The sequence below is a fragment of the Vigna angularis genome, chromosome 6, assembly GCF_016808095.1.
Source record: "Vigna angularis cultivar LongXiaoDou No.4 chromosome 6, ASM1680809v1, whole genome shotgun sequence".
Taxonomy (NCBI): Eukaryota; Viridiplantae; Streptophyta; class Magnoliopsida; order Fabales; family Fabaceae; genus Vigna; species Vigna angularis.
In genome coordinates, this window is record NC_068975.1 from 22,330,296 (window position 1) to 22,402,384 (window position 72,089).

Below are 72,089 nucleotides of genomic sequence, written 5' to 3' on the forward strand. Positions count from 1 at the left end.
CACGTTCTTTCTTGAATTTACCAAGCTAAACCAAGTTTTTTTGCTAACCTAGTCAAGCTAAATAGACCTTGTCGAACTTGAGAACCTTTTCCTCTGTTATCGATCTTAACGACTTTATCCTCTATTGCCGACCTTGACTAGTAAAACGTAGTTTGTAGAGCTCAAATAGAGTTCATATATGGTCGGATTGGACATGGATAGTGTCTACCCTCTACCTTTATGGACACTCGGTTAAAAAATATTTGCGAGTAATTTAAAACTTATGGGTACTCGTGAATACTTGAAAATATTTTAAAAAATATATTTTATAAATTTTTAAAATAAAATTACAAAACATATATAAAATATAATATAAATTAAATTAAATATAAATTAAATATAAATTAAATTTTTAATTAAATTTAATTTGATAAAATATGAATTACTTTTAGTTTTAATTAAATTTAATTAATAAAGTATAAATTAATTTTTATTTTATTTTTTGTTGCTATCAGATGCTTGCGAGTATGCTAAACTCGACCCGTTTATAAACTGCTATTAAGATACTCATCTATCGTTATTTGTGAGTAATACATACCTTCACATACCAACTATCCATAACATACTTTATTTGTGAATATTTGTATATACATGTATTTTTGCCATTTTTAAATGTACTTAAACATGTCGCCTAGTTGAGAGTAATGAGAATTTTCATTCCCATTAAAATACCAATGTTTCAATTTTAAATTCGTCAAATGACATCATTAGCTTTGAAACCTAAAACATTATCACAATTTTATTCTTAAAAAATAATTCAGATAATTATAAATATTTAAATTATCCCTCCAAACCTCAATTTGTAAACTATATGAATATATTGAAATAGTTAAATTATTAAATTGTAATTTCATAAGATATAAAATTATAAATTATTATAAATGTCAATTATACAAAATAATGAGATAAAATAATGATTACCTCATCTAACTAATAAAAAAAATGATAATGCTTTAACAATATTTTTTTGACAAGATTTTAACACTATCTACGTATCATTCTGTGAGTGGTCCATGTTAGTGTTTATGATTATTATTATTGATTATGGAGTAATTTTGAACCAATCACATAATGACACGTAGGTAAAGCTAAAATATTTTAAAAAAATATATAAAAAAAGTTTACAAGAATGTAAATAAACATATAATTTTTTTAAATGCTCAGTGGATTGTAATATTTTATTTGGAAGTCAACTAAAATATACCTCACTTTGTTATAAATTTAAAACATAATTAAAATTAAAAAAATTATAAAAAGTGATGCCACTGAATTCGGCAAAACAAAGTCGCAATCCGCGTACCGCTTTAGAAGACAATCTCTTACCATTGAAATAACTTATCCACGGTCCTTACTTGTCGATTTACCGTCCCGCGGATCACGAACTATAACCGTCGATTAATTTCAAATCCAACGTCGGAGATCAGATTTCAAAAACACACCAGATTCCTCTTCCCGCTCTAATAAATACGCCCAATCTCCCTCTAATCCCCAATCGCAATTGAATTCGAAACATAAAATTTCAAAGTCTAGCAAATTTGCATTGAGAAGATGTCAGGTCGTGGAAAAGGTGGAAAAGGTTTGGGAAAGGGAGGCGCTAAGAGGCACAGGAAAGTGCTTCGGGATAACATTCAGGGCATAACCAAGCCTGCAATTCGTAGATTGGCAAGAAGAGGTGGCGTTAAGAGGATCAGCGGTTTGATTTATGAGGAAACTAGAGGTGTTCTCAAAATTTTCTTGGAGAATGTGATTCGTGATGCTGTTACCTACACCGAGCATGCTAGGAGGAAAACGGTTACTGCTATGGATGTTGTTTACGCCCTCAAACGACAGGGAAGGACTCTCTACGGTTTCGGAGGCTGAATATTGCTAACTTCTATTGAATTGTACTTTAGAGTTCATCTTACTGTTTTGTTGATTTGATGGCATGCTTATGTTCACTGATAGCTGTAAAGTATGCTTGCATATTCTGTGCAACTTCAATTGAAATCAATCGATGAAATATTGTATTCTGGTTCGTGTTATTTTGGGAACTTTTCTTTTTTCAATCTTTAGATTTCGAAAATGAATGCATTGTATTCAGCTAATTTTTCTGCTGCCTATTAAACATGCCTTTATTATTTGAGATGGTGACGGTACATTGTAGGAAAATAATTTGTTCAACAGTATTGAATTGATTTTAGAATTTTAGACTTGGGTTTAAAGGATTGTTGGGCCGGTCCATGTTTTCTGTGGTCCTATTATTTTATGGTCCATTTTCTCCTTCTTGAGGGCTGGGCCATAGGGGTAAGTCTAGGAAATTATGTCTATATTGGCGATTAGTATATGTAGGTATATTTATTTATTTGTAAGCATTGGGTTTGGAGATTTCAGCATATATAGACAAATGATATGTAAGAATTATTTATAGCAATAGAAAATTTTCTAATCTAACTTTTTATAATAACCCGTGCTTATAATATGAATTTAAATTTAATTTAACCCATCAAAAATGGATTTACAATATGAACTTTTATATTCTATTTCTGAAGTATTTGAATCTTGAATAAAAAAAATACTAATTTAAGTTTTTGGTTAAGAAGTTGAAAATACTTTGTCTGTTATTTAAAATAATGATAATTACTATAAGACCAGTCAAAGTGGCAAAGAAAAGTCAAACGAAAGGGGCATTCCATTTTCCCCAAGCGTTACGTTGAAGTTAGTGAAAATAATAAATAGGTCTAAATCGATATATTCTCTTCATGTTTTCTTCACACATGCTTTGATATATTCATTCATTATATTATACTTTCTGATTAATTAATTTTTCTAAAAGTTAACAGAACTTAAGCAGGGTAGGAACTTATTAAATAATGGAAGAGGCTGCACATATTCTGTTTCTGTGATTTTAATAATTTTGAATAATTAGAAACGTACTTATAAAATTGTTAGAAAGTGTAGTATGAATATAATTTTTCTTGAAATTGAGTGAGTAGGTTCACACATGGGTCAATCATTCTAATAACATAGTTTCAGATTTTATTTTCTAGTGAAGTGACGCTTGTTCTATTGAAAAATCTGTAACTTCAATTCAACCCATCGTATGTGCTTTTCATATTGTTGTGTTTTATAGACACAACACGTGTTTAAGAATTTTTGTTTTTTCCATAGATATGATGATACCTTATAAAACTGGTAAAAAAAATATTAAATATATCATTTGGTCATAATTTAGGGCGTTGTGTTTAAAGTTATCTTACTTTTAAAAATAGTTTATTATTGTCTCATATTTTGTTAAAAATAGTTTAAGTTAGTCTTATTGACTTACGATGTTGAAAACCTAACGGTGCAATGATGTGACAACTGTGATCTGTTCAATTTTTTATTACATGGCAACTGTGACCCTGTGCAATGTTTATGCGAGAGAACCTTCATAATTCTGTACCCTGACTAGGGATGACACAAAAACCTGTACCTGCGGGTACCCGCGGATATCGTTACAGATATTTAGTACCCGCGGGTAATAGGTAGCGGATATTTTAATATTCGCTTGTTAATGGATCGGGTTCAAATATCATATTATCCGTACCCACGGATACTCGTTACCCGTATGAAAATAAAATTACACTTTTTATCCTTCGTAATTTAAATCTCAATTTCGAAGTTATTGTATTTTGTCTCACCCTTCAAATCCTTAATCTCAATTTCGAAGGGTCACACACTCAACCATCCACCAGATATCTGAACCTGTCTCTCTTCTTCTTCTAAGGCTAATCGTTGATGAGTCACGTTGGTGAACGACGCTGCAATCACAGTCACCGGTCCTGTCGTGGTCAACTCTCCCACCCATCACCTGGCACAGGGTAACATTCATCACGGTGTCGTTGTCGCTCAAAATACAGATCACGCGTTGCTGCCGTCACGCGTAACTGGCGACGTTGTCGAACACGTCGCAGCCGCTGCCTACGTCGAGGATGTGCACGCAGAGCGTGTTGACGCTCTCCCTGGTGATGATCATCGGTGACTTTGGCTTGTTCTTGGATCCTGGCGTCGCAGATTCATGAAGCTTCCTTCCTCTTTCCGTTTCCGTTTCGTCTTTCGGAGGGAAAAAGACTTGGCGGCCTACGGTGTGAGGTATATTGATTGAGCTCGTTTCATAGGAAAGAAGTAGTTGGCTGCAAGGGACTTCCCTTGTACCGCCACACTAGATGGGAGAGGAAAAGAGGAAAAACAAGGAAGAAACCCTAAAGAAGGGTTTGGGCTTGGCCCATCTTAAAGGTTATGGAAGAAAACTATAAAAAAAAAGTTTAGACCTTGCCCATTTTGAAGAAAAAATATATTAACCCAATTTTATTTGAGAAAATCATATGTTTTTTTTTTCAATTTAATTTAAATATTTTTTAAAAGTCATAATGTATTATTTTTTTAAAAAAATTTACAGGTTGAAACGGGTATCCGCGGGTTGGAAAAAATCCGCGGGTTTTTTATGTGGGTATCCGGCAAGTAGCATGACGGGTACAAGTACAATTTTTTATATGCGGGTCGGGGTCGGGTATCACACTATCCGTGCCCAACCCGACCCGTTGCCATCCCTAATCCTGACTCGCGGCAACCCATGGTGGGGCAACGCGTTTGATCAACGATAAACAAAGAAGAAGCTCTCGTTCTGGGCTTTTACTCTTTGCAAAGAAGACGAAGATGAAGGACACATGAAGAGGCTTCTTGCACGATGCATGGAGGCACATTGTTTCTGTGTTTCTGGCTTGCGAACTGGGGTTTCTGCGATTTGGGTAGCGATTATGTATGTTTATGGTTTGCTGCAGGTGTGAATTGAGTTTCTAGGTGTCGCGATTGCGATTTTCTTGTTCATGTTTTGGGTTGGAATTTCTGGTTTGTATGTTATGGATTTCGATTCGGTTCTTGCTTGATGGTGGTGAGTTGCGATGCATGGTGGAGATTTTGCCCTGATTACTGGCAGCACGATTTAGGGTTTCATGGTGGCTAGGATTTGGTTGGAATTAGGCGATTTGGGTTTGATTTCTGGGTTTTCTATTGCTTTTCTCTGCTTCGAATTGTATGTTTGTGTTTATGGTGGTGACGACGAGATGGTGGCCTGAGAGTTTGGTGGTGGCGCGTTTCGTTCTGCGCTAGCGGCGACAACTAGGGTTTCACAGTGGTGGCACAAAGGTTTCTGGCTTTAGGGAAATTAGGGTTTCACGATTCCTTCTGACCTTTACATTAACATTGCCACATCAATTGGATCAGAGTTGTCGTGTCATAACAAAATGGACAGGTCACAGTTGACACATTATTACACTGTTATGGAACCGTTTTTAACGAAATACAGGACAATAATAAATTGTTTTAAAAGTAGAAAACTAGGAACCAAATAATATACTAAAAAAAAAAAAAAAAAAACATGAACAAAATCTTGTATCTCCGCTATCTCCAAATCTTCCATTCTTGTAAGTAATAACGTGAATACAAGTTGTTAGTAAGTGACTTTTTCTGTTTTATTAATCACACGCACTTAGAACAATTTTGTTTGAATCAGAAGCATATTCAACACTATAATTCAAAAACAGTGATGATCTAGTTACTGTTTAGATGACCCTCTTCCGTATATTGACATTGTAAATCAATCACATGTCACTCTTATGGTCTTCTGGCTCACTTTCGTGAATGTTTTTTTCCTTCTTCTTACCTAGAAATTCTGTCAGTTTCCAGGAATCCTCAAACAATGTCTTTTCTTCCATTACAAGAAAAACAACAAATCGAGACATGTTCTTATTTTCTGACTGACAGCTACATACCAAACTCATCTTGTTCATCAGTACTTTCTTGGTCGTAGTTGTTGCTGTTTTGAAAAAAAAAAAATCATAGTCTGGTCAACATCATTATTTTCAAATGACAAATTATCATTACCTTCTCCCACATTACATTCACAGTTTAAATTGCTTAAATTCTAACTTTTTCTGACTTGACCCATCTGTTAAAACAGTGACCCATTTCAAAACATTTGCACTTTAGAAATAAACAAAGGTTGATTACTCATTTCTCAATTATTAAAATCTCATCCTAATACTTAAATAGAACCACTTTTCAGAATAAAAGAAAACAGATCCACTGTTAAACATTTTTTATATCAAAAATTCGTTTGATCATAACCAATAACTTGTGTCTTTCATGTTACCTCCAAAAAAACACATTATGAGAAACAGTAGAATAGTTTATAACAATTTGTTATTAGGAAGGATCAAAGGAAAACCGCGTGCTGACTATGAATGCCACATTCCGGTCAAACTCCAGCTGGCCATGGACCTGGAATGGTTTTAATGCTTTTTTTTTTTTCTTGGCTGGTGATCCTTTGACCTGTGGGATGTAAAATGTAGGACTTTTAGTTATAAAATAATAACTTCAACTTGCAGGAAGCAAATTCACATTGGAAGAACAAAACGCATGAAATGGAAGCCTTTGAGATCATCTTCCTTTTGATATTTGGTTACAAGAGATGATATGGAATAGCATTAGCTTCTGCAAATGAAGAAAACCCCAGTTCACAGTTTGCATCAATCTAATCAAAGAAAAAGGAATGTTGGTGTCCAAGATAGAGGTGCAGGGAATGGCACAGGGAAGCGCAGTGTTGAGAACCATTCTGTTCTGACATATTTCAATTCCGTCAAGAATTTTTTTTCATTTTTTCTATCTGGGAAAAAAAAAATTCCCTCAGAAGCCCCTCAGAGTGATGACGGAAAGACCACACACAAGGTTGGAGGGGTATCGTGTAAGTTTCTTGAATAAAGATCTGTGCTTTCTTCTCTGCAATTTGGTTATGTGAGTTGATTTCATAGTGTATCCGTTCATGGTCAAGTCAACCCTTTGTTTATCTAAAGATTGTCAATGCTTATAGGGTTTTCTATTTAGCTTAGGGCATGGTCATGTGTTTGTGAGATTGCGTTTTGATGGGTTTTCCCAAAACTAAATTTCATTGTAATTTGCAGCTTCCGCAGATGTATCGTCTGATAGTTCTAGGAGTTCATCAAAGTATGTATTCTCTCAATCCTCTGCATCATCTGGCCCTTCAAGTAGCCAGCTTGGAGTTGGGAACTTCACCTTTGAGGAAATTTACAAGGCAACAGCAAAATTCTCTCCGGACAATAAGATTGGGGAAGGTGCGTTTGGAACAGTGTATAGGGGAAGGCTTTATGATGGATCCCTCGTGGCTGTGAAGCGTGCCAGGAAGGTATCACATAACATAATGATGTTCATCTTTCTGGACTCTTTTCAATTGAAGTTGAAGTTAGAGAAGCATGTTCGTAATATGTGAGACTGATCATGTTTTATCTTTAGCTTTTATCAATGAGCCTGATATAGGAAATGTTTGTTGACAGGATTTGCAGAACAAGAACTTGGCTGAGTTCAAGAATGAAATAAACACCTTGTCAAATATTGAGCACAGGAGCCTTGTGAGGTGGCGTGGGTATTTGGAGCATGGAGATGAAAAGATTCTTGTTGTTGAATATGTTAGTAATGGAACTCTTCGAGAACATTTAGATGGTGAGCCCAGTTTATAAAGAAACTCTAATGATTTCAGCAATCCCTCATAGTTTATACACTGCCCTGTTGTACAGTTATCAAATAGTGGACGCTCCAAACCAGTTTGAAGAGTAAACTCAATTTTGTGACATGTTTGGTTGTCTTCAAAAGTCAATTTTTGTCTAAAAGTAGTTTTTGTATAAGCAAGATATTGGTTGTTTTTGCAAAAGTTGAACTAAGTTTGCAACCTTTAATCCAAACATATGTGCCTATGTTGACATAAAAAAAATTGTCACTTGTTAATGCAGGATTTCGGGGAAATGGACTTGAAATTGGTGAGCGTCTGGACATAGCCATTGATGTAGCTCATGGAATTACTTACCTTCACATGTACACAGGTATGTGTCATTAGAATTAGATTACAGAATGATAAGTGTGTTACAACAAATTTTGGATGGCTTAATTATTGCAATGTATCTACAAGTGTTCCTGATAAAGTAATAATTTATAATCTTGTTTGTGTTCTTAATGTAGAATGTATGTGTTTGGTTGACAGATCATCCAATTATTCATAGGGACATCAAAGCATCAAATATCTTAATCACTGATAAACTAAGGGCCAAAGTAGCAGACTTTGGTTTTGCTCGGTTGGGTTCAGAAGACCCTGCTGCAACCCATATTTCAACTCAAATAAAAGGAACAGCTGGGTACATAGATCCTGATTACATGAGAACGCATCATCTATCTGAAAAGAGTGATGTCTATTCCTTTGGTGTGTTGCTTGTTGAAATGATGACAGGACGACATGCAGTTGAACCAAAGAGACCTCTTAGTGAGAGAGTTACAATTAAATGGGTAAGTTGGTCCAATCTATCCAATGCATACAAAAATAACTAGGTTATAAGAACATGAGTGGTTTTAGAATAATTTTTTATTGGTTAAACTATATCTCATAAATAAATAAGGGTTAAGTATGTTTTTAGTCCTTGAACTTTGATACGAAATTGAAATTTTTCTTTGTTCAAAACTTTGATATTTGATCCAAACTTTAAAAAGAATAGATAGTCCTTTTAACCAAATTACATTAAACTTTGTTGACATGTCAAAGCGTTTCCATATTAACACCAAAGCCAGAACGTATCAAATGAGGTAAACAATGCTAGTATGAAATGTGGTTGATAAAGATTATATCTATTCATTTTTAAAGTCTGAGAACTAAAATGTATCAAATTTTCATACAAGGATGAATTCCAATTTTGTGTTAAACTTCAAAGATTAAATAAACTATGTTTCTGAGAAGCTATTAGTTTGTTTAGCAAGTTAGACTTAGATTTGTGAACAACATAAAATGCAGCATGCCACTTTTTGTGTTTTATAATGATCATTGCAATGAAATTGTGAGAACAAAGTGCACTACAATGAACTCTGAGCTGATATAGGTTGCATGCCATGCAGGCAATGCAGTTGTTGAAACAAGGAGAAGTTGTGATTGCCATGGATCCAAGACTAAAGAGAAGTCCAGCATCAAACAAAGCAGTACAAAAGGTTCTGAAGCTAGCTTTCCAATGCCTTGCACCAATGAGGCGATCACGACCATCTATGAAGAGTTGTGCAGAGGTTCTGTGGGAAATCCGCAAAGATTTTACAGATAGAACATCTTCTCACACTCATAATGGTTCTCACCATTCTGCAAATTTCCCTCAAAGAGATGGAAGGAAGAATAGGCATAAGACATATGGTATTGAAGATGGTAAAGGCTATAAGTTTGTATCGGCATAATCAATTTCACATTGGAACTTTGTTCATTGATTGTTCAGACAGTGAAACTACAGCTCTCGTTTGTATAATGTTCCTTTTTTGAAGCTGTTAGTTTGACAAGGTTTTCCCTCTTCCATTTTGAAATGCTCAAGGTTTTAGGTTGTTGAGATTGGAAGGTATGATTTGTTTGTAACCCAAATGGGTAAGATTGCCAAGTTAAGGAACACTCATCAGCTTGAATTTCAGGGTATGCAAGTTTTTGTCTTCTGTTCTGCATTTTATGTCATAGCTTGGGTGTTCTGTAAAGTCTGTTGTAAACAATAAACAGTGAAAATATTTTTCTTTTTTTTTTATAAAAATGAGAATCTATTATTTGACTTCAATAATATGATTGTAATATTTAGAAACTTATGATTAACATGGAGCAATCCATATTATATTTAATTAATGAAAACTAGCATGTGTATGTTTTTTTATGATAATAAAAAATAATAAAACTGTTATTATTTTTATTACGTAAATTAAATATATTTTTTTATAATTTTATAATAAATAGTTTTTATTTATTTATAAAAATTAAAAAATAATTAAGTTAAAAAAGAATAATCAAATTTAAAAAGATTAAATTTTAAAAAAATCACATAAAAGATAAATTTGATAAAATAATCATTTTCATTTAAAGGTGGAAAATAGATAGGAATAGTAAGTTATTGAGAAAAAAAGTTTAATTTTATTTAGTTTTGGTTTTCAATTATAATTTTTAAAATAAAATGTCTTAAAAAATGTGCTTGAAATGACTTTTTCAATATAGTTTTAAAAAAAACAATATTTAAATTATTTTGCATTTATTAAAAAAAAAACAAATCATGAACTAGATTTCAGTTTCAAATTCCACGTCAATATCTTGAGTCACCATCATATATACATTTAAGGTGGTCTTAATATATATGTTTAATCCTTTTCGACATCTCTATTTGTGTAGGATTGTCTCATATAGGTCCTCGTTTTCTAAAGTGTATCAAAATGATTCTTAATTTTGAAAATTGAGATCAATTCAGACCTTTCCGATAAGTTAGCTGTACGGCGTTAAAGAAATTGATGCGTGGTTATTGAGATGACTGATGTGGCACAATGTTGTTGTTGACCTGGCTTAATGGTGAGTTTTTATATTTAAAAAAATTAAATTTTTATGACCTGGCGTCTCCTTACTATCTTCTCCCTAGCGTCGTCGGCAACATCACCGTCGCACAACCCCAGACCACCGCAAACAACATCGTGCCACCGCACTGCCAGCCACAAGTCATCATCACCGTGCCACCATTCATTTTCCCAATCATCATCTCAGACCTGCATATCCAAAAACCCAATCCGATCTGAAAAATCATTATTTGATCATTGTGGTTACAGGTGGAGATGAACGAAGGAGAAGATGATTCGCGCCATGGCTTTCCAACAGCTGCGCGATTTTGATTTTCTCTGTGATTGGGTTTCTGCGTGTTTTCTCTGACAGGTGCGAGGGTGCTGAAGGTTAGTGGTTGCGATCATGGCAGTGTCTTCACGGCGGTTTTGTGGCGCTAAGGTTTGGCGAAGCAGCTGCGAGATGCGAAAAAAAAGGCGCGATTTGGAGAGGCTTGCATCTCTGGTTTGGGGGAGGTTGCGGCGAAGCTTGCGAGGAAGGAGATCGAATCACGCTTGGTGGCGGAGGACGAAGGAATTGCGATTCTGGTGGCTGATACGATTCACGTTTCTGCGATGGTGGATAGCGACGATTTGAAGGTTGACAGTGGTGGCTTCAAGGTGGCTGACGGCTAGGGTTTCTGGGTTTCCTCCTTTCCCCTATCTGAAACCCTAATTTTGGGTGGGAAAGGGGTTGACATGTGGCAGGTCTTCACTGGTCACGTTATGAATCAGTCAAAGCTGGTCAACAAGACTCTTTTGATTCCATGCCACCTCGTAATTAAAGGACACCTCAGCATAGGACCATTTTGATACACTTTACGAAACGAGGACCTATCTGAGACATTCCTACACAAATAGGGATATCGAAAAGGATTAAACCTAATATATAAGATAGAAGATGTTTAAACTTGAAAAGTAGTTGTTGGAACTACATTGAAAGAATCTTTATTTTCGTGAGTCTTATAATTAATTTCACAAGTCAGTTGCTAACATATTATCTTCATCAAATTATAACTTTTTTTCTGTGACTTTTTCAAATAATGTCATAGGAGATAACAAAAGTAATTTGAACAAGATATTTTTTTTAAACAATTTTTTTGTTAATTTTGTTTATATTTCAAACATAATGCTAACCATCAAAATCTGCGGTTACAACCATTAAAACATATTTTTAAAGTGATTACAGTAATTATTGTTTTTAACTAATCTATTTCAAAACTATACATTAGAAGAAGAAAAAACTAATCTTTAAAACCAAAATCACCCTAAACTAAACAATAACATGTAAAAATAGAGATGATACTTAATTTGATCACATCAAAATATAATTTTAAAATCAATCATGTAGTTTAGTCTTCTAGAAAGTATGGAGTATTGAATATGACAATTTGAAACTCAGATAATTTATTTTATTATTTTGTTCAATATAAAAAATTATAATATATTATTACGTATCTGTAATTTGTCATACATACGTTAGACAGTATTAAAATATGAATATAGTGTTTTAGTATTTTATTCTTAATCTTTTACATACAAGTAAAAAGAATATGGGGTTCACATAAAGTCAATTTTCAAACTAAAAGCTTTGTTGTTTTTTTCTAAATAACAGAAAAATATGAGATATTGAATAAGTCACAATTTTAAAATTAATAATATATTTAAACTTCACGAGTTATTTTGTGAGTGAGATAAGTCAAATCAAATTTAAATCAACAACATATTTTAATCTTTAGATAATATTTGAAATAATATTCATGCTGATTTCAAAATTGATGTATTTAGATATATTTAGATATAATAAATATGAGTTTTGAGCTACACTTCATATTTAGTTCTGTTTTTTTTATCAGCAAAATCTTTTGGTGCTGTTACAGCTATACAAATTTTAATACTTAATAATTAGAAAAAAATCTGTTCACTGTAACGTAATATTGCAAGTAAGTACTGATATTTTGAATTTTTGAAGTGAAATTGTTGAATAGTGTCTCTATAAATAGATGTTGTGGGATGAACACTATGATCTAATGGAAACACAAGATTCCTCAACACTTTCTCCTATCTCAAAGGAATTTCTGAAAGTAGCATGCTCTCTTTTTTCATCTTCTGCCAATATCAACAATTCCATTAAACAAGCATCTTTCAACAAAGTAAATGGAATGAAAGATGAAGGTAAATCATCATTATTGTGAAATAAGTATTTTTGAGCATGACTGGCAATTTGTAATATCACATCTCATAAACGATTTGCTAGTCATGTTCAAAATTATTTATTTTTCAAACTAATGTATTAAATGTGAAGATGAATGAAGGATTTTTTTTCTTCGTTAAATTATTTATACTAAAGTATGATCATGTATTTTTGAGTCTAGTATTGAAAAAAGTAATTCTAAATTTCATATTAGATAAACATCCATAAATTTTTTTTTGTGATGTCAACTATTTATGTAAATTGAGTTTAAGATTTATTAGTGTTGACTCTTTTTAATAGATTTTGATTTTCTCTCTTTTAATGTCAATCTTCATAATAATATTTATTATGTGAATATTTTATTAAAGAAAGTTTAATTCAAAATTGTATTTTAATATTTTTTTTTCAGAATCAAATTATTATATATATAAAAAAAACATTTTTGTCCACTACTGGGCTTTTTTTTCTTGGAAAGGATTGTACGGAATTGTAAACCAACGCTACTTATCGTCGTATAGTTTTAGATTGTGATAATAATGCCAAATAATTATTTTAGTAATTTAGATCCCTTTGAAGCAAAGGTGAGCAATCCACCTCACACGAGTTGGTTAATTTTTGTAATATGATTCTATCCATTATGGATTGTTATTGGATTGCTGAAAGTGCTATGCTTCAATCTAAATAAGAAGAGTTAATATTGATTTGTATTGAATGAATTGGTTATTTATAAATGTGTTTAGTATAATGGTAAATTTATTTATAAGTTAAAACAAATTATTTTTATTATTAGTTTAATTAAAAATATATTAAATCATCACTCTTCTTTATAACTTCTATGACTTATAACTAAGTTAATCAAAATAATTAAATGTAAGGATTCGATTAAAATTTTTAAAAATGTTTGAATAAAAACTAAATAAAAAAGATTTAAAGCTTAACTTAAATTAAATAAAGTTACAAAAGTTCATTTTATCAAGTTTAATTATGTGAAAATTTTTAATTAAAGTGTAAAAAACATAAATTATCTTATTTTATAAGTTAAAATGAATTTATGTACTCCCTCTCCCCTATGTAACATCCAAATTTTCAATAATATAACCATAATTATAGGATCAATAACTAACCATTTTTATAAACATCCAATTATTTTACTCTAGACTCTAAATACATGCATTGATATCAAACTATAGGGCATACTGGAGGTGGTGCAACAACAACCACCACACTCTGAGGTTAATTCGTCAAACATCTATGACCAAAAAATAACCATTAAACTAAGGACATCTTACTACTTTTCACGAGATTGAAGATTATTTAGAGAGTTAGAATATCCTATATCAATACATACACTAATACACAACCTTCTTAAGGATTTCTCCTTGAAATCCTTATAGCATCATGTGCTATTTCACAAGTTATTTCATATCAACTTTGAATCAAAACTCATATATGCAACATCCATTTAACCTTCACTACATTTTCAATGCAAACAAGGTAAACATCCACATAGCACATCTTAATGAACATACCTTAAACAATGTACCTAAAATAATCACAAGAAGCTTATATGCCAAAATCAAAGATTTGAAAGACCCAAGAAGTAAGAGGAATGTCAAAAGAAGAAGTTTATCAAAGGCACTTGTTGTTGAGTGTCATTCTTCTCGCAAATTTGGCGCCTGAGGCCACCTATGTGCAACTAAGCTCCAAACCTTGCGACTTTCTGCCGCTTGAATGCCGCTAGGCTACCGTTGAGCGCCATATTAGAGTTTACAAAACTAAGCTACCTGATCTAATTGCACTCAATATCTTTTCAAATGATCAATCTAGTATTTTTGGCACAAAATTGATTTGAAAGTGGGTTTTTAATTGAGAGGTCATATCAATTTGCTCACTTGTTCAAGTATTTAGTTCATCTAATCAAACTAACTACTCCAAATTACCACCAAATAGATTTTATATATTACAAACCATATTTTTGTGCACTAAGTGGCTAAATAAGTCTTAATTGACTACAAACAGACTCTAAATCCCAAGTTCCCTCCTAAAACACATTCTTTTAGAATTTCACTTGTCAAAACCCTAAATTAGACCAAAAACCAACCAAAAACTTCCCTTTTTACTGCTTCAAAAATCCACAATATCTTATAACTGAGTATGATCTCAAACATAACCACTCAAGTGATGAAAACAAATAACATTCAATAGGAATTCACAATAATACTTTTCTAATTTTAGGTAACACACATTTACATCAATTTCAAGCAATCACACTACCACATCATGGGATTTTTCAGCAAATTATATAGATCCTAACTTCACAACTCAATCAATTTTCTTAATTAAAGCACGCCAGTTCAAATTTAACAAATCTTCTTAAGCCTTATAAACAAACATATAGTTTCCCTTACCGGTTGGAAACTCAAACAGTGGTAAGAGATCAAAACTACTCACTCAGCTCAAAGAACTCTATATGTATATACATATCACAAAAACATGATCAAGGTACACAATTAGAACCACTAATCAACAAAGAACATACTAGAAGACTAGGAAGGCATAACGTCAGGAATGCTCATATGCATGGAAGGAAACATATAACTCAAGAAAAGAGTAAAAACTAACTTATTCTTTTAAGAAAATTGATCAGATGTAAAGAAATACCTTGCTACTGTGATTACATAGGCACTTTCTGATATTAAAAAAGATAACTCAAGGGGTTAGAACTTGAAAAGAGAAAGGAGAGGATAAAATACTTGATGAACAAGTTTTTTTAAAAACTCATAAAAATACACATTGCTAAGTTATTTTTTTACTAATCCTATCATTATTTGATCATTGTTGACCATCTAAATGGATTACATATTAAGATTAAAATTAAATATCACCTGTTAAAAGAGACAAAAAGTACACAAAAATATATCTAGTGTTACAAAAAGACTAAAATAATATTGGATCAAATAGAAACCAAAAATTTAAATATTAATTAACTAATTTAAAAAAAACATAAACAAAACCAATATAATATTTATTTATTTAGAATGAAATAAAAATAATCAATACAATATTTATTTATTTATTTAGAACTTGATTTGTTGAACATATTTATAATTTCATTTGTAACATGTAATTAAAAACTTAAATTAAAATTTATAATGGATGAGCAAGATTTTAAAATTCCTCTTTACGAAAATGAGATTTGAAAAAGATGATATTGAAAAACAATTTGAAATCGTTGAAATTGATAAATAAGAGAAAGATAAGACTATCACATCTGATTGAGCATTAATAATTTCTCACGAAAAGAACATTTTATCCTATATTATAGAAGTTAACAATATAATCACAAGAACTTACTTCATTAATAACATTTGAGCACCCAAATTTTCATATATAAAGTAATTTTTTTTTCTTAAAGGTGGGGTTAGATCCATTGGGAGTAGATTTTCGAAAATTATTTTTCCTATTGTGATCAAGTTTGTGTTCGTACCTTTTGGAGCATTTTTTTTAGCAAAAAGTGACTTCGTACTCGTCTAAAAGGGTAGACACACGTTCTTGCCAACGCCGCAAGTTTTATCCAAAGAAGACCTCGATTTTGACATGTCCGGAAGTGGATTATTGATGTGAGTCATAAATCCTTAATATTGATGTAGAAAAGATGACAAAATCACAAACAAAATTTCCCGAGGTGTGTAGATCACTTTCCTTAGGTATTTATCCGCGGTGTATTGTGCAAGTCTCCCCTAGGAACTTGTCAAAAATTTCTGATAGAACTAGAAGGAACTCTAAAGAGAGTAAAACAATCACTCACAGTTGACACTTATGAACCTTAGTGAGAAAATAAAAACTATTCACCTATGAACATTAATTTCGCCAACATTTAAAACTAACGTTTCTTTTTGCAATTATTATTTTATAACATATTGTCTCTTGATGTCCCCACACAATGGAACTCAACATACTTCACATACTTCATGCTCAAAAGTGCCTTATAGTATCAATGTGTTTTATGGAGCTTGCCATTAGTTGATCAATGTTACAAATATTTCCCTTTAGAGAAAGTGTGAGAGGGATGAAAAAAATTCAAAAGTTCTTATTGTCTTTTTATGATATTACAACCTTAATTTCTGCCACAAGCTATCTTACATTCAATTTCTATTTTTTACAAGTTTGGAGGATTCAAAGTTTGTTGATTGAAAATGTGAAGGATGGGGTGAAGTCATAAAGAATATGGCTAAATTGATGATGGTCAAATTTGAAAAATGTTGGGATGAATATAGCGTTGTGTTTGCTTTTGGAGTAATTTTAGACCCAAAAATGAAATTAGAAACATTGATCTCTTGCTTTGAAAAGATTGATAAATTGGCAAAAATCAAGAAAAAATATGTAAGCAATATAATAGTAAAGATGTGCCAACATCATCAAATGTTCTAAAGTGCAAACATGCACAATCTTCATCCTTATCCGCTTCTCATTGAAGCCTTTTTAATGTAAGTTGATTGCTTATTTATTTTTTACTTCAAGTTTTAGTTGTTGCAATTGTTCATTATGCATTTTACAAACTTATTATATTATAATACGAATTAAAAGAGCACAAGTATCAATTTAGTAATAAATCTGGAAGGGCTCAACTTAACACATATTTAGATGAATCAACTCTATATTTTGATTTTTTTGGAGCATATGAGTGTCTTAGAATTGTGGAAAATAAATAGTCAAAGACTTTTTTTATCTATTTTTAATGACTAAAGACTTGTTAAGCATTCTAATAACCAATGTGACATCTGAATCTTCATTTAACATTGAGTCTGAGAATGTGAAAACAACTATGTGTACTTCTAATTGAAAGCATGAATTTGTTGTTATGGATAATTACTTAACTTGATACTATTTGTTATTGTATTATTTTTATTGTAAATTTATATATAGTTATTATTTGTGTTTATTGTAAATTTATATATAGTTATTATTTGTGTTTCCGTCGTAGATGATGGAGAAAATATTGATTATAAAAATGTGTTGCTAAATGAAAGATCACGTCCAACGTTATGGACATGGAAGATGAAGAATGATAAACTATCACAGTGTTAAAGTTTTCTTGAGGAACTTTTATTTAAAAAAATTAATTTATTTGAGGTTTTTTTTTAAGTTTTTATTATTATTTTTAAATCTAAGTTTTCTTTTTTGCTTTTTATGCAAAGGAAGAAGGAGAGCCATAGAGTGGAGGAGCTGGAAATATTGTTGGACATATATTTGCATTTTACTGAACTCTTTAAAATTAGAAAAAATATTTTTTTAATAATTTTTTGACAACTTATGTGATAATTTATATTGGTCTGTTTTAAATATATAAATCAATTAAATAAATAATGATATATATTCTATTTGAAAATAAAAAACGAACTAAACTGATCCACATTGCTACCTTCAACCTTTTACATTTATATTAAAATGTTGAGGTTAATGTATGATTTGAAAGAAAATTTTGTATTTTATTCAACAAGTCACCTCATGTCTAAATCCACCTCTTATAAATACACATCAATGGCCAATTGGTTGAAAGGGTTATTCATGTGCAAACAAACTTTCACAGTACTATAATACTAATACCAGTACCATATGACCAAACTATTCAAATTTGACTAATTCAAAATCAATAAATAAATAAAAGATATCACCATCTAACAAACTCTTTTTCATGTATATTTTAATGTTAATTGAAATTTATTCAAAATCATAAGATCCTAACACCTGAAATTTGTATTTGTATTTTATTTTTAATTGATAATAAAACGTGTGTTCAAAGGAGCGTTTTAGAATATTAGGAACATTTATTTTATAAAATAGGTTAGGAATGTTCTTCAAACACAAAAACTACTTCTACTAATACAATACAGTTTAATTTGAATATTCTATTCTGCTACTAATATGTAGCTTGTAACGAACTGTAAAAGTTAAGAAAACTATGAATGATACTGTATTTCAGTTTGTCTTATTTTATTTAAGAACTTAAAAATATTGAGATACTTATATATATATATATATATATATATATATATATATTTAGATTCATTACTTTCTTGTTGACTTATTTTAAAAAGATTTACTTAAAGGTCTAGGTTTAGGCTTCTAAAAAGGTCACGTATTAATTAGAATTAAGAAGTAGGGCGATATGACTTTATAAAACGTAATATAGTCTAAATTAAATTACCATTTTCAGTGCTTTGGAAATAATATTTATTTTAAATAATTAATTTGGTAATGAGATTTTTTAAAGAGATAATGATGTAAATTTGCAAGATTAAACTAAGATTTATTTTTCCGAAATTATGGAAATGTTAAATTTTGGTTGGTTGAACTATTCCTCTTATTTTACACATAGAAAAGGCGATTTTAACGTTACACAACAATATCACACATGATCAAATTATTTTTTACCAGAATTTTCAATTTATACATTTTGTTTACTTATTTCAAAGATTGGCTTACCTTATCAACTTAAAATCTGGAGTTGAATTAGGACCCTTTTTACCAAACCCTAACAGCACCAACGGTGACTCATTTTTCTTCTTCTTTTCCTTGGTGAAATTTGAGTATTTTTTTTTTCTACACCGTAATTCATTTCATTTTACAGATTATTCTACATCCAAACCATTATAAATTCAACAAAATTTTTTGAATTGAGAAAAAATATGAATTTTATTTCAAAATTATTAAAATGCATCATCCTCATTTTTTTTCTTTTGAATTTGAAGTAAGACTTCAGTAAAATATATATATTTTTGCACAAAACAACAAAACTACGTTTTCCAATAATGTATCGTTACGCAAGTTTTACAAACTGCCAGAGAATATCTCCTTTCACATTAGTCATATTTTTTTCTTATAAAAAAAATATAAAAATCAGCAAACAGATAGCATGTCATTCCGTTTTAAAAAAAGCTCCACAGTTTTGGGTGTTTCGTAGAAAAGCAAAAGACAAAGACAGGAACAAAAGATCCTTATTTTGAAGGCATATCCAAGGCAGTGTCGTCTTTTACTTTATTACCCCTCACTCACCTCTTAATTAAGTAACTTAACTGCATCTCCTTTATGACCTCGACTAAGCAACTTTAACTCATAACTACTATCACTTTTTCTTTCACTGTTTTCTAATTCCGCTCACCGGAGATGGCTCTCCGGCGAGTATCCCTGTCACTTTTCCTTCTCTTCCTCCTCATCTCCGTCAGCTTCGGAAAGAAGCACAAATTCTCCGGTCCGATAAAAACCGTGGTGGTGATAGTGATGGAGAACCGCTCCTTTGACCACGTCCTTGGGTGGCTCAAACCCTCGCGCCCCGACATCGACGGCCTCACCGGCACCGAATCGAACCCTCTCTCCGTTGAGGACGCCGCCTCCCCCTCCGTCACCGTCTCCGACGACGCCCTCTTCATCGACGTCGACCCCGGCCACTCGTTCCAAGCAATCCGCGAGCAAATCTTCGGATCGAACGACACAACCGCAAATCCGGCCCCTATGAACGGCTTCGCGCAGCAAGCGGAGTTCATCCTTCCCGGCATGGCCAAAACAGTCATGAGCGGCTTCAAACCCGAAACCCTCCCCGTCTACACCAAACTGGCCACCGATTTTGCCGTTTTTGACAAGTGGTTCGCTTCGGTTCCGGCCTCGACCCAACCGAACCGGTTCTACATCCACTCTGCCACCTCCCACGGCGCCATGAGCAACGTCAAGAAGAACCTCGTCCTCGGCTTCCCCCAGAAAACCATCTTCGACTCCCTCAACGAGAACGGCCTCACCTTCGGCATCTACTACCAGAACATTCCCGCCACACTCTTCTTCAAGAGCCTCCGCAAGATCAAGAACGCGGTGAAGTTCCACGACTACGCCCTCAAGTTCAAGAAGCATGCCCAGAAGGGGAATCTCCCGAACTATGTGGTGGTGGAACAGAGGTACTTCGACGTGGAGGTTTTGCCGGCCAACGACGACCATCCCTCGCATGACGTGGCGGAGGGGCAGATGTTTGTTAAGGAGGTGTATGAGATTTTGAGGAAGAGTCCTCAGTGGAAGGAGATGGCAGTGTTGATTACATATGATGAGCATGGAGGGTTTTACGATCATGTGGCTACGCCGGTGGAGGGCGTGCCTAACCCTGATGGGATCATTGGACCTCCACCCTATTACTTTGGGTTTGATAGGTTGGGGGTGAGGGTGCCCACTTTTCTTATCTCACCTTGGATCGAGAAGGGTACTGGTATGTGATCGAAAATTTTGAGCTTTTTCAAGTTTTGTTGCTTCATTCAGATTTGAAATGATTTGGGTTTTGCTTGAAAAACTGATTTTTTTTATAGTGATTTTCATGCAAACTTGAAAATTGCTTCTAAATCAGGTGTTTTAATGAACTTTCATGTCTGTAGTGTTCTTATCCAGAGGTTGTGGTGGTGAACAGACGGCAGATGTTTTTTCATCTGTTCTAGTGTGTTCAGGGAACAACTTATATTGAAGTTTTTGAGCTTTTGTGGTTGTATTGGATAATTTAGATGATTTGGGTTTTGTCTGATTTTAAAAAGCTGTTTTTTAAATTATATTTTGAATACTATTTCTAGAAGGAGTGTTTTAAAAATCCGAAAAACGGGACTAGGTAGATTGTTTTCGTCTTGTTTTCAGGGAACAAGTGTTAAGAAAATAGAGATATGATTGTGGGACAAAACTTTCAGATGTGGATCTGATTTATTCAAAACTAGATGAGATCTCAGACATTTTTTTAATATATAAAAGTTTGGAGAAGTATGGATGTGTTGAGACAAACAAATTTTAGAAAACAGTAATCATACAAGGTCTTGCACTTTTAATCAGTTCTGTTTTGGTTTTATGGATTCAGTTTGTTGAATGTGCTTTGGCTTTGTTGGGTTGCTAGGGTATTTTGACTTGGTGCTGAGTGTGTTTTTGTTGTTGGACTTGGAATTTCAGTGCAGTTTTTTATTGAGTACATGCCCGTGTTGATGTCATTTTGGGTCTTGACATGGAGTTAATTGGCCAGTTGGTGGGTACTGATATTGGAGTTTTGAGACAGTTTTATAAATATACTCACTTTTGCACTTGATGGAGTTATGTGTGTGTACCGTTATCAGTATTAGTTGGAAAAAAGTTTTGTAATACTTCAAACTGATGTACTGAATTATGCTCCTGTGTACTTGTGTAGTTTTGGTGTAATCTTTGTGTATACTGTAGTTCTCACTTCTCAGAAAATCTATGCTCGTAGGCTTGTGAGTTGTAAGATAGTAGCTTATTGCTTGAGGCCAAATTTTGCAGTGATTCATGAAGCAGAGGGTCCAACTCCATATTCTCAGTATGAGCATTCATCTATTCCCGCCACAGTGAAGAAGCTTTTCAATTTAAAATCCAATTTCTTGACAAAGAGAGATGCATGGGCTGGTACCTTTGAAAAGTACTTTCACATTCGTGACACTCCTCGAAACGATTGTCCAGGTTTGCATCTACTTCTTCGATTGTTACATTACATCTGATTCCAGCATTCTTGATACTTTGTTCTGGTAGCAACCAATGCCCTTTGAACTACTATGTGCTTTGGTGAATTCATTTGTAGTCTCTTGCATCCAAATTAAGCAACTTCCTAACCAGAAATGATTGTGTGAAAATTTGATCTATCACCAAAAGCTAACTTCACAATTTGGTGTTCTTTTGAGAAACTTGAATAGTGTTGGAAATTTCGTATGTCTTTCATGGTAACTGCATTGAGAAAAAGCTAGTAAGTTGCCACTTTTGTCTGTATGTAAACCAGATTTGGAAGTATATTGAAACACCAACCATGTGCATCCAAAATAGAGCACACAGAGCGTTTTATCTGTCATTTCGCATTAAGAACTGTTTGAGGCAAGTGATATGCTTATTTCATGCATTATTGTTTTTAACATTATTTCCATTATGGCTATTTATACAGAAACTCTTCCGGATATCAAGACACTAAGGGATCATGGACCAAGAGAAGACTCAAGTCTTTCAGAATTCCAAGTGGAAATGATCCAGCTTGCATCACAGCTGAATGGTGATTATGTACTGAACTCTTACCCAAACATTGGTAAAACCATGACTGTGAAAGAAGCAAACAGGTACGCAGAAGATGCAGTGAAGAGGTTCTTGGAAGCTGCAAAAGCTGCTCTTAAAGCTGGGGCTAATGAATCATCAATTGTCACAATGAGGCCTTCCCTCACAAGCAGAGTTGCAGTGGGAGATAACAAAAAACATGTAGAATCATACTGATTCTTTCACACACCACTGTAAATATAGTATATATTTAGCATATTCAATATAATGTGTAAGAAAAATAATATTCAAATTATTAGAAGTATTTTCAGTTCAAGAGCGATTAACCAGATAATTGATAATTTTAGTTCATCACGAACAGTAAGTCAGTTATTGATCACCAGTTGATTGTTCTTAATTGAAAAGAAACTTACCTAGAATAATTGAGTTTCCTGTAAATATTTTTAAATCTGTACCTCGTGTTTCATATAAGGAGGAATCCTAGCATTAATACTTTTTCTTTTTTTATATTCTTAATCTGTTACCAAAAATCTATTAGATGTTACAAATTTAAGTTTTTTTTTCGATATTTCATGATTTCTGTTTTCACTCCAATTTTTTAAAATGATTAATTTATCTTTTCTATTTTATAAAAATTATGAATTGGAGGTTTAATTTCTCTTAGATTGTTCGAAAGATTTTCAAATTGAAGAATCTAAAATAATAATTCAAGTTTCAATAATAAAATATGTAATCTCTCAGATTTTATAATTCATATTAAGAACTAAATAAACTTCAAAATGCACGATCTGTGAAAAATATCTCACTGAACCAAATTTTAATTATATAAAGAATTATATTTTAGACACTTTATAATAGGTATTAACTTTCCTTTTTGTTTTTTTTATTTCTTTGTAAAAGAATTTGTTTTTTTTATAAGTTTGTGTCTAAAAATTTAGTTTGATCCTCAATGTTTTTATTTTTTTATTATTTTAATAAATTATTTTATGTAATGACATGTAATTATTAAATTTTGAATGTTAATCCAAACGAAATGTCATAATTTATAATGATTCTTTATGATTATTTTTAAAGTTTCAAATTGAAAAATCTAACATAATTTTTAATTGTAATAAAAGAAATACATAAAGGTTTAAATAGTAATAAAAATATAAATTTTCTTTAAAAATAGTATAATTATTGAATATCAATATCTCGATCCGAACAAAAATCGAAGATCGATATTCTCAGAATTAGGACAAATCTCAATATTCAATATCATAAAAGCTTTATGTAAATTGGAAAACTTATGATAATTAAAAATTATAACCAAAGAAATATATATATATATATATATATATATATATATATATATATATATATATATATATATATATATATATATATATATATATATATATATATATATATATATATATATATATATATATATATATAACACTAAAGAAATTCATTTTTTTTACAAATGATTACCGAAGAACAATATCCTCACAAGTAGGACAAGTTTTGATATTCAGCCTCATGAAAAGCTTTATAAGTCTTTAACATATGATATATTTAATATGATTATTTTTGAAGTTTCAAATTGAAAAATCTAACATAATAAAAAATTGTAAGAGAAGAAATGTCAGAACCCTTAAAAATCTTGTGTAAGTGGAAGTCAAGTGTGTTAGTGAAAATCAGAAAGTGAAGGATATGTGTGAGCAGCTGAGTGGCCGATCGATTTTGACGGTTATGTAAAACTTAAACTTTCAATTTTCGTGCCACTTTCTCTACATGCACCCTTCATCTTCAACCTTCTGAACCTTTCATTTTCTCCTCTTTCTCTCTACAATCTTCTTCTTCTCTTTACAAAATCTTACCCTTTTCTTCTTCCAATCTTCAATCAGACCATGTCTAGGTCTCCCTGGTGCCAAAAGTTTCACTTTGCACCGATCAAGTTGCTGGTTTGAGCTGGTAAGTTCATTCCTCTCTCAGCACTGTTGTTTTTTGTCACATGCAAACCGAGTTTCTGGTTGTATGAGTTTGCCATCTCATTATGATCACACTTCTGGTCTTTTGTTTGGTTTAGTTTCATAAATCGTGACCGTAGGAGTGTAAGATTTCTGGTGGTGAATTATCTTATACAAATTGTGAGCGTTCGGCTAAGCTTAAGAGGTAAGGGAAGCTTATATAATTTGATTATGATTCTTGTTGTGAATGGTTGTATGTTGGTTTGATTATTTGATAAATATGAAGTATTGGTGCTAATGTATGTTGTTTATATGAGTGAATGATTTATAATTGAGGTAGACTGGGTTGAGATAGAGTTTGATTTTCAATCTGCAACTTTCTGCATAATCCTGTGTTTGACACCAAGAGTCATTATTGACCGTTTGGTTTTCCTTTGAGCGTTCGGTCTAAACTGAATTCTTTTGTAGAGAATTTAGTTAATGATTGATCGATTTTATATTATTATATATGTAAATGATCGTTCGGTCTACATATAGTTTCTCCTTTGTACTTTTCAAATCAGCTTAGTTAAGATATTAAAAAATACCTAAATTCTTAAATTCTTAAATATTATATTTATCTTTTGTTGAAAATAAGTCATATGTAATTGAAATTAGAATATATTCCTTCATTGTATAATCTGAGTAGTGCTTGGTCATAAACCTAGCTCTTGGTCACAAACCAAGCGCTCGGTCTCAGTAGTATTAGGATTTGAAATAAGTGCTCGATTATACAATATATTCCTTAATATATCTGCTTTGAGTATTAAGAGTGTTCGGCCCTAGTTTGTAGTGTTCGGTTTAAACTCTTAGGTCTCTGATAAAAACTTTCCTTATCATTCAGTCAGGTTTAAGTAGATGTATTCTATAGTATTCCACCTATTTCTTGGGTTGTGTCTAGTAAAGATCTTTGGGTCAAAGTTGTTGTGTATCCCGTAGTCTTTTCTTCTTCTTATTATTATTATAAGTGTTAGGCTTATGACGAGTCTTGTCTTTCCTGGACCGTTCAGTCCTATTTGGTGGATAAGTGAAAGACCGCTCGGTCTTACACTAAGTGTTTGGTTAGATTAGTTTAAGAAGTATTTCTCTTGTTCGGTCTTGCTTCTAAGATGGAATATTGTTTCCTTAATTCAATTTGAATGTATTGATAATGAAGTATGATGACTTTAAAGTATGATATGATTTGAATGATATGGATATGAAAGGATATTCTAGGGAGGAATATCTCAGGATTTGTTTTGGATTGGTAAAGTATGAATGTGGTCATGCTAAGGTGGCGTTTATCCTGATATTCTATGATTACTCATTCTCAAGTAGAGAGGAGTAAATCATGTCTGAGAATGACAGGAGGTCCTAGTCCATAAGGTTAAGATGGGCGATATAAGAACGGACTAACCTCGGGTGGCAGCTGTTGAGGACATCCCAGCTACTACATCACCCGGGTGCAAAACGTCGTACCTACACAGAATTCATACAGTTCGGTCAGTCAGAGTCAAGTGGTCGTTCATTGCATGCATTAATGTATGATTGGTGGATTGATTTAATTATGGAATTATATCAGTTTGATGTGAATTATATGTGTATTGAATTAATTAAATTACATAAGCTTACCCTATTTCTTGTCTTGTCTGTTTTGTCCTTCTTGTTGTTGTTTTCTGTTGCAATGATCATCCTGTGGATGTGAGCAGAAGGAGAGGAGTTGCTGGAAGAGGCTCTTGAAAAAGTGGAGGTTAAGGCCGAACCATAGAACCGTTCGGTAGTTATAGTTACTTCGTTTTGTATATCCGTTCGGTTTAAGATGGTTTTGTTGGAACCGTTCGATCAAGTATTTAGCTTTATAAAGTTTAATTTCTGTGGTATTTTGTAAGGTCGTTCAACCATAAGTGTACCCTTCCTTTTTGAACTGAACTGTAATATTGTTAATATGTGAGTATTCTATGATATGGTTTTATACTGTATTTTTGGGATGTTACATTTAATGATATCATAACAGCTTTGTTCCTTAGAAATAATGTAGGTTATGCGTATACTATGCTTTTTCTGTGTACTCAATGTTCGATTAATTAGTGTATCTAACTTTTTGGATTAAACTGATGGTTCTTTTTCTCTGTTAATCAGAGAAGATGGCTCATAGACCTCCTCCTCCTATATCTGTCGATCGGAATCCATCTGACAACACCAGGTTGTTGGAATCAGTGATAGAGGCTTTACAGCAACAGAACGCTGCCTTAGTCCAACAGAATACAGTGGTGTTACAAAATTTGGAGGCTACTAGAGCAAATTCAGAGGCAACCCAAAGGCAATTCATGGGAGCTAGTGTATTCTACACGTCCAAATAAATATCAACCTACTAAGTCGACATATACCAAACTGACACATGTTCGACCAAGTCGAGATTATGCTAACAAAACTACTAGTTATAATAATTCACAATTAAGCTAAGGAGGAAAGAGTTAACTCAAGATTAATAGGTAATTGGGTCACATGGCCCAAGCTCGTTCAGGTAAAGGCCCATGAACAATAGTGTAAATAACACATTCTACTAGGTACATTAATTATGTTCATTAATGACCATGTTTATTACTCGTGGATGCAATTGATTGACTTTTAGAGTATTTTCTACAAACACAATCCCTACTTGGCTAGGAAAGGACGATTACTTCTGAAGTTGGAAGCTTGGAGTGCTAGTTGGAGTCTTTACAAGATATATCTGACCTTGTAAGAACAATATATAATAATAGTAACTGTAATACTCCAAATTTTCACGTGTCTACATTTATAACTGCATGGACAACCCTACTTCAAATAGGTACTTTAAAAAAATGTCATTACTTTATTAAAATAAATAAATAAAAATAAGCAATATCTTACATAAAAGAATTATTGATAAAATGATAAAATAAATGAAGAAATTAAACTCTAAGACTTTTGCTTATTATTCCTTAGGTTTAATTGCTTTCTTTGTCCCTAGTTTGGATGCAGTGTGTCAAGTTCGTTCACTCTTTTAAAAAAGTTTCAATTTCGTTCAAACGTGGTTTAAAAGTGTCAATTTTGTCCAAACGTAGTAAAATTTGCTTCAATCAAGTCCCTTCCGTTAAATCCACAGAAACGACGTTAATTTTTTTTCTCTCTTCTCTGCTATTTGTGCAACGCGTCAGTCTTTGTCAGTGCTATTAATGTCCTTTTGTGTTTGGATTATGTTCACAATACCCATATATGTTTTTACTTATTCTTTGGTTGGTACAACAATCAATTATATTAATAATTAGTTTTATAATAAGTTATAGTTTTATATACTTTATTACTAAATCTGATAACAAATATGTCATAAGTTCTCATTTTTTCTGTTTTCGTCTATGTTTTATTTTTATTTATTAAATTTATTTAAATATTACTGAGGTTTTACAAATTCTATTTGTATTTAACTTTATTATAATATTTTTATTAATTTAATATTCTTTTGAAACTGGGTGTTAAACAAAAAAACATATATTTTGGTTAGACAAGATCCTATGCTACCTTCAAACCAGCAAAAAAAATTCCATTTAAACTAGTTCCTTCACGAATTCTTTCTAAAAAATTCTTTCTACTAACACGAATTCTTTCTAAAAATATGACAAAGTGAAAAAGAATTACAACATTTGCACTAATTACAAAATTAATAAACATGAAAACTACATAAAATTCTACATAAAATTCGGGTACAAATATTTTGCAAAATTCTACCTAAAAACGGGTACAAATATTTTTTAAAATTAAATTACTTTATGCATAAATTTCTAAGCTTAATGTTTTTAAAATTGATATAAATTAATTTAAGATGAAAAATTATAGTTTATTCAAAAGATCTTTTAAGGTCAGTGTGAATTAAATTATATCCTGAGATTAATTTTAAACAATCGTAAAAACAAATTTTACAATGTTGATTGAATGAACTACCTTCAAAATATTTTTTAAAATAATTATTACAAATTTTCACATTCTTTTAAGAATACGTGCTTATCCTGCATTATAATTCTTTTTATTAGATAATAAAAAGCAACTTTCTGCCAGCAATAACAATTAAATCATAAAATAAAACATCCACCATTAAAAATGATTACAAGTCGCACAAAGGACAATGGATACTGCAAACACTGACAAAAGGCTGTATTGTATAGAAAAGCAAAGGAGAGAGAAAGAAAAAGTTAACATCATTTTTGTCTATTTAACGGAAGGGATTTAATTGACGCAAATTTTACTATGTTTGGACGAAATTAACACTTTTAAACTAAGTTTGGACATAATTGAAACTTTTTTAAAAGGGTGGACGAACTTGACACACTACAGCTAAATCGGGAACAAAGAAAGCAATTAAACCTATTCCTTAAACTTGTCCAACTTTTATTCTTCATGGTTGTGCATCTTCACTTGAATTATCCACTACATATATAAAACTACAATCATCACATATAAAAACCACTACAAAACTAATATAAACAAGAATCAAAACCTCAGTTTTATATATATATATATATATATATATATATATATATATATATATATATATATATATATATATATATATATATATATATATAACAAATGAATATATAAGAATGTCAAGATTATAAACTTACAAGATCTCCTATGTAATATAAATCTTTAACTAAACAAAAATAACTCCTAAAGCTAAGGTTACATACTCTTACACTATGAACCTTTCCTACATGACAAATGACACAATAATTCTCAGAGTTTACAGAAAAAATAAAAGAACTGATACACCTTTAGTGCATATATTATAGAGAAAACTGAAATCAGATGTTTCTTATAGCTCTTTCTCTCATCCTTACAAGTTTGCAACTTTAATTTTTCTCAATGTTTTGCTCTCTAAAAATGCTCAAACAATGTTTTTATCCAACAAATGAAAATTCTTGTAATGTTTTTCGTGTCTAAAAGAGAAACCAAACACATATATATAACAAAAACACAATAGTATCAATTTTAATCAATTAAATAAATAACTTAATTAATTAAAACAAAGAGGTTTGCATCCTGATTTACATTTTCAATAGTTTTAACAATCAGTTAATAACCTTTCAATACAGATTTTAGTAACACATTATTTTTAACCGAGTTTATCAATTTATTAATCATAACAGTAACATTTAAATATTATTTAAACGAATTAACCAGGTTTTGATGGCTCCCCTGTTAACATTTTTAATCATATAAAAACTTTTAAATTTTAATTTATTAATTAATATTTATATTTAGATAACTTAAAATAATTATTATATTTAAATGTTATATTATTAATTAATAATTAAGTCTTAATTTGTAAGATTTAATAGTTTATTTGATAGTTAATAGTCTTTTAATTTTTTTATATTTTAACTTTTAATTTAATCGGATAAAAGTTTTAATTACTTTTTCGTCATAATAAAATTGAAACTATAGATGTTTCTTAGCTCTTTCTCTCATCCTTACAAGCTTACAACTTTGATTTTTCTCAATTGATGTTTTGCTCTCCATACTCTTAAAATGCTTAAAGAATGTTCTTGCCCAACAAATGAAAACTCTTATAATGTTTTTGGTGTTTAGAAAAAAAACCAAACATATATATATATGTTTCGGATGTGTCGGACCGTGCGGTTCTGAACCTTCCAGCTCTTCCTACGATCTGATCCCAGCGACGGATCTTCCTCCCAGGCCTCGACTTTCCTCTTGATCCGGAGGGGTGGAGACCTACAAAAGATTCTCCGATGCCAAAGTCAGTTTCAGAGCAATGGCTTTACTTAAGAGACAGTAATAAATGTGCATGCAATCTAACTCTCTTACCACTCACCGCGAACCTGTATTTATAGTTTTCGCTATGGGCTTGGGCTTAGTGAAAAGTTAATCACAGCCCAATCAGCCCAATAGCTTCTGATTTCAATCATGGCCCAATCAGCCCAATAGCTCTTAACTTCTACTTACCTCTGAACCAGGTTAGTTTACTTGAGCCATAATGATTAATGAATTGGCCGGTCAGTGGAATATGGGCGTTCGTCTTTCCTGTGGACGACTTGAGGCACTGAATTGGGCGGACGATCCTCTTTGTGGTCGCCCGGCCTTTCGTTGGGCGGACGATCCCTTATGCGGATGTCCGGCACTTCGTCGGGTGGACGATCCTTACGCGAACGTCCGGCATTTCGTTGGGCGGACGATCCCTTAAGCGGTCGCCCGGCCTTTAGTGGGGCGGCGATCCCTTATGTGGTCGCCCGGCATTTCGTTGGGCGGACGATCCCTTATGTGGTCGCCCGGCACTTCGTGATATCTATTATTCTGTAGAACACCTTTTGTGAGCATGAAGAGTGCGACGCTATCTCGTGGTGATGGGATTCTTTGTGAGTTCTTCAGTTTCTCTTAGGTTTGTGGTCGGCATTTGGGCGGCCAAGACTTGGGCGGTCGAGCATTTGTCTGGGGCGGATGTGACGTGGGCGTCCTTTGGGCGGCCCCGGTCGCCTCAGGGGCGTCCTCTGTACGATCTGATCCCAGCGACGGATCTTCCTCCCAGGCCTCGACTTTCCTCTTGATCCGGAGGGGTGGAGACCTACAAAAGATTCTCCGATGCCAAAGTCAGTTTCAGAGCAATGGCTTTACTTAAGAGACAGTAATAAATGTGCATGCAATCTAACTCTCTTACCACTCACCGCGAACCTGTATTTATAGTTTTCGCTATGGGCTTGGGCTTAGTGAAAAGTTAATCACAGCCCAATCAGCCCAATAGCTTCTGATTTCAATCATGGCCCAATCAGCCCAATAGCTCTTAACTTCTACTTACCTCTGAACCAGGTTAGTTTACTTGAGCCATAATGATTAATGAATTGGCCGGTCAGTGGAATATGGGCGTTCGTCTTTCCTGTGGACGACTTGAGGCACTGAATTGGGCGGACGATCCTCTTTGTGGTCGCCCGGCCTTTCGTTGGGCGGACGATCCCTTATGCGGATGTCCGGCACTTCGTCGGGTGGACGATCCTTACGCGAACGTCCGGCATTTCGTTGGGCGGACGATCCCTTAAGCGGTCGCCCGGCCTTTAGTGGGGCGGCGATCCCTTATGTGGTCGCCCGGCATTTCGTTGGGCGGACGATCCCTTATGTGGTCGCCCGGCACTTCGTGATATCTATTATTCTGTAGAACACCTTTTGTGAGCATGAAGAGTGCGACGCTATCTCGTGGTGATGGGATTCTTTGTGAGTTCTTCAGTTTCTCTTAGGTTTGTGGTCGGCATTTGGGCGGCCAAGACTTGGGCGGTCGAGCATTTGTCTGGGGCGGATGTGACGTGGGCGTCCTTTGGGCGGCCCCGGTCGCCTCAGGGGCGTCCTCTGTACGATCTGATCCCAGCGACGGATCTTCCTCCCAGGCCTCGACTTTCCTCTTGATCCGGAGGGGTGGAGACCTACAAAAGATTCTCCGATGCCAAAGTCAGTTTCAGAGCAATGGCTTTACTTAAGAGACAGTAATAAATGTGCATGCAATCTAACTCTCTTACCACTCACCGCGAACCTGTATTTATAGTTTTCGCTATGGGCTTGGGCTTAGTGAAAAGTTAATCACAGCCCAATCAGCCCAATAGCTTCTGATTTCAATCATGGCCCAATCAGCCCAATAGCTCTTAACTTCTACTTACCTCTGAACCAGGTTAGTTTACTTGAGCCATAATGATTAATGAATTGGCCGGTCAGTGGAATATGGGCGTTCGTCTTTCCTGTGGACGACTTGAGGCACTGAATTGGGCGGACGATCCTCTTTGTGGTCGCCCGGCCTTTCGTTGGGCGGACGATCCCTTATGCGGATGTCCGGCACTTCGTCGGGTGGACGATCCTTACGCGAACGTCCGGCATTTCGTTGGGCGGACGATCCCTTAAGCGGTCGCCCGGCCTTTAGTGGGGCGGCGATCCCTTATGTGGTCGCCCGGCATTTCGTTGGGCGGACGATCCCTTATGTGGTCGCCCGGCACTTCGTGATATCTATTATTCTGTAGAACACCTTTTGTGAGCATGAAGAGTGCGACGCTATCTCGTGGTGATGGGATTCTTTGTGAGTTCTTCAGTTTCTCTTAGGTTTGTGGTCGGCATTTGGGCGGCCAAGACTTGGGCGGTCGAGCATTTGTCTGGGGCGGATGTGACGTGGGCGTCCTTTGGGCGGCCCCGGTCGCCTCAGGGGCGTCCTCTGTACGGCGCCCGGATCTCCTGGTACACAAGCCCCCCAAGTCCTAGTGCACGTAGTGAACGTAGGATTTTTGGATGCAGCGAACTTTGGATCTGGAGCTCGCTATTGGGCTTTATCCAGTGGCCTTTTTGAATTCGAAAATTAAGCGGGAAAACATGTGGCGCGTCTCCATTGGCGAGAGGTGAAACGTCGCTCAATCTGCGGCGTTGATCGTGTCAAATCTAAACGGCCAGGATGTTTCTAACGGTTACTAACTTCTCCCTATAAATAGTGGGTTTGGACGGGGTCATTTTCACTTATCTTCCTTACTTCAGAGCTCGAGATTCTTTTTCCCTCAGGTAATAAATGGCGTCCACGTCCGTTGAGTTTGTTTCTGGGTCGTCGGGCGGAGTCCGGGAGGGGTCGGCGTGTGGCGACAGCAGCGATTCTCTTAGCTCGGTTTCTTCTCACTTTTTGGGGGAGGCGGTTGGATCTTCTGGGGGGGATCCTGAGTCACCGGTCTCGGGGAACGACCGGATCTTCCACGGCGTGCCTCTGTTCCTGATCAAGGGCGGTGTTCGTGTAGTCGGGTCGCCCTTCGAGCCGGATGGTCAAGGGATTGTGGCGTCCGAGCTGGCTCCCGTTGTTCCCAGCCGGTATGCTTCCTGCTATGCTTACCGCAAGGATTTAGAGTGGAGGGTCCGCCGTATCCACATCGTCCGGGATATGGAAGATGCGAGAAACATATGAGCATGGACGACCCCGCTGAGACGATGCGCATGTTACAACAGAAAATGGACGAGATGCAGCAACGTCACGAGGAAGAGATGGCGGCCGTAAGGGCCGACTGCGAAGCTCGGATAGCCCGGGAGACCGGACGAATGGACGGGGGAGAACGAGTGAAGGATAAAGGAAAGGGTGTGGAAGAACGCACGCCCCCAAATACCGAAGGCGATAGGACTTGGAGGCCCTCCGGGTCGGAGGCCGAAGAAAGCCAAGCTAAATCGGTACACGCGGAAAGCGCTGCCGAGGACGGGCGGATGGTGGTTAAGTCCGAACCTTCATCCACCCTGTTACTTCCATTCACCCAAAGCATAATGAATGTCCAAATCTCGGAGCAATTCATGGCACCGCAATTCAAAATGTATAACGGAACGACGGATCCGGCGTCCCATATCCAGACATTCTCGAACGCCATGGCGTTCCGGATCGGCAATGACTCCATTTGGTGCCGAGCGTTCTCGCTCTCACTTGAGGAAGAAGCTTTAGAATGGTTTAACACCCTCCCCCCCAATTCAATAGGAAACTTTACCGGATTAAAACAGCTATTCATTAAACAATTCGCAGCCAGTAGTACCCAGGACCTGACCGTATTCGAATTGATGACTCTCAAACAGGGGAAGGACGAACCGCTGCGATCGTTCATGGACCGGTATCAGAAGACCGTCCGGCGCGTGAAAAGCCTGACCCCAGAGCTCGCCCTTCATTACATCCTGCCGGCTCTTAAGCCGGGACCGTTCAAGGATAGCGTCTGTAGGCGAGCGCCCAAAACTATGGAAGAGTTGAGAGAGAGAGCGGCAGACGAGATACGGGTGGAAGAAATGAAACTCTCTTACAAAAAAGAGAACCAGGAGTCCAGAGGAGAAAGAACGGACGTTAATAAGCCCAGTCGGTTGACGGAAAAAACGTCCGGTCCTAGGCCCAGGGAACAGAATAGGGGACCTCGTTTCCAACAGTATACACCTTTGAACGCCTCAAGGGAAAAAATCTTGCGAGAAGCCCTAAACGCAGAATTGATACCGGAACCAGAGGGGTTCCCGACAACGAAGAACGCTGACCGAAGCAAACACTGTGCATACCACAAAAATATGGGTCATGACACTGAAGAGTGTTGGACCCTCAGAGACAAGATAGAGGAGCTCATCCGGGGAGGAAAGCTCAAAAAATACGTCCGTGATGAGCACCCCCCGCAACCAACCAGTCGGCCTACTCAGAGGCCGGCCTATCGAAAGGATAAGACAAGGAGCGCGAAGGTCGACCAACCCCGCTCGGAGAGGCGACCGAACCGAAGCCGAAGCCATAGCAGGGAACGCCCCTTGAGAGGGCATATTAACACCATTTCCGGAGGATTCGCGGGGGGAGGGTCGTCCTCCTCCGCTCGAAAACGCCATGTCCGATCCCTCCAGTCCGTGCATTTAGCGGACAAACCTCGCCGCTCCATGCCACCCATCACCTTTTCGGATGAAGACTTCCACGCTCCTGATCCGGACCAGGACGACCCAATGGTCATCACTGCAGAGATAGCGCGGTATGGAGTCAGCAAGGTTCTGGTTGACCAGGGAAGTTCGGTCAACATCCTCTACTGGAAGACCTTCTTGCAGATGGATATATCCGAGGACCTCATCGTTCCTTATGATGGGCAGATAGTAGGCTTTGCGGGGGAAAGGGTGGATACAAGGGGGTACGTGGAGCTGAGAACAAGGTTAGGAACCGGACGCTCTAGCGAAGAGAAGAGGGTCCGGTACCTAATAATAGAGGCGAACACATCGTACAACGCGCTGCTCGGAAGACCATGCCTAAACGCGTTTGGGGCAATCATCTCTACCCCTCACCTCACGATGAAGTACCCCTCCACAAAGGGAACTATTTGCACGGTCCAGGCGGACCAGAAGACAGCCCGGGAATGCTACGCGGCAGGTTTGAAGCTGCACGTCCGACCTATAAAAAGAAGAGCGGTCGGCTCCGAGGTTGCTATGGCAGACCTCGATCCGAGGATGAATACCGAGGACCGTCTCGAGCCCATTGGAGAAACCCAACCTATTTCGATAGGGAGGGAACCTGCCCAGACCACCCTCATCGCCAGGGAGATGAACCCTGAAATGGAAAAGGAGCTAAGGGCATTACTTTGGAAGAACCGGGATCTATTTGCGTGGACGGCAGCAGACATGCCGGGCATCCATCCCGCGGTAATGTGCCACAAGCTCTCCCTTTTCCAGAACGCCCACCCAGTCGCGCAAAAGAAGAGAAGAATGGGCGATGAAAAACGACAAGCTGTAGAGGAGGAAGTAGGAAAGCTAAAAAAGGCCGGCTTTGTGCGGGAAGTCACATACACCACATGGCTGGCTAACGTGGTCATGGTGAAAAAGGCCAATGGAAAGTGGCGCATGTGCACAGACTATACGGACCTGAACAAAGCCTGCCCGAAAGATTCACACCCCCTACCCAGCATAGACGCCCTGGTGGACGGCGCTTCTGGACATCGGGTACTAAGTTTTCTAGATGCATATTCCGGATACAACCAGATACCCATGTATGGGCCGGACATCGAGAAGACGGCGTTCATGACGGAGAAGTCCAACTTCTGTTATGAGGTCATGCCGTTCGGCCTAAAGAATGCCGGGGCGACGTACCAGCGTTTAATGGACCGGATTTTCCGAGACCAGATAGGCCGGTGCATGGACGTATACGTCGACGACATGGTCGTTCGGTCCGCGGATGGAGAAGGACACCTCAAAGACCTTGAGGAGGTGTTTCGACAAGTAAGGAAGTTCGGCATGCGCCTAAACCCCGCCAAATGTACATTTGGGGTAGCTGCCGGAAAGTTCTTGGGCTTCATGCTAACATCCCGGGGGATTGAGGCCAACCCGGACAAGTGCGAAGCGATATTGCAAATGCCAAGTCCGACCACCCTGAAAGAGATTCAAAGACTGATCGGACGCCTCACCGCCTTGTCCCGTTTTATCCCCAACCTGGCGGACAGGATGAGGCCGGTCCTCCGGAAATTGAAAAAAGGGGGTGGCCCAACATGGGACGACGAGTGCGAACGGGCGTTTCAGGACGTAAAAACACTCCTTGTTAACCCGCCAGTAATGAACCGCCCAGTCCCAGGGGGAGATCTTCACGTCTTCCTAGGAGTGTCGGAGACGACCATTAGTGCCGTGCTAATGCAGGAACGGCCTCAGCCGAGGCTAATCTATTTTGTGAGTCGCACGCTCCTCGACGCCGAAACCCGATACCAACGGGTGGAGAAGGTGGCCTTAGCTTTGTTGAACGCCTCCCGAAGGCTCCGTCCTTACTTCCAAAGTCATCAGGTGATAGTCAGGACCGACTTCCCTATTTCCAAGATCCTGAGGAAGCCGGACTTGGCCGGACGGATGGTCTCCTGGGCGGTCGAACTTTCAGAGTTTGGTTTACGGTATGAGCCCAGAGGATCGGTTAGGGGCCAGCACTTAGCAGATTTCGCGGCCGAGTTACCGCCGTCCAGCCAGGACGAGTGGAGTTTGTATGTAGACGGAGCGTCCGGTCGATCGGCCAGCGGGGCCGGCATCGTACTCGAGGGCCCCAACGGATTCTTATTGGAGCATTCCTTGATCTTCAAGTTCAAGGTGTCTAACAATCAGGCCGAATATGAGGCCTTGGTGGCCGGCCTCGAGTTGGCAAAAGACATGGGGGCCAGAAGAATCACTTGCCGGACGGACTCAGAGCTGGTGGTTGGTCAGATGAATGGCAACTTCCAAGTTCGAGAGGAGCGTCTGTTGAGGTACTTCCAGCGAGCAACGGACCTCGCGAAAGCGTTCGATAAGTTGGATATACGGCACATTCCCAGGGAACAAAACACACGGGCGGACGTGTTGTCCAAGCTTAGTTCGGGAAAGGAGAAGGGGCAGTTGACTACTGTCGTACGGCAGGTCCTACTACAACCTTCCGTGGAATGCTCGGCGATATCCGGCGAGGGACAAGATTGGCGGGCAGGAATCCGGGAAATCATGAACCGCCAGGATAAGGGGGAGACGGTAGGTCCGGGCGAAGCTAAGAGGGTCGCCCGTTATCTCATCGTGGGAGACGATCTGTACCGCAGAGGATTCTCCTCCCCTCTCCTTAAGTGCTTGGGAGAGGCAGAGGCACTTTACGTTATGGACGAACTCCATAACGGCATTTGTGGTTTTCACACAGGATGGCGAGCTCTAAAAGCCCGAATATTGAGAGCCGGATATTACTGGCCTACGGTTGAAGCCGACACAAAAACGTTCGTCCAGAAATGCGTCCGGTGCCAACAGCATTCCAACAACTCTCACCTACCGCCGCACGCCCTCCACTCAATGACTTCCCCGTGGCCGTTCGCACAATGGGGTATGGATATCGTTGGACCGTTCCCATTAGGGCAGGCGCAGAAGAAGTTCCTCCTGGTGGCGGTGGACTACTTCACGAAATGGGTAGAAGCCGAGCCACTGGCAACCATTACGGCCGCCCAAGTACAGAAGTTTTGTTGGAAATTGGTATGTCGTTTCGGCCTCCCTCGGTCGATCATCACAGATAACGGCCGACAGTTCATTGACAAGAAACTGGCCGAGTTCTTCAAAGGGTTGGGAGTTAGGCACGTCACCAGTTCGGTCGAACACCCCCAGACGAATGGGCAAGCGGAAGCGATGAATAAGACCATAGTCTCGGAGCTTAAACGGCGCCTGGGAGAAAAGAAGGGAGCGTGGGTTGACGAGTTGCCAGAGGTCCTATGGGCGTACAGATGCACGCCCCATGGAACCACTGGCGAAACCCCTTTCAACTTAACCTACGGTACTGACGCTATGTTACCAGTCGAACTGGGGGAGCCGTCCTTTAGACGTCAAGTCGATGACCTGAACCTCAACGACCAAGAGCTGAGGATCGAATTGGACTCCCTAGATGAACGACGAGAGCGGGCCGTATTGAGGGCCGAAGCGTGCAGGCGCATGGTTGAAAGAAAGTACAACTCCAAGGTCCGGCCAAGGAGCTTCCAGGAGGGAGATCTCGTATGGCGAAAAGCCGGGGATGCCCGCCGGAACCCAGCGCATGGGAAGTTTGCAGCCAAGTGGGAAGGGCCATTCCGCGTGGTGGAAACCCTGGGAAACGGGGCTTACAGGTTACAACGCATGAACGGACATCCGGTCCCCAACACTTGGAACGCTACGCATCTAAAATTTTACTTCAGTTAATCATGTATAACTTATTTCCAAGATGAATGAAAAGATGTTCCTATTCTACGAACGTTATTTTGCAGATATCAAAAATCGTTCTCAACTCGGCTAACGGGGCGAAGGAACCGTCCGCCCTACCAAACTCCAAGCTGATTAAAGAGCGTTCCAACGAGAACGACTCTCGGCTTGGTTGGGCGACGAAGCGAAGGAACCGTCCGCCCTACCAAACTCCAAGCTGATTAAAGAGCGTTCCAACGAGAACGACTCTCGGCTTGGTTGGGCGACGAAGCGAAGGAACCGTCCGCCCTACCAAACTCCAAGCTGATTAAAGAGCGTTCCAACGAGAACGACTCTCGGCTTGGTTGGGCGACGAAGCGAAGGAACCGTCCGCCCTACCAAACTCCAAGCTGATTAAAGAGCGTTCCAACGAGAACGACTCTCGGCTTGGTTGGGCGACGAAGCGAAGGAACCGTCCGCCCTACCAAACTCCAAGCTGATTAAAGAGCGTTCCAACGAGAACGACTCTCGGCTTGGTTGGGCGACGAAGCGAAGGAACCGTCCGCCCTACCAAACTCCAAGCTGATTAAAGAGCGTTCCAACGAGAACGACTCTCGGCTTGGTTGGGCGACGAAGCGAAGGAACCGTCCGCCCTACCAAACTCCAAGCTGATTAAAGAGCGTTCCAACGAGAACGACTCTCGGCTTGGTTGGGCGACGAAGCGAAGGAACCGTCCGCCCTACCAAACTCCAAGCTGATTAAAGAGCGTTCGAACGAGAACGACTCTCGGCTTGGTTGGGCGACGAAGCGAAGGAACCGTCCGCCCTACCAAACTCCAAGCTGATTAAAGAGCGTTCCAACGAGAACGACTCTCGGCTTGGTTGGGCGACGAAGCGAAGGAACCGTCCGCCCTACCAAACTCCAAGCTGATTAAAGAGCGTTCCAACGAGAACGACTCTCGGCTTGGTTGGGCGACGAAGCGAAGGAACCGTCCGCCCTACCAAACTCCAAGCTGATTAAAGAGCGTTCCAACGAGAACGACTCTCGGCTTGGTTGGGCGACGAAGCGAAGGAACCGTCCGCCCTACCAAACTCCAAGCTGATTAAAGAGCGTTCCAACGAGAACGACTCTCGGCTTGGTTGGGCGACGAAGCGAAGGAACCGTCCGCCCTACCAAACTCCAAGCTGATTAAAGAGCGTTCGAACGAGAACGACTCTCGGCTTGGTTGGGCGACGAAGCGAAGGAACCGTCCGCCCTACCAAACTCCAAGCTGATTAAAGAGCGTTCCAACGAGAACGACTCTCGGCTTGGTTGGGCGACGAAGCGAAGGAACCGTCCGACCTACCAAACTCCAAGCTGATTAAAGAGTTCCGGCGAGAACACCCTTCACCTTGGTTAGGCGACGGAAAGAACCTCCCACCACTGCCGGATTCTCATCAAAACTTGGTAATAGCAAAGACATACAAAAGGAGATGCAAAATGAGAACACAATTGTGTATTAATCATTGACGCTAAAACACGCCCCGATTTACAAAACTACCGCCCGGCCTACTCCCGGACAATCCGAGAGGCTGGGGCGGGCGGCAACAAAATACACATCACATCAAAAAAGGAAAAATCTAATTATCTCCCCCGGCGGCGGCCTCCACAGGCGGTTCGTTTTCCTCGGCGGCATTCAGATCCACGAGGACGCCGTCGAAAACATCCTTCTCTATATCCACGCCCAGAGAAAACGGATCCTGGACACCCGCCAAAAGAGTTACTTGGCGAAGGGCTTTGTTGAACCCTTCCTCGTGTTCGAACAGAATTGTTGACTCTAGCTCAACAATTTGTTCCTTGGCCTTGGCAACTTCAAGAGTGAGCTCCTCATTTGCCTTGACGCGCTCGGCTTCGGCCTCCTTTAGGCGGGCAACCTCCGCCTTCAGCTGGCGACCCTCCTCCGCCATACGTTCTCGCTCGCCCCGGGCGGCTGTCAAACCTTCTGCGGCCTCCTTTTTGGCCTTCTCAAGAGCGGCCTCAAGCTGCTCAATCTTCTTATCATATTCATCTTGGTTGAGGACCATTTGCTCCAGGGTTAACTGAAGGGAGGCTGCGTTTTTCTTCTCCCGGTCGAGCATTTGTCTGGGGCGGATGTGACGTGGGCGTCCTTTGGGCGGCCCCGGTCGCCTCAGGGGCGTCCTCTGTACGGCGCCCGGATCTCCTGGTACAATATATATATATATATATATATATATATATATATATATATATATATATATATATATATATATATATATATATATATATAACAAAGACATAATACTATCAATTTTAATGGATTAGATAAATAATTTAATTGATTAAAACAAAAAATTTTGCATCCTAATTTGCATTTTCAATAGATTTGAGAACACAAACCATTTTAATCGAGTAGGTTAATTGATTAAAATAGAAAGCAAACTTATTTTTAATAGTTTTAACAATAAGTTAATAACCTTTCAATTAAGATTTTAGTAACACATTCATTTTTAACCGAGTTTATCAATTTATTAATCATAACAGGAACATTTAAATATTATTTAAATAAATTAATAAGGTTTAGATGGCTCCCTGTCAACATTTTTAATCATATAAAAACTTTTAAATTTTAATTTATTGATAATATTTATAAAACTGATGCAATTAATTATTTTCATAAATGATCTTCATATACTGCACATGAGAAAATTAATCTACTTTATTATTTTGTTATTATCAGGGCATTATAAATAATCTTGGTAAACAGAAAACATTTTGTCAGGAAAAACTTGATTCTAGAAATCACTTCAAGACATAGAGATAGGGAAATGGCAAAAGCTTCAGTATTGATTTCTTGTTTGATAGTTTTATTTCTGATGACAGTAACAACAGGTATTCCTCTTTGTTTTTCTTTGTTCATTATTTTCTTTAACAAATCATTAGGGTTCTAATAAGGATGAACAAATTTTGCAGAATTTGCTGATGCATGCGACTTTAAGTGCAAGACTGCGAATGACTGTGGAAATTTACACTGCTTGTTCCCTTGCTGCCTCTGCAAAAAGAAATGCGAAAACAATTGCTGCCTTTGTGATTGTATGCCAAAACCTAGTCAAAATGTGTTGACCAACAATCCATGATAATAATATAATGAAGTTTAGGTTTCATGATTCTTCACATGAAATGATTCCATGCTTTTCTTGTGGAATTTTTTTTGTAATAAGAAATTATAAAATAATAGCTTCTTTTGTTTTTCATTAACAATATATTTGCATATCCTTATTTGAGATTTTATCATTTTTTTTTGTGTTTTATATTTTTGAACAATAATTCCTATGTATTTCCTTGGTGTCAGAAATTGTTTAGTTCTACTCGCGAACGTTGTTGATTCCGTGAGCGCATAATAGCGTCTTATCCTATATTTAATAATATAAAATGAAGCTATTAGTCTTTTCTATCCAAATATCCTTTACATAATATACAGAAGATATTTTTTTTAATCTTAATTGAGAAAAACATGAATTCAATTTCATACGTAGTTTTTATTGTGAAATATGAATATGAGATATTGACTTATTTTATATGTTGATAAATGTGTTTAATGGCCTTTTGAAAATATAAGTTACATTCATTTGTGAAATTTATTCTCTAGATAAGATTTAGGATCATTAAATATATTATTATTTAAATAATTTAAATAGTAATATATTTAATTAACTATTTATTTTATTTTATTTTAAATTAAGTATTGAGATGAATTTGATATAATAAATGTATTAAAAAAATTATTAACATATATTTTATCAATTCTCACTTTTCCCATTTTATTATTATATATTTAATAATTATTTATTTGAAATATAAATATATAAATGAGGGTTAAATATGTTTTTCGTCCCTTAAGTATCACACGATTTTTATTTTAATTCCTACTCGAAACTTTGATGGTTTTTAGTCCTCGTAGTTTTGAAACTATTAGTATTAATTCTTAAAAATGGACGGCGTTAAGTTTTAGTAGATGTGGCAAACGGCGATGCCAGGTTTGATGCCAGCTGCGCTCTACACTCTCTGTCACGTTAGTTTTCTTTTATTGATGAGATTAAGTGGCACGAGTTTTTGATTCAAATCAGATTAAGAATTAGGGTTGTTAATTGGGTTCTTAATTAAGGAAGAAGAGCTTGTTGCCATCGTTGAAGAAGAGGAGGAAGCTTCTTCCCAGCGGCTTCAGTTTTCAGCAAGAAATTGCAGAAGTGGCGGTAGAAGCAGAAAGCGAAGAAGCAGAGGAACGATGCTCTTCCGGTGGAGAAGCTGATCGGGCGACAGTTCCAGGACAAGCAGTCGGAGATCGCCGACTACGGCTTCGGGCGGCGGTCTTGCGACACCGATCCAAGGTTCTCGCTGGACGTAGGGCGGTTCTCCCTAGACGTGGGACAGTTCTCGCTTGACGCCAGGAGGATGTCGTTCGACGACCCTCGATACTCGCTTGAGGAGCCACAGGTGTCGTGGGACGATTATTTGCTCGGACGGAGCAATTTTCCGAGGATGCCGACGATGCTGTCGGTGGTGGAAGACGCGCCGGTACAGCATGTGATGAGGACTGATACGCCTGTGGAGGAAGAGCCGATGAATGACGATGAGGGCGTTCCTGGTGGGAATGCACAAACTATAGAGTACTACTCTGATGGAGGAGTTGTTGCATATTGTACTGAAGTAAAGGGGACCAAAAAAAGAACCTGTTCAATTATGTAAAATGGAGCAAGATGACTGTCAAAAAACTCCTTCTCTTGTGTTGCTTTGCTTGCAGGTCCTACCCAGAGCTAAGAAGTGTAGGAAGTTATTTTTCCAAATCGGAGTAATTTAAAGAAATATGTATCAAGATTAAAAAGAAATATTATTCAGATATCAATTAGTCCTGACAATAAACCATAACACATGATAACAGTACGTTAAAGCTTTTTCTTCCCAGCCTATACTAGTTTGTTTATTACATTAAATTTCCAAATTTTAATTGTTCATTTTTCATCTTCATGCTGTAGCAAAACAAATCTTCAATGACTCCCTCCCCCCAATTTCCACTTTGAATTAAAAATTACAATCAGACATTGGATTTCTTGATACTCTTATTAGAAAAATTTCAACCAAAAATTTTCCTCTATTATATGAAAGTGGAAAAAACTCAAGTGAATGGAGGAGCTAACAGGACAAAAAAGACCAGCAAAAGAGTTGTGCTACATATATAAAAAGAGCACTGAAAATCAGCAAATAAAAAAACAGTACATTTTTTAACCACAGACAGCTAGTTGCTTAAAAGCTTCAGAAGTGAGGTGAAAAAATTCATTGACAAAATATGGAAATCAATTGCACTTGTATCATTTAACAAAATCTAACAGGAAAAGCTTCTACAGAGATAACAAATTGAGACAACATTTTAAACAAAAATTGTAGCAACTACCTTCTCACGTGTCTCAACCTTGAACTTGATTAGACCAACACAAAGGAGAAGAAAATAGCCTCGCTCAGCCATGAAATGTCTCGATGTCTCGACGCCTCGACTTCGACGTTCAGCCCAAGCAGGGAAGACAAACACGAAGCCACGCTCCATGAAAACGAAGACGCTCAACGAACACGAAACAGGGAAGATTGTGATGCAGTGAAGGAGTTTGGATGAAAATTTGAAGGAGACAGAGAGAATTAGGATTTAGATATTTAAGGAATTAGATTAGATGGAGAATAAATGAAGGCGCTGGGAGAGAATTGGATAGATATCAAGGGTGTGTTCTTTTGGGAGAATATGTGGGAGATGATTTTGGGAGATGATTTGAATGGATTTGAGGGTAATATTTTTGTTGTTTTTTTGAGTGGATTTGTGGTCAATTGAGAGTGGATTTGGAAGTAAAGTTTGTGAGAATTAGTGTAGGATTTGATTGATGTGATAGATTTTAAAAATTAATTTAATTGGTAGAAAATGAAGATTACAAAATTGCCCCTACTTATAAAAGTATTATAAAATGTTATTTTGTAATGTTATATTTAATTGTAAAAATGTTTATAAAGAGAAAAAAATTATGAATAATTATTAAAATTAATGTATAAAAATTTTAAAAATTAAATTGTAGTAAAATGAATGTATTTTAAAATGTACAATTAAATTGTAATATAATTTAGTACGAAGTGATATAAATTTATTTGTCACGCATGTAAGAATGATTAATATTAATCAAATTTTAATTATTAGTTATAAATGTAATATTTAGAAGGTTTATACAATTTTAGTTACTATTTCATCTATTTTGTTTAATTTGGTTTTATTTATTATTTTTTATTCAAAAAGTTCTGATTTTCATCAATTTTAGTTAATTTAGTTTTTTTAACAAAGTTTAAATTGTTAACAAAAAAAATAATAATGTTGTTATAGTTCATAATTTTTTTAATTTAAAAATGTTATTCACGTATGAAGTCTATGTGATAGTGTTTCTGATAGTATTTTTCGTTAACCATTCAAATGTCTTTATAAAAAAGGATTAAAGTGACCAAAATTAATAAAAATTAAGACTGTATTAAATTCTTAAAAACATAGGATCAAATTGAATAAAATAGACAAAAAATAAAGACAAATATTATATTTAAATCAATATTTTAACAAGTAAATTTAATAATTATTTTAATTTTTCTTATTAAAGATATTAATTAACAATTAAAACTTAAAACCTATTCACACTTTACTTTTAATATATACATATATATTTATAATTGAAAAAAATTAAAATAAAAAATTAAAAGAAAATATATCAATCAATCTACTAATGTGGGACAAGTTAGAATTTTCAGTTAATTTTTTTTATAACGAGTCAATTATGCATGATCAAAATGAATCATACTGTGCTACTTTATAATTTCTAAATATATTTGTCTCCTTATTAAGAGACCATTAAAATATGAATGGGTAATACATAATAAATATTCTGTAACCAGTTACAATATTCTGTAACTGATTACGCCTTCAAACATAAATGTCCACTGTAACCTGTAACACCCCCAAAATATAAAACATCTCACACCCAAATTATTTGATTAATAAAGAAAACATCATACAATATTACAATCCTCCATTTAGGAGTAACATAGTTCACACTGGAAATACATTATATTTTCACACATAAATAAAACACTCTTAATTTTTTTTTCTCTTAAAATATTCTTCAATTTTCTGCTGCTTCCTTCTTCACTTGAATTGGTTCAGACGTCGTTCCCTCATCTGCTCCCGTATAACAAAAACATTATACGATCATCGCAAAAATGAGATTTTTCCGACACAAACAAACAAGTAAGAGTGAGCTACTATGCAAAGTTCAAAGAAAAGCATAACACTATTATTATACGTAATACATTCACCATAATTCTAGCAAGATGCAATTATCATACTAGACTCTATTATCCGGATATAATGTTGATGGAAGTCTCGGGTGGTCATGCACTTGTGGTGATTTCAACAACAAAAATTTTGGCCAAATATAATATATCACATCACCCACAAGGTTAATCCATTAATGTCTATAAACATAGACTAGGACCTCCTACTACTCTCACCACATAACACATCCTTCTCTAATTGAGACTGGAAAATTATTAGAGTTTTAGGATCACCACCAACAACAGGACCCTCAACATCAACATATACACTAATACCATGCCAATTTAGAGTCTCTCCCCGAGACTCATACTATATTTCAAATGAATAATTTCCTATCAAAGATCACAATAAACATTCATAATAGAATTCATACAAGATAATTATAAACAATTAACAATAATAAAATATTACTATAAATGGTCATATAAGAATACAATATTTGACAATCATAAAATAATCTTAATATAAAAATTCATGGGGAAACAAGAAGTTGAATCTGGCAGAGCCGGTTAGACAACTTCTAATCCATCCAAAAATACAATATAATTAAATAACAAGAACAATAACATGTCTGGGGAAATAAGAAGTTGAATCTGGCAGAGCCGGTTAGACAACTTCTAATCCTTCCAAAAATGCAATAAAATAAATAAGTAAAACAATAAATAGTTTGGGGAAACAAGAAATTGAATCTGGCAGAGCCGGTTAGACAATTTCTAATCCTTCCAAAATACAAAAAAAAAATAAATAAGGAAAACAGTAAAATGTTTGGGGAAACAAGAAATTGAATCTGGCAGAGCCGGTTAGACAATTTCTAATCCTTCCAAAATACAATAAAAATAAATAAGGAAAACAGTAAAATGTTTGGGGAAATAAGAAATTGAATCTGGCAGAGCCGGTTAGACAATTTCTAATCCTTCCAAAATACAAAAATAAACAACTAATAACATTCAAATGGCGTAACATAATCAACATAACATTTTACAACTATCACACTTGGATATCAACACAAAAGCATACTCTCATTGAAAATTCAAGATCATACAGAAACAAAATACTCCATATTCAAGATTTAAGATCAGACAAAAGCAAAATATAGCATATTCAAGACTCAAGATAATATAAAAGGACTACTCAAAGTTAGCTCCCCTTACCTCTATTCCAGACTTAGTTTTTTTTTCTCTTCTCAGACCGTTCTCCGGAAACTTCCAGAATTTCCCCTCTTCACTAGAATTTCCTCAAACTCTCTTCTCTCACAATTTCTCTAGAATTTTGGTGCAAATTTTCAGCCTCCCCCCCTTGGCTATTTATAGCCAAAAATTTTTACTATTCATTTTTACTATTCATTTTTACTATTCACTTTTACTATTCATTTTTACTATTCAAAAATTATTTTTTATTCACCATTCTTATCTCTGAAAGATTAATTCTACGTGGAGTGTTCTCTTCCACAATTTATTTTAATATTTTTTTTTAACTATTCACTATTTACTATTCACTATTTACTATTTACTATTCATTTTTTTTAACTCTTAAAATAAATTCTCAAATTTTTAAACTCCTTCCCTTGAAATTATTATTATTGTTACCTATCATAAATTTTAATTTTTTTCTGACCATACTTTTATTAACTTTATAAAAATAATAAAAAAAAAACAACTATTTATTAAATTTAAATATTTTACATGGGTCTTACATTCTCCCCAACAACAAAAATTTTCGACCTCGAAAATTCGACACTTCACAAAAAAAAGATAGGGATAAGAATGTTTTACATTATCTTCTAATTCCCACGTAGAGTCACCTATTTTTCTATCCCAAACTACTCTCACTAAGTTGATAGTTTTCCCTCTAAGCTCTTTGGTTTTAGTGTCTTCTATACAAACAGGTTGCACTTCTACGGATAGATCCTCTCTGATTTGAATATCTTCCACTTCTAAAATGTGAGAAGGATCATGAACATATTTTCTTAGTTGAGAAACGTGAAATACTGAATGGAGTTTGGCTAACTGAGGAGGTAACGCCATCTCGTAAGCGACTGGCCCAATTCTTCTCAAAATTTGATATGGACCAATGAACTTAGGAGAAAGTTTCTTCGAACGAAGAGCCCTTCCTACTCCTGTAGTTGAAGTCACCCGCAAAAAGACATGATCTCCGACTGCAAACTCCAATGGTCTCCTTCTTTGATCAGCATAGGACTTTTGTCTGCTCTGTGAAGCCTTCATTCTTTCTCGTATCAACTTTACTTTGTCTGTGGTCTGTTGTAGTAATTCAGGTCCTATCAGAGCCTTCTCACCGTCCTGGTACCAGCATAAAGGAGTTCGACATCGTCTCCCATACAGAGCCTCGTAAGGTGCCATTCCAATACTGGCATGAAAGCTATTGTTGTAAGTGAATTCCACCAAAGACAATACCTCATCCCAGACTCCCAAGTGATCCAAAACACATGTCCTCAGCAAGTCCTCAAGTGATTGGATCGTTCTTTCAGATTGCCCATCGGTCTGGGGATGATACGCTGAACTCATCTGCAATCTACTGCCCATCTCACTCTGAAGTGTCTGCCAAAAGCGTGATGTGAATCGCGGATCTCTATCTGATATGATGCTAGAAGGAACGCCGTGTAGTCTCACGATCTCCTTGATATACATTTGTGCCAACTTTGCCATTGACATTCTCAAATTAATCGCCAAGAAATGAGCACTCTTGGTCAATCTATCTACAATCACCCAAATTGCATCATGTCCTTTGACTGTGCGTGGTAAATGGGTAACAAAGTCCATAACTATGCTATCCCATTTCCACTCAGGTATCTCAAGTTGCTGCAATAGACCTCCAGGTCTATGATGCTCTACCTTAGCCTTCTGACAGGTTAAACAAGAAGCAACAAATTGCGCTACATCCCTCTTCATACCAGACCACCAAAAAGACTCCTTAAGGTCTTGATACATTTTAGTCATGCCAGGATGCATGCTAAAACGACTCTTATGACCTTCCTCAAGGATTAATCTTATCAACTATGAATTGCTAGGAACACAGACTCTGCCTCTGAACCTCAGAATGTCATCAGCTCCCATGGTAAAATCTTTACCTTGCTCAGTCCCAATCAAACTTGCTGACTTTTGAAGCTCAACATCTTTCAACTGCTCTACTTTGACACGCCTCAACAAGTCATTGGACACCACCAAATTACTGCATCTGATACTATCAGCTTCAAATTCCACCTGCAATCTCAAGTCTCTGAAGCTTTCTACCAACTCTAACTCTTTGACCATTAAGGTTGAAATATGCACTGACTTCCTGCTCAATGCATCAACCACCACATTAGCTTTCCCTGGGTGATACAGGAGATCAAAATCAAAATCTTTAAGAAACTCCATCCATCTCCTTTGTCTCATATTAAGCTCCTTCTGATCAAAGAGATACTTTAGGCTCTTATGATCGCTGAATACTTGGAATTGAGCTCCATAGAGATAGTGCCGCCAAATCTTCAAGGAAAATACCACTGCTGCCAATTCCAAATCATGAGTAGGATAGTTCTTCTCATGAATCTTTAATTGTCTTGAAGCGTATGCCACCACTTTTCTTTCTTGCATGAGTACACACCCTAATCCCTGATGAGAAGCATCACAATAAACTTCAAACTTTTTACTTGGTTCAGGGATTACCAAAACCGGTGCACTGGTCAGTTTCTGCTTCAGCTCCAAAAAACTCTTCTCACACTTATCCGTCCAGACAAAAGGTTGATCTTTGCGAGTTAGTTGTGTTAAAGGCGCTACTATTCTAGAGAAATTCTCTATAAACCTTCTATAGTAGCCGGCTAATCCCACAAAACTCCTTATTTCTGTTATGGTTTTTGGTTTTTCCCACTGCAGCACTGCTTCAACTTTTGTTGGATCCACCGCTATACCTTGAGCTGATATAACATGTCCTAAGAATTTGACTTCTTGCATCCAAAACTCGCATTTTGACATCTTTGCATACAATTTCTTCTCCCTCAAGATCCCAAGGACGGTCCTTAAGGGTTCAACATGTTCTTCTTGAGTCTTAGAATAGATAAGTATGTCATCTATAAAGACTATGACAAACTTATCAAGGAATGGTCGGAAGATTCTGTTCATGAAATCCATGAACAGGGCTGGAGCATTAGTTACACCGAACGGCATAACTACATACTCGTAGTGTCCGTATCTAGATCTAAAAGCGGTCTTCTGTACATCTTCTGGCTTCACCAAAATTTGATGATATCCAGACCTGAGATCTATCTTTGAAAACACCTGAGCTCCATGCAACTGGTCCAGTAGATCATCAATCCTAGGTAGAGGATATTTGTTCTTGATGGTTAGCTTGTTCAACTGTCTGTAGTCGATACACAATCTAGAGCTTCCATCCTTCTTCTTTACCAACAGTACTGGTGCTCCCCAAGGTGACACACTTGGTCGAATAAATTGCTTCTCCAACAATTCTTCAATTTGCTTCTTCAATTCAATTAACTCCGCCGGAGCCATTCGATATGGGGCTACTGATACTGGTCTAGCTCCGGGTATTAAATCAATGGAGAATTCCATTTCTCGTTGAGGAGGCAATCCTGGTACTTCTTCTGGGAACACATCATTAAACTCATTAACTATAGGAACATCGAGATTTTGTTCATTTTTCTCGACTTCCACATGAGTCAAGATAACGAAACACGAAGATCCTTCTTTGATTTCCTTTAATACTTGTTGTACTGACAGCAACTCCGCTTCTTCAGGATTAGGGAAAATCAACTCCTTTTTTCTACAATCAATAAGGATACGATTGGCAGATAACCAATCCATTCCTAAGATTACATCTAAACCTTGTAAGGGTAAAGATATAAGATGTACTTTGAACCTACGTCCTTCTATAACTATAGGACATTGAGGACACATCCTCGATGTTTTTATCAGTTTAGAGGCTGATGCAGATACCATGAGATCATATTGTAAATCTCTCACGGGTAGGTTCAACTCTTGAATAAGAGTTTCAGACAAAAAGGAGTGTGTCGCTCCAGAATCAAATAGTACTTTCAACTCTCTACCAGCTATCATACAACATCCAATGATGAGATTACCTGATTTTGCAGCTTTTGCTCCAGTTAAAGCATAAACCCTTCCAGTTGCTTGAGGCCTCTTGTCAATCCTTCTCTGTTGAATCTGTTGTTGAGGTTGGGCTATTCCGCTTTTAGAGGGACAGTTTCTAGCAAAATGTCCTTCTGCTCCGCAAAGGAAACATTTGTTGTGTGAAAGAAGTTGCGGACAAACGCTCTTCAGATGAGGTCCTCCGCAAACGAAATATCGGATTATTCTCTGCTGGTGTTGTTGTTGATGAGAATTCCTATGACGCTGTGGTTTGTCATAAGGTCGATTCCTTACATGTTGTCCAACTCGTGACCCAGATGGTCCTCCCACCCTTTGTAACTTTTGCTGAACTTCCATCTCCCTCCTTAACCTTTCCGCAACTTTGGCATGTTCAACTAAAGCAGAAAACTCTTTAATAGCTACAGGGTTCAAGGCTAGTTGTATGTCTGCTCTCAATCCATTTTTAAATTTTCTACACCTCCACTCTTCATTTGATGGTTGGGTGTAAAAACGTCCCAACTGTTTGAACTTGTCTGCATACTCAGCCACCGATTTGTCACCTTGCACGAGTTTCAAGAATTCCACCTCTTTTGCATGTCTTACACTGTCCGGAAAGTACTCAGCGTAAAACTTATTTTTAAAAACTTCCCAGCTAAAAATCTCACCACCTTCCTGTAATACTAGCTTCATGTTGTCCCACCAGTGTATTGCTTCCCCAAAAAGCTGATACTCGGAATATGCCAACCTAGTTTCTGATGAGCAATTTTTCGCATCAAAAATCTTTTCTATATTTCTTATCCATAGATCAGCCTCATCCGGACTTGTTCTCCCATTAAAAGTAGGTGGACGGTGTTGTAGAAAGTTTTCTAAGGTCCATTCCTGAATCCTTTGAGCTCCTACAGACGTGCCATTCGCAGATAGTTGCCTTAAGGCTTCCACATGTTCTCTTTGACTGGCTTCAGAACTTAGCCTAGCCGCTTCTAATTGTTGTAGAGCAGTTTCGTGCTGTTGGACTAAAGCAGCGCCCTGTTGTTGAAGAGCAGAGGCGATAGTCTCCAAAGCTCTTGCCAAGCTAGGCACATTAGAGGATTCACCATTGGGTTGTCTACGAGCCATTTCTCTCTGTTCACACAGAGAATTATTGTTATTATGATTTATAATATGAGTTTGTTGGATAAATCCACAACTCTTAGGTCGTCTTAAGGACGAACGGCTCTGATACCACTAAATGTAACACCCCCAAAATATAAAACATCTCACACCCAAATTATTTGATTAATAAAGAAAACATCATACAATATTACAATCCTCCATTTAGGAGTAACATAGTTCACACTGGAAATACATTATATTTTCACACATAAATAAAACACTCTTAATTTTTTTTTCTCTTAAAATATTCTTCAATTTTCTGCTGCTTCCTTCTTCACTTGAATTGGTTCAGACGTCGTTCCCTCATCTGCTCCCGTATAACAAAAACATTATACGATCATCGCAAAAATGAGATTTTTCCGGCACAAACAAACAAGTAAGGGTGAGCTACCATGCAAAGTTCAAAGAAAAGCATAACACTATTATTATACGTAATACATTCACCATAATTCTAGCAAGATGCAATTATCATACTAGACTCTATTATCCGGATATAATGTTGATGAAAGTCTCGGGTGGTCATGCACTTGTGGTGATTTCAACAACAAAAATTTTGGCCAAATATAATATATCACATCACCCACAAGGTTAATCCATTAATGTCTATAAACATAGACTAGGACCTCCTACTACTCTCACCACATAACACATCCTTCTCTAATTGAGACTGGAAAATTATTAGAGTTTTAGGATCACCACCAACAACAGGACCCTCAACATCAACATATACACTAATACCATGCCAATTTAGAGTCTCTCCCCGAGACTCATACTATATTTCAAATGAATAATTTCCTATCAAACATCACAATAAACATTCATAATAGAATTCATACAAGATAATTATAAACAATTAACAATAATAAAATATTACTATAAATGGTCATATAAGAATACAATATTAGACAATCATAAAATAATCTTAATATAAAAATTCATGGGGAAACAAGAAGTTGAATCTGGCAGAGCCGGTTAGACAACTTCTAATCCATCCAAAAATACAATATAATTAAATAACAAGAACAATAACATGTCTGGGGAAATAAGAAGTTGAATTTGGCAGAGCCGGTTAGACAACTTCTAATCCTTCCAAAAATGCAATAAAATAAATAAGTAAAGCAATAAATAGTTTGGGGAAACAAGAAATTGAATCTGGCAGAGCCGGTTAGACAATTTCTAATCCTTCCAAAATACAAAAATAAATAAATAAGGAAAACAGTAAAATGTTTGGGGAAACAAGAAATTGAATCTGGCAGAGCCGGTTAGACAATTTCTAATCCTTCCAAAATACAATAAAAATAAATAAGGAAAACAGTAAAATGTTTGGGGAAACAAGAAATTGAATCTGGCAGAGCCGGTTAGACAATTTCTAATCCTTCCAAAATACAAAAATAAACAACTAATAACATTCAAATGGCGTAACATAATCAACATAACATTTTACAACTATCACACTTGGATATCAACACAAAAGCATACTCTCATTGAAAATTCAAGATCATACAGAAACAAAATACTCCATATTCAAGATTTAAGATCAGACAAAAGCAAAATATAGCATATTCAAGACTCAAGATAATATAAAAGGACTACTCAAAGTTAGCTCCCCTTACCTCTATTCCAGACTTAGTTTTTTTTTCTCTTCTCAGACCGTTCTCCGGAAACTTCCAGAATTTCCCCTCTTCACTAGAATTTCCTCAAACTCTCTTCTCTCACAATTTCTCTAGAATTTTGGTGCAAATTTTCAGCCTCCCCCCCTTGGCTATTTATAGCCAAAAATTTTTACTATTCATTTTTACTATTCATTTTTACTATTCACTTTTACTATTCATTTTTACTATTCAAAAATTATTTTTTATTCACCATTCTTATCTCTGAAAGATTAATTCTACGTGGAGTGTTCTCTTCCCCAATTTATTTTAATATTTTTTTTTTAACTATTCACTATTTACTATTCACTATTTACTATTTACTATTCATTTTTTTTTAACTCTTAAAATAAATTCTCAAATTTTTAAACTCCTTCCCTTGAAATTATTATTATTGTTACCTATCATAAATTTTAATTTTTTTCTTACCATACTTTTATTAACTTTATAAAAATAATAATAAAAAAAAACAACTATTTATTAAATTTAAATATTTTACATGGGTCTTACATAACCAGTTATGGCTCCCTGTAATCGGATACGTGCATGGACAATCGTAACCGGTTACGCTGTCTTGTAACCGAGTACTCCATGCAAGCTGATACCCTCTTCTTCTTCCAGCAAGCTACAGTCGTGATCAATCTAACTTCTTCAACCACTCCTTTCACGTTCGGTCACCTTCATCCACTCTGTCATCATCATCAACAACGTTCTTGGTCCTCCGCCGACGCCGACACCCACGACGTAGTGGGGCTGCTGCTGCATGTAGGGCTTCATGGATTCCTTTTCTGGCGAAGCACACAGTTCATGATGATGGACAGAGTTTGCCTTTACCCTACACACAAACGTCTTCCTCCTCCTCTCCACCTCCCTCTCCATCTCCATCAACCTCTACTTAGATTTGCAGTCGTCCATGGCCACCACCACCACATGTCCTCCAACAAACAAACCTTCATCCTGCACAAATCTCCCTCATCTCCCTCTTCTCATCCTCCCTTTCACGCTGGACCCATCCATAGCCTCAGTAATGACGACGTCAATGCACCATTGGAACTAGATTCTGCATGATTTCGTCGACCATAACAGGAAGCTGTAACCGGTTACGTTCACGTGTAACCGATTACACCAGGGCGTGCAAATCTTCGAAAACGTGTAACCGGTTACGATGTTTGTAACCGAATACAGATTCCGCTTTCGGACTCCGTCTTCGTCGTCAACCACGTCCTTCGTCGGCGATTCACCACTGTCTTCTTCTTCATCACCATGACCAACTTCAACCTGAAACAACCACACCAATTTTTTATATTATGTTTACTATGCATGGGAATAACGTTTTCATGATATGCATATTTTATTGTAACCCTGGCTGAATACTTTGCTGGAAATTTCCAATTCGTTTAGGGCAAAGTGGTCTTTTTATTCAAAATCCTCGCTTTTCCGTCCGCGCAAATCGTCCCAACCGAACGTTAATTTCTTCACAAATCAGTCTTCGCAATTCACCGTGAATAGTACTATCCACGCATACGAACACAGCGTAAGGGATTACCAGCTGTATCATTAAAGAACCGTCGGAAAATTATTTATATATATATATATATATATATATATATATATATATATATATATATATATATATATTTTAGGGGTACTTTTATTATTAACCACCGGAATGTTTTTCTTAAAAAAAAAATATTTGCGGCTTTAGTTATAAACTATCGAAAATTATTTGGAGTTTCTAAAAAGGGTGAAAAATAACCTTCCATACAATATATTATTTTTATAGTGACTGACATAAATACTTTATAATTTTTTTTCATCTGAATAAAGTTACTTTTCTAAGGAGTGGAACATTTATTGATCACTTTCTCTAAACGAAGCTAATGCATACATTAATATATATTAACAACTAATTATTATTTTATATTATAGGTATATGATTAAAGAAATGAACCAAACGATGAAGACGAACAAAATTAATAATATTTATTCAGAAAATACTTATTTTAATTTTTAGGATTGAACGTGTTATTTATTAAATTGAACAATTAATTGTATTTCTAAAGTTTACATTTTATTTTATGTAATAATATTTTATATAAACTAAGTAATTACTCGCAGTTTTGGGAAACATTCGCAAGTGTTGGATAAAAGCTGACAGAAACACGAACAAAATTTTCTGAGACGTGTAGATTTACTGTTCTTAAGGACTTATCCACAGTGTATTGCGCAAGTCCCCCATGATACAACAAGAACTTTCCATAATATCTCTAAGGATCTCAGAACTAGCAAGGATCTCTAAAAAGAGTATAAAATAAACCTAGAATAATTTTAGATGAGGAAAAGAAGATAGGAGAATGAGAAAAGATTGTTTTGGGATGTGTTTTGGAATGGAGAAATAGCTCGCTATTTATAGAACTAAGGAAGAATAAAATCAATAAAAGACCATAAAAGCAATAAATAATTTGACCGTTGCAGCACTTAAAAATTTAACTGTTGCTAATTAATACAAATATTAATGTTGCAAATTAATAAAATAATATTAACATTGTAAAACGTTCCAATACCAATGTTTAACTTTTGCAATATTATAGCAATCCCCACATATTGCAAAAGAGAGTTGAAAAAAAATATTTTATTCTAGGTCTCATAGGATGTAATGCATCAGAACTAGTATAGCAGGCTATATGAACCAGTTTTAGATTTAGAAACTTAACACAGTGTAGTTGGTATAACAAGCTATATGAACCAAAGACACTTGACGTGTATTAGAGGTTTATCAATCACAATACACCCCCATAATCCTTGCTGTTATCGTTGTGTTACGCTTACTAGGTCATGCACGTGCCTAATATTCATGAGTGCTCTAGAGATCATGCCAAGATCTCATGCAAGCGGCTCCACTCGACACTCATATAGGTGATTTCATCAAGTGTATACTGCAAATCATACAACACCCATAAGGGATATGAAAATCATTAAAAACTTTGTTTAAGTTAAAATTCTTTCACCACATAGAATTTTAATGACAAAGTTTAGCCTCTCAATAATGCAGTCTTTATCACTTTCACACATACACCATATGAAGAGACATAATTGATTAAAATCAATTTAGTGCTATCTGAACTAACAAGTGACTTGTTTTTACCCATATGAACCTTATTCATGGGATCTCCAATCACAAAGGTTGGGTTACCATCACTTGTTTGTTTGGAAGTAGCTTAAGTCTCATTCCCCTTGATGTTTCTAATATCATTTGTCTTCCCAGGGGTTTTGTCAGAGGATCTGCTAGACTTCACATAATCAATGGAAATAGTTCTACTTTTTAGCAATTGCTTCACCAAATTGTGTCTCAATTGTATATGTCTATTCTTTCCATTGTAATTGGGGTTGGTTTCATTCTTAGTGGAATGTTTGCTAAGAAGTTTTTCAACCACTCCGCCTCATTATCAGACATCTCAAGAGCAACACACTCAGATTCCATTGTTGATCTTGCAATAATTGTTTGCTTGGTTGATCTCCATGTAATCGCACCACCCTCAAGTGTGAATACATAACCACTAGTGGATTTTGTCTCATCTGAACCAGAGATCCAGTTAGCATCATTGTACCCTTCTAGTACGGCGGGAAATTCACTATATTCAATGACATAATCCATTGAACCTCTTAAGTATCTCATAAGCTTATCAAGTACATTCCAATGTTCTTGATTTGGACATTGAGTGTACCTACTCAGTCTACCTATTGCATAAGCAATATCAAGTACAGAAAAGTTCATCAAGTGTAGTAAGCTCCGAATTATCTGGGCATACTGAGGCTGAGATAATGATTCTTCTCTATTTTTCATTAATTTAGAATTAACATCATAAGGGTTACTCACTGGTTTCAGGTCATAAAATCAAAACTTCTTAAGAATTTTCTCAATGTATATTTCTTGAGATAGTAATATACTATCTCCCTTTCTTATGATTCTAATACCTAAAATCACATTGGCTTCACCCATGTCTTTATTTCAAAATTTGATCCTAGAAACAATTTAGTTCTAGCGACAATCTCATTGCATGTACCAGAAATTAACATGTCCTTCACATACAAAATGACATATTCTCTACTTTCAAATTTAGAATATTATCTATATCATTAGATGAAAAACCAAATTTATTTCTTCAAGTAATTAAGTAAAATTACCTATACCCCCACAATTTTAAAATATTTAAGATTGGTAAGCGAGAAAATACCAGGTTGTGCTTCTCTCTTATAGGTAAAGTATACAAAAATTACTCAAGTACCTCATCTTCTTATTTCTTTTCTTTTCTCTGGAGAGAAAATCTTCTCCACCTTTCCTCAAACATTACAAAGGCCCGACAATAAAAGTTTTGTCACCTTGTCTCCCTCTTCTTCATCCTCATTTGCGGTCCCTACAAATGCGATAAGAAGCCATCATTGTTGCGAGCATCTTACTAGCCTCCGAAAGTTCTGTTCGACTTTTGACACGTCCGTAAGTGGTTTCGCAAATTCCATTTGATTTATGGAAACAAAGTTTTGATCCTTCTGGATTGAGTTGTTCATGTTAGTCATAAGTCCTTAAGATTGTTGGATAAAAGTTGACAGAAACACGAATAAAATTTCTTGAGACGTGTAGATTCACTGTCCTTAAGGACTTATCCGCGGTGTATTGCGCAAGTCCCCCAGGATACAACAGGAACTTCCCAGAATATCTTTGAGGATCCCAGAATATCTTTGAGGATCTCAAAACTAGTAAGGATCTCTAAAAAGAGTATAAAATAAACCCAGATTAATTTTAGAAGAAGAAAAAAAAAGAGGAGAATGAGAAAAGACTGATTTGGGAAGTGTTTTAAAATGGAGAAATAGCTCGCTATTTATAGGGTTAGGAAAAAATAAAATCAATAAAAGACCATAAAAGCAATAAATAATTATTCCGTTGCAGCACTTAAAAATTTGATTATTGCTAATTAATAAAAATATTAATGTTGTGAATTAATAAAAGAATATTAATATTGTAAAACGCTTAACTTTTACAATATTATAACAGCAAGTACCTACCGACAACTTTCACAAAACCTCCACAAATAACAATGATTTTAAAAAAACCTTGTAAGTAACGACGATTTTAAAAATCCCTCTGCAAGTAGCAGCAATTACACACAAAACCACCAAAAGTTATTTGCTAACGATTCTTTTTCCTATAGTTTTCCCAAATGAAAATATATTTACCAAGGATTAAAATAGTTGGTAATGAAAAAAAAATCCTTTGCTAAAAATAATTTTTATAGTGTATAAAGATAAAATATGACATGTACAAGTAAAAATAGTGTATAAAGATAAAATGACATGTACAAGTAAAAAATAGTTTAGAATTATTGATTTAGTCATTGTAACATAAAAAAAATTAAAAATATCAACTATACTATAAATTCATAAAAAAAATTAACATTTGTCGAGAACATGGGATAGTGCAGGTGAATGATTAACGGTGAGTTAGTCATAGAATGGTGTAGATAATGAAAGTTACCTATTATAGTTTCTTTTGTATTATTAAGGAAGAAAATGTATTATGCAAATAAAGAAAAGACATTGTAATACATATATATATATATATATATATATATATATATATATATATATATATATTGCTTAATATTAGTTAATAAAAATAATTCTACTAATCCAAAGTATTCAAAATAAAGGAGGTAATAATTACATTGAAAATTATCTAATTAATCTTAAAGTTCCAACTCCTACTTTAACGTATATCTTTGTCTCTTATAATTTAATACACTTTATTAATATTATTATTACCATCATTTTAACTATTAATATCATTATTATTTTATTACTATTATCGTTATAAATAATCCTCATGTACACAACTCTGTAACTTAAAAAATTATTCTAAAAATCCCTTTAAAGACATAGACACACCAATGGCAAAAACTTCAGTGTTGTTTCCTTGCATGGTGTTTTTATTTCTGATAATATTTGCAACAGGTACGCTCCACTCTGTTATTTAATACAGTTATTTATATTATTTATAGGAGAATTTAAGTTCAAATATAAATTTAAAAAAAAAATATATTTTTAGTTCTTTAATTTTCAGTAAAAATGGTAATTAGTCTTCAAAATTTTGAACTAATTCAATCCCTCATGTTTAGAATTACATGAATTTAGTTTTTTTAACCAAATTTTGTTAAATTTATTTGATATTTCAAACATTTTTTTCGATTAATATTGAAAAAAAATATCAAATAGGATAAACAACTAAAATGTTATTATGAAATGCGTTAAAAATATCAAATAATCTTAATAAAATTTGATTAAAACCATTAAATTCACACAATTTTAGAGTTGAGAAACTGTTAAAATTTTAAAAATGAATTAATTTCAATTTTCAGTTAAGATATCACAAATATATTCAACTTATAAACAATTATAAATGATAACATTTTTATTTTTAGACTTTAAATTATAAATGATGTATTATCAATTAAATTGATATGATTTTTGTGAAATGCGTAAAACAATAATTTGTTTGACTAATGATTTGACAAAGATGAACAAATTTTGTAGGTTTCGTGGATGCTTGTAACTACCCGTGTCATGGCATACATGATCGTTGTTATAATCTGCACTGTAACCATCGTTGCACAAAGCTATGCGTTAGCTCTTGCTGCCTTTGTGATTGCAGAGGAAATGAAAAACCTGAAATAAAGATGTAACAATTTCATGCCTTTGCTTCGAATTTATAAGTAATAAGAGAAGTTGAAGTAATAACATGTTCATTCTTCTTCATCAATTGCATTTCATTTACCTCTTTCTCAAATTCCATCAAACTAAAACAAATATATTTTCCCTCTAATAATTTCATATTATTTACAAATTAGGAGTAATAATAATAATAATACTAAATGTTACTTAAACATTTTTTGATACATATATTAATTTTATTGGTTATATATGAAAACACATTCACACACATATATATATATATATATATATATATATATATATATATATATATATATATATATCATAATAAAAGAATAAAAAATTATCATATACACTAGTACAAATTGTGTCTTTAAACTCGCCCAATAGACATCTGTCTAAACCAAACCGGTGCATATTCAAATGCGGTGGCAAATCCGCAATTATGGAGACCTTATAGACCTCGGTTCATACAGAACCGGTGCATAACGCTGATACAACTTCGGTTGTACAGGAAACCGGTGCCTAAACATCACCTACCATGCCACCTTTTCGTCTGAAACGGTCAGAAAACTGTGTGAAAATGTGATACTGCCTCGGGTTCTAGCAGAACCGAAGCAAAACGCCTGATGACACACCCCTGCAACACACATGAAATCAGCTCAAAAACCAGGAGAAAGAACCTCGGGTTGCTGTAGAACCGAAGTCAAAAAGGCTTTGAGGCCTCGGTTATATGAAGAACCGAGGCATATTGCTTTGATTTCTCCAAGGAGTCACGGTGCTTCCACTTCTCTCGAGCTAAGGGCATTGCACTTCCTACATTTCATTCTCCTCTCTGCCCCCAAAATTAACTCTTCTTCCACACGCTTTTCCCCATTTCGTTCTCCTCTCTGCCCCAAAATGAAGCACTGCATGCTTCTTCCACTCGCTACTACGGCCACCACAACCGCCTCTCCTAGCTCCGCCAAAACCCGCCCAAAGAGAATGACCCTCCCTCCGATCCCAATCTTGTCGTTCCTTCCCCCGCTAAGTTCAAGAGTCCCTTGCCTCCGAGACCCCTGCTTCCAACCCTCTCAAGCGAAAGCTTGCCTTTCGATCTGACTTCTCTTTCTCGCTTCTTGGCTTTTTTGCAGGTTATTGTGAGGATGAGGCCTTTCTCGCTTATGGGGTTTTCTTCTTCTTCTCCTTCATCCTGGTTCGAATTCGTGAATGTTGGTGGCACGAGGAGGCGACAACGACATTTTGGGTGGAGGCTCATCGTCGAGCAAGGAGGCGTCCTTTCCTTCCTTATTCCTGGTTCGTTCACGCATGGAGGGGAAGCGATTTCGAGGCACCGTGATCACGGCAAAGCGTCTCCGCGGCGCAAGGGAGGAGGTTTGGGGACTTCGATACTGTTGCCACTATTCGTGCAGGTTTGGGGACTTCGATACTGTTGGAGGAGGTTTGGGGTTGTTGCTCATCCCGATTGGGGATTAGGGATTTGAACGGCGTTTGACTGGATTTGGGGTTTAGGGATTTGAAGGTTCCGGTGGATTTGGGGTTTAGGGATTTGAAGGTTTCGGTGAATTTGGGGTTTAGGGATTTGAAGGTTCCGGTGTGTGTAGTGGCGATGATCGGACACTCTAAGAAGAGGAGAGTGGATGGTGGTGCACGTGAACGAGACCAAAAATCAGTGGACAGTAGAAAATGAATAAAAAAAAAAACCTACGGTCTCGGTTAATTTTCAACCGAGTCAAAATTCTGTTTTTTTATGCCCCGGTTCTTGAACCGAGGCAAATAGGCTATCACTTTTTTACTTCGCCTTAATATGCCTCGGTTCAGAAACCGCTGTCTATAGTCCAAAAGAACCGGTGCCGTTTCTCATTTCTGTACTAGTGATAGTTTTTATATCAGAAATAGTCAATTAAGTTTAAAAAAATATTTACAAAACTTAAATGAATTATATGAATAACGAATAAAATTGGTGAATAATTTTTTATATTAAAACAATGACTACAAAATTAGTTTAAAAAAAATTACAAAATTTAAAAGATAAAATAAAATATGAAATATATTTATAAAGAGTAAAATGAATATATTGGTATACATCAGCCATTTCAAAAATGAATTTTCTGCATATACAATAAATATAATTATTGAGGTTATATATATTTAAAACAAATTATTAAGAGTATTATTTAATAATAAAAAAACATATATTTTACATGTCGGAATTTTGTAGTTTCATTATTTTGAAATGCCAACGACATTTCTCTATATTAACATGATACACAATTATTTTTTTTATCATAGTTATAAAAAATTGTAACATCCCAAAAATTTACCCTTTAAACATTTAAAATTTCAAATATTATAATAATACATTTACAGTAATACCCCGTAACCTCATTCACAAATCTATACATAAGTGTTAAGCTCAGAGTTGACTGCAAAGATAACATTAAATCCTTCTAATTCGTTCTTCCATCTCTTCCTTCATTTGCACCGGATCACGCGACAATCCTTCAACTGCTCCCGTACAACAAATACGTTATACGATCATCGCAAAAGTAAGATTTTTCCGATACATGCACAAATAAGTAAGGGTGAACTAACATGCAACACAACAATTATAAAACATGCATAAATGCTTTGATATAAACATCATATAAAATTTATGTCAGACATCATCAAATACCATCATACCACAATTCTTACTAGACATTCATCCGGATGATACGTTGATGAGCGGTCACGGGAGGTTATGCACTTGTGATGACTTTTGCTTTTTCTTAAAAATTCGCTTCCAAAATACTTCATACCATTCACAAGGTTAGTCCCCTCACTATGTCCAAAACCGGCACATAGACCAGGACCTCTTGCTCCTCTCACCACATAATTCATCATTCTCTACTTGAGACTGAATGATTATTAGAGTATCAGGATAACCTCCAACTACGGGACCCTCAACATCAACATACACACTAATATCATAATTTTACAGAATCTCTCCATGAGATTCATACCATACTCATTTCCTCAACTCACATTATACCATTACAAAACCTCCCCACAATACTCATATCATGAGCAAATGCATGATCTCATATCAATGTCATAGAATACATTCATCACAATAATTATTATATCTCATGCATTCACACATATCACATTACATCATATATTCCAAACATTTATACGCATAATTTCATTCAACTTAGAATCCAACACTAATTGTAGAATACATTTGAACGAGCACTATTCACCAAACTCAACTGGACGAATGCTACTGGACGAACGCTAAGAGATTCAACAAGCCGAACGCTAAAACCGAGCACCATAGATTTAATACCATTCGGCCGAACACTCAAGAACGAACACCATGTTGGATTCAAAACTACTGAGCCGAACGCTAAGATCAGTTCCCTAAACCGAACTTTAAACAATTTGGACATCATATTGAATTAATCACTGTTTGGACGAGCGTTCAAAGATCTAACATCATCAGGACCGAACGCTTATAATCTAAACCTAAGAATACCTGATCTAGATCGAACGCTATAAATTACTAATCACATAATAATAACGAACGCTTAAGATTCAAACTTAAGACTATCAAATTAATACCGAACGTTCACTATGGACAATTACTAACTGGGAATGAACATCAGTAAAACCGAACTATCTATCATTAATACCGAACGCTTACGATCGGAGCCTGGGAATACCTAGTCCAATAGTGGAGGACGCTCGTCCAACATTGGAGGACGCTCGTTCAGCCAGGCAGAGGACGCTCGTTCAGCCAGACAGAGGACGTTCGTTCAGCCAGACAGTGGACGCTTAGCAGAGAGAGAAGAGGACGCTCGTCTAAGAGCTTATGGAGGACGCTCGTCCAGAAATCTAAGAAGACGTCCAGCGAGACTCGCAGTGGACGCTCGTCCAGCTAAGAGAGCAGTGGGCGTTCAGCAGAGAGAGAAGAGGACGCTCGTCCAGGAGTTCATGGAGGACGCTCGTCCAGAAATCTAAGAAGACGTCCAGCGAGAGTCGTAGTGGACGCTCGTCCAGCTAAGAGAGCAGTGGACGTTCGTCCAGCTAGCAGAAGTAGACGCTCGTCCAGGGAGGCGCTTAGTGGACTATCAAATGATGTACGAACGCTCAACAATGCTACCCGAGAATACCAAGTTTAAGACGAACGCTTATTCTGACTAATACACCAAAGCCGAACGCTCCAGATTACTTTCCAAGAATACCAACTGAAAGACGAACGCTTTAGATCTCCATTAGAGACTACCTAATTAAAACCGAACGCTAACATCACTAATACATCGAAACCGACCGTGTAAGATCCAAACCTAAGAATACCGAACGCTCATGATTGAAACTTAAGACTATCATTTGAAGGCCGAACGCTCGACATTGCTGAGAATACTTGACTAAGGACGAACGTTTAAGATTTCTAACTTTATCTATGGACGAACGCGAACGTTCGTTAGCTTAGATCACCAAACCGAACGCTCGAATATTTTTGGCCAACACAGTCGAGCACAGTGGACGAACGTCCAATTTTGACTTAACAAAATTGGACGCATGCGCGTTTCTGCAGAATCGCGTTTTCCAGAAACCCAGAAACCCCAAATGTTCATCCCCAAATTTCCAGATTTGCATCAAATACAATATAATTTAACAATCAAGGAAATAGATTTAGCTCCTGTTGAAACCTCGGCAAGCGTACCGAATCGTACAAGTAATAAATCAGTAAGTCCGAATATCGTTTTCCCAAGGGATTTGTTTTGATTCACAGATTGATTAAAGTTTACTAATTTAGCGATTAATTTTACAACACAAGTAAGATTTGCATATAGATGAAATTAAAGTGGTAAAAACAGTCTACTTAAAGTTCACTGGGGTTGAAATTCAAGTTCATCACTCCGGTAATTTTCTACTAACACAATTCCTCAAAATTAAGCATCGACATCCTAGGCGCATGCAGTCCTGATTCCTCAGAGACAGTTTTTAATCATTCAAACTAAATTGCTAATTCCTTAGCTAATTCAATTATCAGATTTGCCTTAAACACAATGTCACAGATGACTAAAAATTCCCTCCTATGTCTAGGACTCGAAATCCTTTAGCAGTTCTATCCTAGGTCCGCGGTCTCATACATTTTCCAATGATTTAACCATTCAAATAGCTCAGATTTCCATCAAAAGCATGAAAAATAAGGATAGAACACAAAATTCATACAAGATCATGCATTAATAGAGAAATTACAAAGAGTTCAGAAAGTTACTCTCAACCCCAGTGAAATGGAGTTTTAGCTACACATATACAACATAGAAGAGAGAAATGATGGATTGGATGGTGGAAATTGGTGAATTTCCACCATGGAAGCCCCTTGGAGCAGCAGCAGCAGCGTCCCTGGTCTTCTCCCCGTTCCAAATCCCCCTCCTGCAACTGCCTCTGCATTCTGATATAAAGAAGGGTACAATAATTGAGTCACGGGCCAATTCTGGACGAGCGTCCAATTTTCTGGACGAGCGGCCCAGGACGAGCATTGGGCGCGCTGGACGAACGTCAAATTTTCTGGACGAGCGTCCACTATCTGAACGAGCATCCCAACTTCTGGACGAGCGTCCCAACTTCTGGACGAGTGCGCGGACGAGCGTGCTGGACGAGCGCCCTCCTGCAGACGAACGTCCCATTTCTGAACGAGCGTGCGCTGCTGGACGAGCGTCCCTTGCTGGACGAGCGTCCCCTGCTGGACGAGCGTCCTCTGCTGGACGAGCGTTGGACGAGCGTCCTCACTCTGGACGAGCGTCCTCTTTCTTCTATGTGGCGCCCAAGCGCCCCTTTTTATCTAACGCCCGGGCGCGAACCTCTCTGTAAATTGGCGCCCGGGCACCCTTTTTCTCACGCCCGGGCGCGACCCTCTCGGTAAAATCGCGCCCAGAGTCCTTTTTCTGACGCCCGGGCGCGAAACTTTCGGCAAAACAGCGTCCATTAAGCCTGGTCCAAGTCTTTTATGATATCCAATCCTTATTTTTCATCAAAATAAACAACAAAAGCATAAAAAACATTTAAACAATGAAAATTATACTAATATCAACAATTATACACTTTTCATGAGAATTAACACTAAAACTTACTCAAAAGCCCCTCAATATAAGCAACAAAAACAAGTAAACTTTTCACCTATCAAACTCCCCCAAACTTATATATTTTCGTGTCCTCATGAAAATAGACAATAACAACACAAACGAACCCAACAAAGCAGTTAATATTCCATCACATAATATCTGACACAACAGTGAGGATTGTACCTACACCTCCAAATATTCAGATCACATGTCATGACTTCTATATTACAAATTCTTGAATCCAAAATGATAAGACAACCAGAAAAAGAATATAACCATAATGCTCAATCAGTGTTTACCTCCACCTGCAAGTGTTTACACTCTAATTCACGCTCAGAGTGTCATCAACTACTTCATCAACTTTTGCAAGTCATCTCATATACACTTCAAACATTCTGATTTAAATCAAAAGGACTTTCTTAGGTTATAACTTGGCTTGGCTAGAAGAAACATGGTTTTACAGGGAAACAAAACAACACTAAAGAAGAGGAGAACAAGAACATAACACCATTGAAACTTTATTCATCAACTACCTCTTCATTCATCTCATAACACATTTTTTTTTGAATTTTTCTCTAATTTTGATACTTTTTTTTTCAATTTTTTTTTTCATCAGTTTAAGACTCAACTGATTATGATTTCCCCCAAACTTAATTTCTACCTATCATCTTGACAAATATGTTTCTTGTTCTCTTCTCCAAGAGTGTTGGATAAGGTAGATTGTTCTGTAAGAAGCTCAGGGTTCACAACAAATATATATAAGGCTCAAACAGAATAACAAAGGATTAATATTCACATATGGGTAGTCATCTGGCCAAGTAGCTAATTTAATCAAACAAAACTGTCTTTCTCATTTCTAAACCAGAATGTATCTGTGTTAATAAGAATTATGCAAAAACCAAATTCATAGCAATAACAACTGCTCACTTGCTCTCAAAGCTTTCTCAATACACTCAGCTATTCAACTTCTAGGTCACAATCAATCAGATTCAAGAACCAGTCATATATAATCATAACACAAGTTCTAAAATTCAGATTCTGCAATAACAATCTCACAATCATGCCAGTTATCATGGACAGAATTCCAAATTCAAATTCAAACTTCAAACACACAATTCACAATCAAATCATTGCAGAAACATAATTCAATCCACACAACCAAAAGAACTGAAAACATAAAAAGATAGAGTTAGAAAGCTGGGTTGCCTCCCAGTAAGCGCTTGTTTAACGTCGTTAGCTTGACACTAAGAAGCACTCCGTGGTTGATCCAAGGGTTTGACATCATTCAGAAGTGAAGGTAGCAACTTCAAGTGCAACTTCTGTTCTCTTTTCTCTTCTTCCTCAGATGGAATCTCCTTTAAAACATCCAGATTAAGAGGTGAGGATATATGCTTCCTCTTCTGTGTAATCATGCAGACTTCCTCAAGTTCATCAATTTGAAAGCATGTATCTTCATCATTTGGGTGAGACATTGCTTCAAAGACATTGAAATTTACTTCTTCATCCTCAACTCTCACTTTGAGCTTTCCCTCATCAACATCAATCAACACTCGAGCAGTCTTCATGAATGGCCTTCCTAGAATCAGAGGAATTTCTATATCTTCTTTCATTTCCATGACAACAAAATCCACCGGAAATAAGAATTTATCTACCTTTACCAGAACATCTTCTACTACTCCCTGCGGATATTTGATCGATCTGTCTGCTAATTGTAGAGTCATGCGTGTGGGCTTCAACTCTAATTCTCCAATCTTCTTAAACATTGACAGAGGCATAAGATTGATGTTGGCTCCAAGATCAATTAACGCATTCCCAATAGCCAGTTCACCAATGGTGCATGGAATTGTAAAACTACCTGGATCTTTAAACTTTGGAGGAAGCAACTTCTGAATGATAGCACTGCATTGGCCCTGTACTTCTATAGTTTCTTCCTCAATATACTTCTTCTTCTTCTTAGTGAGCAAATCTTTCATGAATCTTGAATAAGCAGGTATTTGTTTCAATGCTTCTGAGAAAGGCATCTTGATTTCCAATTTCTTGAAAATATCAATGAAACTATGGAACTGTCTTTCCTTATCCTTTCTAGAGACAACCATTGGATATGGAAGAGGTTTCTCGTACACATGTTCTTTCTTTTTCTCTCCCTCTCTCTCTTTTTCTTCATCTCCCTGTTTACTCATCTCATCTTTTTCTTCACTCACTTTTTTCTCAATTCCTCTTTCTTCCAGAATTCTTCCTGATCTTGTAGTAATAACATTGCAGTCTGCCTTTGGATTTACTTCAGTGTTTGCCCCAAAGTCTTTCTCTGGTTTTTCTTCCAACTTCTTAGCTAATTGACCCACCTGAATCTCCAAATTCCTAAGTGAGGCTTCTGTACTTTTATGGTTGGAAATTGATACCTGCATAAACTGCTGAAGAGTTTCTTCCAGTTTAGAAGTTCTTTCTGTCAGAGAAGGTTGTTGTTGAAAGTTCTGTGGAGGTGGTCTGTTGAAAGGAGCAGCTTGTCCCATACTCGGATGAGGTCTCCATCCTTGATTAAAACTTTGACGTTGATCATAGTTTGTCTGAAGACCTTGATTTCCCATATAGTGTACTTCTTCATGAGACATGCTTTGCACTGCACATTGACCATTATTATGATTTCCTCCGCACAATTGACAACTCTGAACCATCTGATGTTGAAATTGAGAAACATTCTGCAGTTCTTTAGGTAGCTGAGATAACTTCTTCATTAATGTATCAAGTTGCTGAGTCATAATCTTGTTCTGAGCTAGTAAAGCATCTTGAGTTTGAAGTTGAAGAACACCTTTTTGTTGAAATTGAGCTCTCTCACTCTGAACTTCATTATCATTTGCAGCCATGTTTTCAATCAGTTCATGTGCTTCTTCAGGCGTCTTCCATCTGATACTACCTCCAGCTGATGCATCTAACATTAACTTTGTTTGAGATTTCAGCCCTCCAAGAAACAGATTTAACATTGTAGGCTCATCAAATCCATGAGTAGGGGTTTTTCTCAGTAGGCCTTTGAATCTATCCCATGCTTGACCTAGAGTTTAATCAGCATCTTGTTGGAAAGAAGAGATCTCCTACTTTCCCTTATTGACTTTGGACTGAGGGAAGAACTTGTTCAGGAATTTGGCAACCACATCATCCCAGACTGTCAGACTATTCTCTGGAAAGGAATTCAGCCACATTTTTGCATTACCAGCCAATGAGAATGGAAATAAGCTGAGTCGGATTGCTTCATCTGGAACCTGGTGAATCCTCACTGTATTACAGATCTCCATGAAAGTAGCCAAGTGAGTGTATGGATTCTCGTGAGATAATCCATGAAATTGAATGTTCTGCACCAGATGAATAAGAGCTGGCTTCATCTCCATGTTAGCAGCATTCACCACTGGTCTTGAAATACTGTTGAAGTGCAGAGGTCCTGAGAAAGTATTATAATCTGCAAGAGTACGTCTTCCTTGCCCAGAACCTTCTCCAGTGCGATTATCTTCCATTTCTTCTTTTTCTTGCCTGGATGAAAAGTCCAGAATTTCTTCAGAAATAGCAGAGGCTTCTCTAGATTCTCTACTTTGTCTCCTTCTTCTGCTGTTGTTCCTTCGAGCAGTTCTTTCAATTTCCGGATCGAAAAGTAGATTTTCAACCTGTTCTCTGCTTCTCATACAAAACACAAACTAAAAGAAAACAATCCAAAAATACACAATCTCTACAGATGATAACAAATATGTACAAGAATTCAAATATAATCACAATACACACTTAAACAACAGATAGCTAAAATCAACTAAACCAAATAAACAACAAACAATCAACGAAAACAAAAACAAATCCCCGGCAACGGCGCCAAAAATTTGTTGAAACCTCAGCAAGCGTACCGAATCGTACAAGTAATAAATCAGTAAGTCCGAATATCATTTTCCCAAGGGATTTGTTTTGATTCACAGATTGATTAAAGTTTACTAATTTAGCGATTAATTTTACAACACAAGTAAGATTTGCATATAGATGAAATTAAAGTGGTAAAAACAGTCTACTTAAAGTTCACTGGGGTTGAAATTCAAGTTCATCACTCCGGTAATTTTCTACTAACACAATTCCTCAAAATTAAGCATCGACATCCTAGGCGCATGCAGTCCTGATTCCTCAGAGACAGTTTTTAATCATTCAAACTAAATTGCTAATTCCTTAGCTAATTCAATTATCAGATTTGCCTTAAACACAATGTCACAGATGACTAAAAATTCCCTCCTATGTCTAGGACTCGAAATCCTTTAGCAGTTCTATCCTAGGTCCGCGGTCTCATACATTTCCCAATGATTTAACCATTCAAATAGCTCAGATTTCCATCAAAAGCATGAAAAATAAGGATAGAACACAAAATTCATACAAGATCATGCATTAATAGAGAACTTACAAAAGAGTTCAGAAAGTTACTCTCAACCCCAGTGAAATGGAGTTTTAGCTACACATATACAACATAGAAGAGAGAAATGATGGATTGGATGGTGGAAATTGGTGAATTTCCACCATGGAAGCCCCTTGGAGCAGCTGCAGCAGCGTCCCTGGTCTTCTCCCCGTTCCAAATCCCCCTCCTGCAACTGCCTCTGCATTCTGATATAAAGAAGGGTACAATAATTGAGTCACGGGCCAATTCTGGACGAGCGTCCAATTTTCTGGACGAGCGGCCCAGGACGAGCATTGGGCGCGCTGGACGAACGTCAAATTTTCTGGACGAGCGTCCACTATCTGAACGAGCATCCCAACTTCTGGACGAGCGTCCCAACTTCTGGACGAGTGCGCGGACGAGCGTGCTGGACGAGCGCCCTCCTGCAGACGAACGTCCCATTTCTAGACGAGCGTGCGCTGCTGGACGATCGTCCCTTGCTGGACGAGCGTCCCCTGCTGGACGAGCGTCCTCTACTGGACGAGCGTTGGACGAGCGTCCTCACTCTGGACGAGCGTCCTCTTTCTTCTATGTGGCGCCCAAGCGCCCCTTTTTATCTAGCGCCTGGGCGCGAACCTCTCTGTAAATTGGCGCCCGGGCGCCCTTTTTCTCACGCCCGGGCGCGACCCTCTCGGTAAAATCGCG

General features: G+C 36.5%; 4 protein-coding genes and 1 long non-coding RNA gene across 5 annotated transcripts; all 5 read left to right on the plus strand.

The window, feature by feature from the left end:
• The first annotated feature begins 1,519 nt into the window (after positions 1 to 1,519).
• On the plus strand, positions 1,520 to 2,060 carry LOC108343074 (histone H4). Its single transcript, XM_017581123.2, has one exon. It carries the CDS (start codon positions 1,588 to 1,590, stop codon positions 1,897 to 1,899), a length of 312 nt encoding a protein of 103 aa, XP_017436612.1. The 5' UTR covers positions 1,520 to 1,587; the 3' UTR covers positions 1,900 to 2,060.
• Positions 2,061 to 6,366: 4,306 nt separating this feature from the next.
• LOC108341959 (calmodulin-binding receptor-like cytoplasmic kinase 2) lies at positions 6,367 to 9,716 on the plus strand. Its single transcript, XM_017579658.2, has 6 exons — positions 6,367 to 6,799; positions 7,017 to 7,258; positions 7,407 to 7,572; positions 7,860 to 7,949; positions 8,108 to 8,406; positions 9,007 to 9,716. Exons 1-6 carry the CDS (start codon positions 6,556 to 6,558, stop codon positions 9,328 to 9,330), a joined length of 1,365 nt encoding a protein of 454 aa, XP_017435147.1. The 5' UTR covers positions 6,367 to 6,555; the 3' UTR covers positions 9,331 to 9,716.
• A 9,915-nt stretch (positions 9,717 to 19,631) lies between these two features.
• On the plus strand, positions 19,632 to 23,054 carry LOC108343479 (non-specific phospholipase C1). The gene is made up of 3 exons (XM_017581794.2): positions 19,632 to 20,927; positions 21,986 to 22,162; positions 22,635 to 23,054. Exons 1-3 carry the CDS (start codon positions 19,847 to 19,849, stop codon positions 22,952 to 22,954), a joined length of 1,578 nt encoding a protein of 525 aa, XP_017437283.1. The 5' UTR covers positions 19,632 to 19,846; the 3' UTR covers positions 22,955 to 23,054.
• Positions 23,055 to 33,678: 10,624 nt separating this feature from the next.
• Positions 33,679 to 38,874, plus strand: LOC128197543 (uncharacterized). Its single transcript, XM_052879598.1, has one exon. The coding sequence runs from the start codon at positions 33,679 to 33,681 to the stop codon at positions 38,872 to 38,874; it is 5,196 nt and encodes a 1,731-aa protein (XP_052735558.1).
• A 21,179-nt stretch (positions 38,875 to 60,053) lies between these two features.
• LOC128197584 (uncharacterized) lies at positions 60,054 to 60,962 on the plus strand. The gene is made up of 2 exons (XR_008250175.1): positions 60,054 to 60,161; positions 60,741 to 60,962. It is a non-coding gene; the product is annotated as an uncharacterized LOC128197584 (long non-coding RNA).
• Positions 60,963 to 72,089: the final 11,127 nt, after the last annotated feature.

What these genes read in the sequence shown, in the direction of transcription:
- LOC108343074 (XM_017581123.2), top strand. Translation starts at nt 1,588, where the DNA reads ATGTCAGGTCGTGGAAAAGGTGGAAAAGGTTTGGGAAAGGGAGGCGCT.
- LOC108341959 (XM_017579658.2), top strand. Translation starts at nt 6,556, where the DNA reads ATGAAGAAAACCCCAGTTCACAGTTTGCATCAATCTAATCAAAGAAAA. An exon ending in CTGTGAAGCGTGCCAGGAAG is followed by an intron (nt 7,259 to 7,406) that starts GTATCACATAAC and finishes GTTTGTTGACAG; the next exon opens with GATTTGCAGAACAAGAACTT. An exon ending in AGAGAGTTACAATTAAATGG is followed by an intron (nt 8,407 to 9,006) that starts GTAAGTTGGTCC and finishes CATGCCATGCAG; the next exon opens with GCAATGCAGTTGTTGAAACA.
- LOC108343479 (XM_017581794.2), top strand. Translation starts at nt 19,847, where the DNA reads ATGGCTCTCCGGCGAGTATCCCTGTCACTTTTCCTTCTCTTCCTCCTC. An exon ending in TTGGATCGAGAAGGGTACTG is followed by an intron (nt 20,928 to 21,985) that starts GTATGTGATCGA and finishes CAAATTTTGCAG; the next exon opens with TGATTCATGAAGCAGAGGGT. An exon ending in TCCTCGAAACGATTGTCCAG is followed by an intron (nt 22,163 to 22,634) that starts GTTTGCATCTAC and finishes CTATTTATACAG; the next exon opens with AAACTCTTCCGGATATCAAG.
- LOC128197543 (XM_052879598.1), top strand. Translation starts at nt 33,679, where the DNA reads ATGCGCATGTTACAACAGAAAATGGACGAGATGCAGCAACGTCACGAG.